Source organism: Impatiens glandulifera, unplaced genomic scaffold, assembly GCF_907164915.1.
Source record: "Impatiens glandulifera unplaced genomic scaffold, dImpGla2.1, whole genome shotgun sequence".
NCBI lineage: Eukaryota > Viridiplantae > Streptophyta > Magnoliopsida > Ericales > Balsaminaceae > Impatiens > Impatiens glandulifera.
Window position 1 is genome coordinate 1 of NW_025919048.1, and position 68,795 is coordinate 68,795.

Below are 68,795 nucleotides of genomic sequence, written 5' to 3' on the forward strand. Positions count from 1 at the left end.
ATGAACAAGGTAATCAAGGGAATCTATGACATGCATTGATGAATCAACAACGAAATGTGCTTATGCAGATACAGGACAAGCTCGGATTTGATAAAAAAAGATTAAAACTCAAAAAGGGTATAAGCAATTGAACACAAAAACCCCAAGAAGTAAGTGTACCTTCCAACCAGATTCAAGAAGAGCGGCCATAGTCACTGGCCAACGAGCTTGATCCAGAGAAATGTGTGTAAGAGAGAGAGAGAGAGAGAGAGAAAGAGGAGAGATTTTCAGAGGAGAAATGAATTAGAGGGAGAGAGAGGAAAACAAGGCCATGAGGTGAGACAGTTCGGTGAGACAGACTGTCAGGGCCTTTCTTATAGTAGGGAATCTGCGGTCGTGGGATATTAGATTATTCAAGAATTATGTTCTTCACAAACTACATACATATGCCCTTAACTTATTTTCACATTTTCAAATAAGTTCTTAAATGATTAATTGATTCTTACATTCAATTTTAATCATAATTATTTTTTATTTTTAAAATATAAAATTCTAACATAATTAGAAAGTCCCTTTCTTCCCTTTCATTTAAAACCAAATTAAATTACAATCTCATTTTCTTTTGTACATCAATGGGTTATTAGGATAAAATTTCATTTTTATCTCAAAATCTAACAATCAATCTATTTATCTTTTAAAATATTAAAATTATTTTTAGTTTTTCTAATATAAATAAAAAGTTAGAGATAAAGAATAATTTGATTAAAAATAAATAAAACCCAATTTTTTTCTATTTTTTATCAAATAAGAATTTTTTTTCAAAAAAATCCAAACAAAACCTAAAAAACCACCTCTTCAAACAAGCTCCAACTTTTAACTTACAAATTATTCATTGTTTCATTTCGTAATTCAAATTAACACCAATTAGATATGAATAGAATTGGAAATAGTTTGGATAATTGATATTTTTTAAAATTTTATCATTTTTAGAATTGTGTTGACTTAATATGAAAAGACTTGAATTTAGATTGTTTTTATTTAATAAGGTTTGAATTTTATTATATATGGTTTAAATTATTAAAATTTTAGTAATTTAAAAATTTATCTCAAATTGACAAAATATTTACCTTTCTTATTTTGATGTATATTTTTTTTAATTAATTTGATATGTTTGTAAATAAAAATAATATTATGCAAAAGTTGGACTTTGTTTTGGGAAATTTGAGGAAATGACCCTAAAGAGGGGTCAAATTATGGATGGTGCGGGGATAATTTTTATAGCGCTGGTGACCCCCAAACTTTTTTCTGCCGAAAATGCCCTTATTGCGTCACGCACCCTCCAGTTGCGTGACGCACCACAGGACATTGTGAAAAGTCCACAATGCCCTTACTATATAATTAAAAAAATTTCCAGTTTTTCCATTTCTTTTCATTTCTTTCTTTCTTCTTCTCTTTCTTCATTTCCCTTTCTCCTCCTTCTCTCTAAAAAGGACAACCACCGACGACGATCCCCGACGAAGACGGCGGAATCCCAACGAAGGAGATGTCCGCTGCTACTGGTATTCTTCCTCCTTCCTTTATTTCTCTCTTTCCACGCTTTGTTTGTTAGGGATTAGTGATTAGGATTGAGTAGGTGAATGTCACCGTTGCGGCGGAATCCGGGTGCGTCATCCAGTTGCGTAACGTACTTGCGTTACGCATCTGCGTAACGCACCCTAGACCATTTATAGCTATTACTTGCATTTCATTGTTATGGTGTCTCTCGATTGATAGTCTCATTTTTTTCAATTGCAGCTGAAGTATTTGCTGACGTATTTGTTGTGTACAATGGAGAGTGGAAAATTGCAGCCAATGGTACCAGGTCTTTCTCTGCACAATCATGCAAAACTATGGATATACCCCAATGTACTACATTTGCTGAACTAATTGATATAATCTATGAGACGATTAACGTGCAAAAGTCTGCATATGATTTAGTGATTAAAGTCATGTATGATCCTTCTGCAAAACTTCCCCCTGTTGTTATTGAGGGAGATAAAGATGTGGGCATGTATTTATCACGGTTGATATCGGGTCGAAGTTCGTCATCTTCGTCACCACTTTGTGTCTCATTAGTAGAGAAGTACCCAAGTCAAGATAGTACACTACCAATCATTACTCAAAAAACTATACCCGACGTTGTTTCTCGAGTTGTTTCTCAACAGATTTTATTTGAAAGTGAAAATGAAGGAGGAGGAGAAGAAGATGAACGGGCTCATCATGAACTGATTAATCATGAACGGGTTATTGACTTTAATTATGAACGGGTTAATGACTTCCAAGCTACTATTAGTCCTGCATCAGCAATTGCACGCACGCCGCACCGGTCAATACCTACACCAATGGGTACACCATCTAGTGCAAGAGCGTCAATGGGTACACCATCTAGTGCAAGAGCGTCAATGGGTACACCATCTAGTGCAAGATCATCAATAGGTACACCATCGACAGACCCGACAGACGTATCACCGACAGACGTATCACCGACAGACGTATCACCGACAGACCCTTCATTTGCATTGGCGTTAACTAGTGAAACCGTATTGGAAGTCGGTACGTTATTTGATACTAAAAAAGAACTTCAACTGACGCTATATAAATATGCGATGACTTATCATTTTGAATTCAAAGTGAAAAAGTCTCGAAAACATCTTTGGTATGTGAAATGTATGGATGAGACATGCAAGTGGAGCTTACGTGCTATGAAAGGTAAGTTTTTCGAGATGTTTGAGATTCGGAAATTCAATCGACAACACTCATGCTCAGTTTTGTCGAGGCCGGAGAAAAAAATGTAAACACCGGCATGGGTTATTGGGCAGTGCATGAAGGGTAAGTACATGGACCATCACCATAACCACTTGCCTATGAAAATAATTGAAGACATGTAGTCAGCTTATGGGATGTTTTTGACTTATAATAAGGCTTGGAGGGCAAGGGAAACGGCTTTAACGGCGGTGCGAAGAACGGTAGAGGAATCCTATGGAAAATTGCCTTCATACCTATACATGTTGGAGAAGAATAACCCGGGTACCATAACAGATATTCAGAGAGACGAGCACGGCCACTTCAAGTATATGTTCATGTCTCTAGGCTTCTCAATTAGGGGTTTTAAAGCCTTTTGTCGTCCCGTATTGTGTGTTGATGCAAGTTTTCTCAAGCACAAGGTGGGAGGTCAACTATTGGTGGTTGTTGCATTGGATACCAATGAGCAATTATATCCTGTTGCATTCGGCGTTGTTGATTCAGAGAATAATAACTCGTGGACTTATTTTATGCAAAAACTTAGAGAAGCAATTGGATTAGTTGATGATCTCGTCTTCGTATCCGATAGACACCCAAGCATCGCCAATGCCTTGTGTGCTGTTTTTCTAGAAGCAGACCACGGTGCGTGCACATATCACATAAAGATGAATATTAATGCCAAATTCAAAACTGATAATTGTCATGTCGAGTTTGATTTGGCTTCTCGTGCGTACACTATCCCCCAATTTAATCGGTTTTTTTACAAGATCGGGGTTAAAGATCATAAGATTGCTGCATATTTGGAAGAAATTGGGTTTCAAAGATGGAGTAGAGCATATTTCCCCGGTAAGCGATACAATCAACTCACAAGCAATTATGCAGAGAGTTTGAATAGTCAGTGCAGGGAAGCCAGAAAGTATCCAATTTCAGCAATTCTTGAGCCTTTAAGAACAACATTACAAGGGTGGTTTAATGATAGAAGATAAAAAGCGTCCAACCACCAAGAATTTTTATCTCCAACGTATGAAAAGTTATTATGTGATGGTTTTGAGAAAGCAAGATTCTATAACGTATCATCCCTTAACCGATTTGAGTTGTATGTGCATGATAATGAGGCACATTTTAAAGTAAATTTGAAGGACAAGGACTGCACTTGTAGGGTATTTGAAGTCTCTGGTCTTCCTTGTACACATGCACTGGCTACTGCCTGTCATAGGAATGTGGATCCTTACGACTTATGCTCAAGATATTTAATCGTTTTGAACCTATTTATTTAACCTATTTTTAATCGTTTTATTTTCCTTCTCATAGGTATTATACAACTGTATCTTGGTTGAATGCATATGCGGAGACATGTTATCCGGTTGGTGATGAAGAGAATTGGGATCTTCCCGATATTATCAAACAACGCGTATGTCTAAAACCACCTGTGAAGGTTAAGAAAGGTCGGCCACAAACTAAACGTAGGACATCCCAATGTGAGGTCCGTAAGGTCCCGAGACAATGCAGTTCATGTGCAGGTCTAGGACACAATAGAGCAACATGCAAAGCAGTGATGCCTGCACCGTCTACTGCAAGAGCAAGAGCATCATCTCAACAGCATGAGCCCTCATCATCTCAGCAGCATGTGCCCTCATCATCTCAGCAGAATGAGCCATCATCATCTCAACTGTACGAGCCCTCATCATCTTAACTCTACGAGCCATCATCTCAACTGTACGAGCCATCATCTCAATCTTACGAGCCATTAGCTTAGAATGAACTTGTTAGTGTTGTGTTGTGGTGTTAATGTTGTTTTTGTAGACTTATTACCATGTCAAGTCTTGTGTTGAGGTGTTAATGTTGTTTTTTGTAGACTTATTACCAAGTAAAGTGTATTGTATCAAGGATTCAGTCAATGTTGTCTTTGCATTTAGTGAATGTTGTTTTCTGGTGTTTTTGTAGACTCATTTTCTGGTGTTAGCTGGCTGATGTAATATAGGGACAGGGTGCATTCAGATAACTGCTAAAGGTTTTCATTGCGTGACGCAACTGCGTGACGAAACTGTGTAACTTAAGGCATTAAAATAATTGTGTAACATGGTTTACATTAGTGCATAACCTATTACATTAGACATGGTTTGTATAACTGTGTACTTAAGGCATTAAAATAATTGGTGCACAACCTATTACAATAACATATATAACATCAACAACGTTTGATATCATTAAATCAACCATATTACAAAGGTTTGGGATTAACATTACAAAAATTTGATATCAGTACAAAAGTTTCATAAATAACCTATGGATCTACAAGTCCATGAAATAACCTCACTGCCCACTTTTCTCTCCAAGCTTTCATCTCATTTGAGGTCACTTCTGCTAGATTCAGGTTTGCAGTCAAGTACTCAATATACATTAGTACAAAGACACCACAATCTCCACTCTTAGTTGCTTTGGGGACTTCTGACTCTGGAAGTCTTATGTATGGCAAAACGAAATCAGGGTTAAGCAGAGGAAATCTTTGTTTATCTTCAAAAGACAATGCCTTGTCAAATATAACCGGAATCATTTCGCACATCGGTAGCACAAATTCATCAAGATTAGCATAACATCCAGGATCGCAGTCATATACGTCTACGCGCCATTGCTGTAGACGGACAACACAAAGTATCCAGTGGACGTCTTTGATGTTCAAAGGAATATATATATGATCGCATACTTTCCAACTATTCATAAAGTTGTTTTCATTGCCCAAGAAGTATTCGAAAAAGTTTTCAATGTCATACTCAATACGACTTTTCTTAAATTCAGGGTAACCAGCAGTGAACCTGGTGTGGAGCCAACAATCTCCAATAAAGAAGTTCTTCTTATATGTCTTTGGATATAGCCAAGATCTTCTTCTCAGAATGAAGCAGCCTGCATCGATTTCCTACACGAGAGAAAAACATTTAAAATACAATCTACAAATGTGAAATTATTCTAACATGAATATTACTTACATCATCTTGCAGCCAGGTGAACCTTTTTAGCAATTGACGAAATAATGCTTTATCACCTAACGTAGTATGGAGCTCAATTTTTGTGTCGTCAGTTTTTGGATCTTTAAGCCATGTTTGCAATTGATGAAGAAGTTGATCGTCATATTTTAGAAGTGGATTGATGGTGATAGGATCTTTTAACTTGGGCTGTTTCAGATTAGGGTCGGTGAAATCTGGATCATTCTTCGGCCTCCTATTCCTTCTCGTGACCAATATGTCTTTCTTAGGAAGAGGAGAAGGAGTATTGCATATTTTCAGTTCATCTTCATCATTTTCCTCTTTCTTCTTCCCCACCTTCTTCCCCACCTTCTTCCCCACCTTCTTCTGAAAAGTCTTTTGTATAGGCTTTCTCTTCACTAGCTTCTCCCCTTCTTCTTTGTTCTCCACTTCTTCTTTCTTCTCCCCTTCTTAGTTGTTCTCTACTTCTTCTTTCTTCTCCCCTTCTTCTTTGTTCTCCACTTCTTCTTTCTTCTCCCCTTCTTCTTTGTTCTCCACTTCTTCTTTGTTCTCCACTTCAATAGAATCTTCAACAAGGTTGTCATTCGGATCCTCAACAACCTTCTCATTCTCAACAACTGCCTCTAGAAGAATGTTCTCTATCGGCGGATCCTCAACAACCTTCTCATTCTCGACAACTGCCTCATGAAGAATGTTCTCTATCGGCGGATCATTCTCATTCTCAATCTTCTTCTGCTCCAATTCAACACTGTCCTGCAAAATGGCTCCATTATTAACCTTCTCATTCTCCTTTTGCTCCTCTTCTTCATCGAGAATGTCATTCAGACCAATGGCATTCTCCTTTTCTTCCTCTTCTTCGTCACGAATGTCATTCTCCTTTTCTTCCTCTTCTTCGTCACGAATGTCATTCTTCTTTTGCTCCTGCTACAAAATTGAAAAGAATTTATATTCAGGATGCATCAAACAGCTGCGTTACACAGGATGCGTCAAGCAGCTGCGTCACGCAGGATGCGTCAAGCAGCTGCGTCACACAAGATGCGTCAAGCAACAACCAAACAGAACCAAACAATAACCAAGATGCGTCAGACATAAAGTAGTAAAAAACAGAAAGCTCAAACAAAATTACCTGGTTGGTGACATGGTTGGCGAATTGGTTGCTTAGACTGATAATCATCTTTTCAAACCGAATAAAGTAGTTTTGTTGATTCAATTTGATGTCTCTTATGTCTCTCTTCATCTCTTCGACATCTTTCTTTATCTCTTCGACATCCTTCTTTATCACTTCGGCATCCTTTATCTGAACAGGAGATGCCGGTGCCGGTTCACGTGCAGATGCCGGTGATGATGGAGGTGTTGAAGTTGCGGATGGGGGACTCATGTGACGCAGGCTACGACGCTTGGTGGCTGCTTTGCTGGGGGGATATATCATCATATTCAATCTTCCTCTTCCTCTTGGAAGGTTGGACAGTAGTAGGTTCTTCATCAACATCTTGATCTTCATCTTCATCAGTCTTTCTCTTTTTTTCCTCATCATTAACTCCCTCAAACAAATCATCGAATGAATTGTCAATTTGTTCAAAATCCTCCCCACTGTACAAACTCGTCTCTGTGGAGGACTCTTCCATCTTAGAAAACACAGCGCTATTAAAGGCAGATTGTACCTCCTAAACTGTGTTCTTCCTTTTGGATTGATACAACAGTATCCTTGGGCGAAAAGGGCCATCAACATCTTTCCTTGTGGCGAATTTAGGGACAAAGTTTTGAATAATCTCATAGCTCCACACTTGTAGTGCTAGTACAAACCCATAAACGTTATAAGAAAAAGAATTAGTAACTCCACTCCCTTTCCTGGACATATATACGGACCTGTGGTGTTTCATGTCCTAGTTAAGACCCCTCATGGTGAATCTAAAGGATAACTTTCCCCATGGAAATCAGAGGAAATCTTCAACATCTTCAACCATATGGATGATTTTGAAATTTAAAATCCGTTTTGGGTCATATGAGAAGATGTACTGGTTAATCAAGCAGATCAGCCCGATCTTCCATGCGTCTTCCTTATCGGTGCATTTCATAAAAATAGATTCCAACTCCAGCATTCGAACTGTCGTATTCCTTTTGAAATATTTTATCAGCAAGGGTGGACAACCTCGGCATTCATCTTTGTATATAGGCAATCTATCGAAGTTGAGGCCTGTAATCAATGCGTACTCTTTCAGACCAAAAGTATATTCCTCCCCATTCAAGTTGAAAATCATCTTATTCAAATTGGCCTTAACCTTCAGAAGCAGCAACTGATGTAAAATTGTCCCTGAGAACAACAAGTCTGAGACTCCTTTCAATAAATACTGAAATTGAGAATTTAGAGCCCTCTTCATAAGACCCAGCGCTTCAAACCTATAAGATACTTTTTTCAGGGCTAGGACAGATTTCAATGAAATCCTACCAGGAAAATCATAAACCGTGAAGTCTGCCATCTACAAAAGGGAAAACAAAAACAACAATGTTTGTGAAAACCTTTCACAACAAATATAAACAAACGAGAAGAAAAGCAACCGTCAAAATAGCTAGAAATAACTGTCAACTGCGTTACGTAGCCTGCGTGACGCAACTGCGTGATGAAACTGAGTGACGAAACTGAGTGACGCAGCCCAACCCATAAACCATGCATGAACCATTTGAAAGCAAGAAGCATCCTACCTTAAACCCTAACATAAAACATGCATGAACCATTTGAAAGCAAGAAGCAACCTACCCTAAAACCCTAACATAAAACATGCATGAACCATTTGAAAGCAAGAAGCAATCCTAAAACCCTAACATAAAACATGCATGAACCATTTGCAAGCATGAAGCAACCCTAAACCCTAACATAAACCATGAATGAACCATTTGCAAACAAAAAGCAACCAACCCTAAAACCTAACATGAACACAAATCAATGAATGAACGAACCATAACATAAACCAACATAACTAAAACTAACCTGATGAAGTCAATGAATGAACGAGAAGACGAAGACGAAGACGAGCAGGAAGAGACGTCGAGGCAGGTGCGTCGTCGGGTGCGAGAGAGAGAGAGAGCATGAATAGTGGTCGAGGCTTATTTGGGTTTTTATATAAAATAAAAATAAATGTGACGCATCGTATCCTACTTGACGCATCCAAGTTGACGCATCCGAGTTGACGCATCTGAGTTGACGCATCCGAGTTGACGCATCCATCTTGACGCATCCGAGTTGACGCATCCATCTTGACGCATCCGAGTTGACGCATCCGAGTTGACGCATCCTACATGACGCATCCTACCAAACAAACAACCTGTATTAACGAATCAGCGAATCAATGAGGAACGTTCTGTAAAGGAAATCTACACGAACTGTATAGGAAATCAAAACAAACAATCACGAAATAAACACAAAATATAAACGAATATAGTGGAATGGTCGAATGAAATGTCAATTTGTTCAAAATCCTCCGCGCTGTGCAAACTCGTCTCCGTTGGAAGTTCTTCGCAGCTATAGGCCATTGAATATGGTGGAATGGTCGACGGTGCCTCTTCGATTGGTTCTTCGACGATGAAAAAGAAGAGAAAGTCTTCTCCGCCACCATTAGGGTTCACGGCGGAGCGGAGAAGACGGGGAAGAAAGGGGGTGGATGAGAGAGAAAATGAATCGAAAATAAAAAAAAAATATTATGACTTTATAGGGTTTAGGATGTGTCACGCATCTGGAGGGTGCGTGACACAGGGGTATAATGGTCATTAAAAAATTTGGGGGTCACCAGCGCTATAAAAATTATCCCCCGCACCATCCATAATTTGACCCCTCTTTAGGGTCATTTCCTCAAATTTCCTTTTTTTTTTTTAACTTTTTAGTTTAGTTTTTCAACATCTACCCATTTTAAAAGATTCAATAGCTAGTTTGGGCGGTTAAAAAAATGTAATGCGAGGAAAATTTTGAAAAAATAGGAAAATAGAAGTGAGATTATTTTTCACATAAATTTCAAATTATATAACTTTATTTACCAATTATATGTTGAACGTATATATATTTTTAATTAAATATTTTTTCAAGACTTCTATATTTTAATTTGTTGTTTGGATGCTTTAAATATCAATTAATTAGAGAAAGGGAAAGAAAACAACTCAAACTAAGAAGACTGGAAGTTCGCCCTAAAAAATATTTAAACTTCATGCGATACAATTTCAAATTCGATTATCATTTAATCAACCCGTTCAAATTTAAGCCTAAAGTAACCCTTGAATTATAATTTTACATTATTATTAATTTGTTTGTTTTATTTTAAATTAGTTAAAAGATAAGAAAGTAAATTAATTAATATTTTATTTTATATAAGTATATATATTTTGCTAATCAATATATATAATTCTTAATTTTTAAAGTGTCCGGATTGCCGGGTCGAGAGCTGTGGTTAATTTGGATATTTATGTGAGAGTAAATGGATACTTGGTCGGATTGTGGGTTGACCCGCACATAAACTTAAAACGGTTAATTTTTTTTTTAAAAATGCTATTTGTAGGTTTCGAACTTGCAACCTAACAAAACAAGCACAAACCCTTTAACCAACTAGGCTAACAACACTTTATATTTAAGATTCAACACCAAATTTGATGAACGCGAGACATTTTAACAATAAAAGTTCAAATTTTTAACTAACTAATATATATATATATATATATATATATATATAATGCTTAATTTTTAAAGTGTCCGGATTGCCGGGTCGAAAGCTGTGGTTAATTTGAATATTTATGTGAGAGTAAATGAATACTTGGGTCGGATTGTGGGTTGACCCGCACATAAACTTAAAACGGTTAATTTTTTTTTTAAAAATATTATTTGTAGGTTTCGAAATTGCAACCTAACAAAAACAAGTACAACTCTTTAACCAACTAGGCTAACAACACTTTATATTTAAGATTCAACACCAAATTTGATTAACGCGAGACATTTTAACAATAAAAGTTCAAATTTTGAACTAACTAATGATGCTTAATTTTTAAAGTGTCCGAATTGCCGGGTCTAGGATAGTGAAGGGGAAGGCAGATTTCGATGGAAGGAAGAGGAGAGAGAAAGAAAAGGCGAAGGCTTAGGAAAATATAAGGGCTGAGAAATGCACCAAGTCGAATGCGGTGGCTGCGAGCGTCGTTGGAACCAAATCAACTGCTGAGGTTGAAAATATATCTGATACCAAGTAAGACAAAAAGGGTCTCCGAGGTATTGTTTTAATCCTCAAGCTGTCAAATGCGTGGATTCAAGTGTATTTAGATTATAACTGTTTTGCATTGAAAAGACTGGATTTTTTTTATTAATTTTGTTTTCTTCCAATACCAGCTACCAATAAGGGAAATGGCCTCGATATGGAGAACTATTCATGGGTTCAAAGCTTGCAAGAGGTAACCATTAATATTCCAGTGCCTCTGGGAACCAAATCAAGGTTTATTGTGTGTGAGATAAAGAAGAACCATTTTAAAGTTGGGCTTAAGGGCCAGCCTCCAGTTCTTGATGTAAGCTGTGGATATTTTTTCTTTCAGTAAATTTGTTTGCAACAACTATCACTACCTGGGTTCATTACTTTATTCTAATAGTCAGATAAAAATTAATATATATTTGTTGTCTTTGCTTTTAAACAGGGTTAGCCCTAAACCTTAAACCAAGTTCAAATTTTTAACTAATTAATATATATATATAATAATGCTTAATTTTTAAAGTGTCCGGATTGTCGGGTCAGAGCTGTGGTTAATTTGGATATTTATTTATGTGAGAGTAAATGGATATTTGGGTCGGATTGTGGGTTGACCCGCCCTAAACTTAAAACGGTTAAAAATAAATTTAAAATTATTATTTGTAGGTTTCGAATTTGTAACCTAACAAAAACAAGTACAACCCTTTAACCAACTAGGCTAACAACACTTTAATACCAAATTTGATGAACGCGAGACATTTTAACAATAAAAGTTCAAATTTTGAACTAACTAATCTATATATATAATGATGCTTAATTTTTAAAATGTCCGGATTGTCGGGTCGAGAGTTGTGGTTAATTTGGATATTTATGTGAGAGTAAATGGATACTTGGGTCGGATTGTGGGTTGACCCGCCCATAAACTTAAAACGGTTAAAAATAAATTTAAAAATATTATTTGTAGGTTTCGAACTTGCAACCTAACAAAATAAGTACAAGCTTTAACCAAATGTGATTGAGATGTAGTTTGTCGAGGGATAATAGACCGGTATCATTTGAAAGTGGTTAAAGAAATATGAATCAAATATTTAATTGACCAAAGTGTGAGGTCACGATGCTAATTATTAAAAAATACTTGTGGTCACGATGCTAATTATTAAAAAATATGAATCAAATATTTGATTGACAAAGTGAAAGTGTAAAGTCACGAAATGAGAGATTCATTCGAAAAAATATGTGATGAAACATGTGAGAAAATAAGTTGTTTTATCGAAGTGAATAAAATGTTAAATGAGAGCGTTATATTTTTATTTTAATAATTTTATACATTGAGTAAATATTATTATAATTTTTTTAATTAATTTTATTTTTATCCATATCGATGCACGCAATTTTCCTAGTTCTATTAAAAAAACAAAAAAAAGTTAAATTTAGATGGGATTTGATTAGATAAGAAAATTCCTAATATTTTCATTCAGTAAATTAAAAATAGACAATATCACAAAAATATGTAAAAAGGGGTGATATGTGGGAGAATTTAGACGGAAGAATAGAGAGAATGTGTTTAGTTAAAAAATTAAAAAAAAATGTAAAAAAAAAATAAATAAATAAATAAAGAGAGAAAGAAAAATATTATTTTATTTTTAAAATATTAATTTATCTTATTCAATATAATATCTTTATCATAAACTAACTAACATATTGTACGGTTATAATTATAAAATAAAGATAAGAAGATCATAAATAAAAATAAATTTTATAAAATTATTTAGTCATAAATAGTTATAAAAAAAATGAAACAATTAAAAAACATTCCACATCCCTTAAAATTTATCTTTTATTTTTTTTTAAATTTAAAATATTAACACAATTTTCATAATTATAATATACTTCAATTTAGAATTTTTTTTTAATGAAAATCAATAATTGATGTTTTAACTCACTCTTAACATTTGAGCTATCATAATTAGTTTAGTTAAATATTTTTTTGGTAAAAATAAAATAACACATTTTTAAATATAAAAGTAATTCTTATTCTTAACATAACACACGATTTACAAACATTTTTTTTTTTAAATTTCAAAATGAAAAGTTTCAGTTAGTATATCATAATGATATTACTACAAATCCAAAAAATTACAAAGAGATGCAATCAGTATTAGAGAGTGAAACAATTAGAAGACCTTAGTGTATAAAATTCAATCTAAATTTTATAAAACTGAATAAAGAAATGGTCAAAATGACTTGAATCTCATTTTGGTCTAAAAAAGAAATGCTTACATGAAAAAGAAATCCAACCATAAACCAAACAATATCAAGTTAATTATACTCTTTCTTGATATAAACAATAAAGTTAGAGATTAATAACATAATTATCTAGACTTGTAAACATAAATGAATCTACATCAACAACAACAAAGAATGATCTAATCTATAATGTAAAAAAGTATTCAAGATAGTTACCGTCGTTGCGGCGTTGGAACGTATCGCTCCATCTGTAAATCGTAGTTTTTCGTTCTAAAATGAACTTCAAGTGGATGTCGGCTTATTTGACAGCATGGTTGCTTCTTGTTGAGTTATGGAGCCTACACTTATAATAAACTCTACATTGTTAATTAGAGTTTATTGGGTTTATCTTTTTTGGTTTTGGGCTTGGGCCTGACCAAAGTTATTTAGGTTTATTACCTGAATGTTTACCCTATAAATATGTAATTATTAAGGGTTTACATTGTGTAGACAGAATTCTAGAGAGATAAAGTGTGAGGCAAAAACTATGTATTCATTCTTCTTATTCATAGTAAATCTGGTGGTGGCTGAAGTGGATGTAGCTCAATTTGAGTGAACCACTATAAATCTGTGTGTTATTGTGTTCTTCTTTCTTGTGTTTTTACAGATTGTTTTCAAGCTGGTAGGATTTGGGAGATACAAATCCTAACAACTGGTATCAGAGCAACTAGGCTAGATCTGAGCATTGGAAACAATGGCAAGTGAGAATAGTATAGGACATGGGATTGGAAGATTTGATGGGACAGATTATGCCTTCTGGAGAATGCAGATTGAAGATTATCTCTATGGAAAGAAGTTTCATGTTCCTTTGAGTGAGAAACCAGATGGATGAAGCTGAATGGAAACTCCTTGATAGACAGGTTTTGGGAGTTGTCCGATTGACGCTAGCCAAGACAGTTGCTCACAATGTAGCAAAGGAGAAGACCACCATGGGTCTGATGAAAGCTCTTTCTGATATGTATGAGAAACCATCTGCTAACAATAAGGTACACTTAATGAAAAGACTCTTTTACTTAAGAATGGTTGATGGTACTTCTGTCACTACTCATTTGAATGAATTCAATACAATTGTGAATCAATTGCTATCTGTTGAGATTGATTTTGGGGATGAAGTTAGTGCCCTGATTTTGTTAACATCTCTACCAAATAGCTGGGAACCTATGAGGGCAGCAATTAATAATTCAGTTGGAAATGCTAAACTGAAATTTGTTGAAGTTAGAGATCGTATTTTTGCTGAAGAGGTTCGTAAAATTGATTCTGGTAAAACGTTCAAAGGTTCTGCTCTGAATGTGGAAAACAGGGGCAGAGGTAATGATAGAAATTTCAACCGAAGTAAGAGCAGATCTATGTCAAGGAGCAGGAGGAGTCAGTCCAAGTCTGGGAGGACATTTGAGTGCTGGAATTGTGGTAAACAGGGTCATCTGAAGAGGAACTGCAAAGCACCGAAGAAAAACGGTGATGATAAAAATGATGCGGCCAACGTTGTTACAGAATCTGTCACTGATGCGTTACTTTTGTCTGTTGATAGCCCGATAGATTCATGGGTTTTGGACTCAGGAGCGTCTTTCCACACCACTGCTCACAAAGAATTAATGGAGAATTATGTGGCTGGAAACTATGGGAAAGTTTATCTCACAGATGGTGAGCCACTGGATATTGTTGGCATTGGTGACATCAAATTGAAGATGACAAATGGTTATGTTTGGAAGATTAATAAGGTGAGACACATTCCAGGTTTAATGCGCAATTTGATCTCTGTTACACAACTTGATGAAGAAGGTCACAATTTCAGTTGTGGAAATGGTGCATGGAAGGTGACTAAAGGAGCAATTGTTGTTGCTCGAGGTCACAAAACTGGAACGTTATACACGACTTCAACTTGCAGAGAAACAGTTGCTGCTGTAATTGATGACTCGAAGAACAGTGAGATATGGCATTGCAGGTTGGGCCATATGAGCGAAAAAGGGATGAAAATTCTTTTGAAGAATGGACAGATTCCAGAACTGAAGTCTGTTGAACATCAGTTATGTGAAAACTGCATTCTTGGAAAATAAAAAGGGTGAGTTTCTTAAAAACTGGGAAGGAGCTCAAGAAAGAAAGACTAGAGTTGGTACACACTGATGTGTGGGGACCTGCACCTGTTTCTTCTATTGGCGGATCATACTACTATGTGACTTTTATAGATGATTCAACAAGAAAAGTATGAGTTTACTTTATGAAGCACAAGTCTGAAGTATTTGCTATTTTAAAGAAGTGGAAGGCTTTGGTTGAAAATGAAACAAATCAGAAAATTAAGTGCTTAAGATCCGACAACGGAGGTGAATATATCAATTCAGATTTCAAAGAGTATTGTGCTGAGAATGGGATCAGTATGGTGAAGACTATTCCCCGAACGCCTCAAGAGAATGGAGTAGCTGAAAGAATGAATCGAACATTGAACGAGCGTGCTAGAAGCATGAGATTGCATGCAGGGCTGCCTAAAACCTTCTGGGCAGAAGCTATTAATACTGTTGCCTATTTGATAAACAGGGGACCCTCTGTTCCTCTTGAATTCAGAATTCCTGAAGAAGCTTGGAGCAATAAAAAGGTAAACCTTTCTTATTTGAAAGTGTTTGGATGTTTATCATATGTTCATATTAATGAATGTGATAGGAGCAAGCTTGATCCAAAGTCTAATAAATGTTTTTTCATTGGTTATGGTGATATCGAGTTTGGTTATCGTTTCTGGGATAATCAAAATCGGAAGATCATTCGTAGCAGAAATGTTATCTTCAATGAACAGGTTCTCTACAAAGATTGTGTTGGGAAGACATCAGGTGGTGATTCCAAGTTGGAAGAGATTGGTACAATCGATTTGAGAGAATTTTCAGCTGAATATATACCGGTTGTCGAAGAAGAACAATGTATTGTTGAAGATGAAATCGTTGAGAACGTGGCCCCAGAGGTAAATCAGCAAACACCGGTTATACAGTTGAGAAGATCATCAAGGAATCGAAAACCAATTGAGAGGTGGTCTCCATCTCTAAACTATGTCTTGTTGACAGATAGAGGTGAACCTGAATGCTATGAGGAAGCAATACAATCTGATGAATCGGTTAAGTGGGAGTCTGCGATGAAAGATGAGATGGACTCTTTGATGTTGAATCAGACTTGGGAGCTCACTGAGCTACCAAAGGGAAAGAAAGCACTTCACAACAAATGGATCTTCAGGATTAAAGAAGAACATGATAAAACCATGAGGTACAAGGCAAGGTTGGTTGTGAAAGGATTTCAACAGAAAGAAGGTATTGACTACAATGAAATCTTCTCTCCAGTAGTTAAATTGATGACAATTAGAACTATTTTGAGTATGGTTGTGAAAGAAGACCTTCATCTTCAACAAATGGATGTCAAAACTGTTTTTCTTCATGGTGATCTAGATGAAGAAATTTATATGCGACAACCAGAAGGATTTGAAATCAAAGGAAAAGATGAGCTTGTGTGTAAGCTTCAGAAGAGTCTGTATGGTTTGAAACAGGCTCCAAGGCAATGGTACAAGAAGTTTGATAGCTTCATGAAAAGTAACAATTTTTTGAGGTGTGAAGCTGATCATTGCTGCTATATCAAGAGGTTTGATAAATCGTACATTATTCTTCTTCTCTACGTTGATGACATGTTGATTGCTGGAGCAAGCTTGTATGAAATTAACAAGCTTAAGAATGAGTTGTCTGAAAAGTTTGCAATGAAAGATTTGGGTGCTGCATAACAAATCCTTGGGTTGAGAATTTTCAGGGATGAAGAAGTTCTCAAGCTTTCACAAGAAGAATATGTGAAGAAAGTTCTTAGCAGGTTCAACTTGTATGATGCAAAACCAGTTACTACCCCCTTAGCTAGTCACTTCAGACTATCTAAAGATCAGTCGCCTTCAACAGAGGAGGAGAAAAATTACATGGCAACTGTTCCGTATGCCTCTGCCATTGGTTGTATTATGTATGCGATGGTTTGCACAAGACCAGACATAGCACATGCAGTGGGAGTTGTTAGCAGATTCATGAGCAATCCGGGTAGACAACATTGGGAAGCAGTAAAGTGGATACTACGATACTTAAGAGGAAGTACGGGTCTTTCTTTGTGTTTTCGGAAGTCTAATATGGATTTGGAAGGATATGTTGATGCTGACAATGATGGTGATGTTGATAGTAGGAAGAGCACAACAGGGTACATTTATACTTTGGGAGGTACTGCAATCAGTTGGGTTTCAAAATTGCAGAAGATTGTTGCTCTTTCTAGTTGTGAGGCAGAGTATGTTGCTGTGACAGAAGCTGCTAAGGAGATGATGTGGTTACAACCTTTTTTGCGAGAATTGGGTCAAGACTACGAGGGAAGTGTGTTGCGATGCGACAGTCAGAGTGCCATTCATTTGGCAAAGAATCCTGTTTATCATGGCAGGACGAAGCATATACAGGTTCGTTATCATTTCATCCGGTCAGCTTTAGAATATGGAGTATTAGCTCTTGAGAAGATTCCCGGGAGTGAGAATCCAGCTGATATGTTGACGAAAACTGTGACAAATGAGAAACTGAAGTTGTGTGCAACTTCAGTTGGTCTTCTTCGTTAAGAAACTGAATGGAAAGCCACTACCGATCGAGAGATGATGAAGTTAGTCTCAAAGTGGGAGATTGTTGAGTTATGGAGCCTACACTTATAATAAACTCTACATTATTAATTAGAGTTTATTGGGTTTATCGTTTTTGGTTTTGGGCTTGGGCCTGACCAAAGTTATTTAGGTTTATTACCTGAATGTTTACCCTATAAATATGTAATTATTAAGGGTTTACATTGTGTAGACAGAATTCTAGAGAAATAAAGTGTGAGGCAAAAACTCTGTATTCCTTCTTCTTCTTCATAGTAAATCTGGTGGTGGCTGAAGTGGATGTAGCTCAATTTGAGTGAACCACTATAAATCTGTGTGTTATTGTGTTCTTCTTTCTTGTGTTTTTACAGATTGTTTTCAAGCTGGTAGGATTTGGGAGATACAAATCCTAACACTTCTCTCTCAGCTCGGATAGTAGTGAACACCTAATCAAATCATAATCTTCATCTAAAAAGAAACTAATCACTTGAACATGTACAACTCCATCCAGATCAAATCACACTTTTTTGTTTCGATATGGACTTCAACTGCCAACATCACCTACATGTTGGCTTGTTTGATTGTCAATGTTCTGGTACTGTTAACTTTCATGGTTGTTTCTCATGAAACCACTAATACACTATTTGGATCTAAGACACTATTTGTATTTAAGAAAAACTAATCAAAGTTTTAATTTTATAGTGAAATGTAAATGGACTACGTAGATCTATCCTACCCGGATCACTATGGACAACGCGTGAATGTCGTGATGGCCACCTCCAAATAATTAGATTTTATTTAAGTGAACCGAAAATAATTAGAATTCAACAACAAATTAAACAAAACTACTTTATAAACAAACTGAAGAGGAAGACCAAATAAAGATAATTTGATCAAAATTCTTTTTTGTTTAATAATTTTTCTAAACAACAAAACATTTGATCAAATTCTCATATACAACCACTATTATCATTTTAGTTTAAGTTAGAAGATAAAATAAAAAATGATACTTTTTTATTTTGCTATCATGTTTGTTATCTCTCCTTATACAAATAGGGGTTGCGTGTAAGAGAGAATTTAACTTGATATTATTATTGACATGTAACTAATAGTAACATTTATTAAATGAGTTGTTAACAACTTAACTTAATCTCTTTTGAATATGATATATTTCCTAGTAGTGAATAATGATTACTTCCCACACCACGTACAAATCACCATATCTCATTCAATTTCTTCGTATCACCACCAATGACCATTATCATTTTAGTTTTATACCAACATGTCTTTAATTTCATACATATCATCACCATTATCATACTCATTTTAGTCTTATATTACCATATACTCTCCTTCAATTTCTTCCTCCCATATATTAGAATTTATATAATAGAGATTCAAACTCATAGTTTACTATAATCCTTATGATGGTTGATCTCAACTTAAAATTTTGCATAAGTAAGTTTTTTGACCATTTATTTTAAATAAGTGGTTATATATATAAATTATAGAATAATTAATATAAGTATAAATATAATTATTATTATTTATTGTATATATATAATTATTTATTAATATATTATTATATAAATTTTAAAATAATTAATATAAATATAATCAATATGTATATATTTAATTATTTATTAATATATAATTATATAGATTATTAAATAATTAATAAAAATATAAAATTAAATAATATTAATAATAATAAATAATTTAATAAATATGAAAAGAATTTAAAAAATATATATTAATAAAAATAAAAATATAGGAGTTAATATAATATATATATATATATATATATATATATATATATATATATATATATATATATATATAATAATGCAACAATATAAAAAAAAAAAATCCTAAATAAAGTTCAAGAATTCTGGTAAGGGATAAAAATATATATTTATATATATATATATATATATATATATATATATATATATATATATATATATATATATATATATATATAAATAAGATGAGAAAAAATAAAATAAAATATTAATTAAGAAGAAAAAATAAAATAAAATATTAATTAAGAAGAAAAAATAATATATATTAAAAGGATATATAAATTAATAGTTATTATAAAGAGAGAATTTGAGAATTATTATTATTATTTATAAAAGAGAAAGTAAATGAGAAAATAATTAAGATAGATTAGAAAAGAGAAATTACCTGATGAAGTGGATAAGTGGATGATTATTGAGAAGTTATATTTCAAGTGTTATATCGTGTATATATATATATATTGAAATAATTTATTAGGGTAACCAGATAGAAAGAGTGACAGTTTAATTCTCACTCTAAACACTTTGGATAGAGAACTAATTTTTAAAATGACATAATTTCTCTCGTAAAATTTCTTAATATACTTACTTTTTTCATTCATTCTTAAACTAACTAACCTATTTTATTATACAAATTCAGTTTTTATAATTAATTAATTAATTAATATATTTACATTTAAATTCTTTATTATATAATAATTTTTTATAAATTTGATATATATATATTTAAATTATTTTTTTTTTTTATAAATTTGATATATATATATTTATATATATATATATTTAAATTATTATCTTATAAATTAGATTATTTATATTATATTTTAAATTTAATTAATATTTTCATAAATTTAATTATTTATATTTTAATATATATATATATATATTTTTATATTTCAATTATTAATTTATATAACTTTTTCTTAAGTTTCCTCCAATATTATATAAATAAAAATCGTTTAAACATAATAATAACAAACATTCTAAAAATATAATCGTTCAAATTGTCATCCAACAAATCAAAACATAATTTGATTAACCATTTGAAAAACAATAATAAAATTATAATTCAAAAGTGTTCATCAACAAACAAGTCTAATATAAAATCTGGCATTAACAATTTGAGATATGTTAAAAAAAATTAATAAGTTCACGATTACTTCCTCCTTTCTGATTTTTCAGAAAAAACATTCTCTGTTGTTATAACAATATATTTAAATTATAATTTTACAAAAATATTTATTAAATACAATTTTTTTTTTATTATGAATAGTCTAACTTTATTTTATTTTATTATGAGTATTCTAGTTAATTTTTTTTTTCATTTGTATGGCCTCTTTACAATTAAACGAATCAAATTATTAAACTAATTTACTTTATTATTTAAACTAAGTTTTTTTTAAAATTAATTAATTAATATATTTAAATTTAAACTCATTATTGTATATATATTTAAATTATTATTTTTTTATAAATTATATATATATTTAAATTATTATTTTTATAAATTAGATTATTTATATTGTGATATATATTTTAAATTAATATTTTTATAAATTTAATTATTTATATTTTAATATATATATATATTTATATATTTACATTTCAATTATTAATATATATAACATTTTTTAAAAATTTCATCCAATATGATATAAATAAAAATCGTTTAAACATAATGATAACAAACATTACATAAATATAATCTTTTAAGTGTCATCAAACAAAGTCAAAACATAACGAGAGTAACCATTTGAAAAAAAATATTAAAAATATAAGTTAAAAGTATTTATCAACGAACAAATCTAACATAAAATCTAGCATTAACAATTTTAGATATGCTCAAGAAAATTAATAAGTTCACCGACCAATTCCTCCAATTTTTCAGAAAAGACATTCTTTGTTGCCATAACAATATATTTAAATTATATTTTTTCATAAATATTACTAAATACAATTTTTATTATGAATAATCTAGTCTAACTTTTTTTTTATTGTGTTGTCTATTTTTAATAAATTTATTATGAGTATTATAGTTAATTTTTTTTGTATTGTATTGCCTTTTCACAACTAAACGAATCACATTCTCAAACTAATCTACTTTATTATTCAAACTTAATTTTATTGATTAAATAATTAATATATTTACATTTACTCATTATTATATATATATATTTAAATTATTATTTTTATAAATTTAATATATATATTTAAATTATTATTTTTATAAATTAGATTATTTATATTGTGATATACATTTTAAATTAATATTTTTTTATAAATTTGATTATTTATATTTTAATATATATATATATATATATATATATATATATATATATATATATATATATATATATATATATATATATATATATATATATATATATATATATATATCAATTATTAATTTATATAATTTTTTTAAGTTTCATTCAATATTATACAAATAAAAATCGTATAAAGATAATGATAACCATCATTACAAAAACATAATCGTGTTCATAGTAGAGACGAAAGCACCTTAGGGCTCAATGGGCTTAATAAGCCCACCCCAGCTCATCCTATTTTTTTTATATATATTTATTTATTGCTTAAACAATTCATTACTTGATCTCCAGTATCTAGTATCTGCAGATTCTTGCTTATTCTTCATTTTCCTGCTTTTTTCTCTAAAGACCTTCATAACCTCTGATATGATTAAAGAAATATTTGTAAGAAAAAGTGTAAGTTACAAATCTTGAATCATTTAGAGAGTAGTATTAGTATCTACCTTGAGAGGTGATTAGGCTATAGGCATGGAAAAGAATAAGGGTGTCATATGGTCGGAGAAGCTTGACTCTGGTGAACTTGACAATTGTGTTCTGTTCTTGATCTGTGTTTTGTTCATCTGAAAGTGGCAAAGGGATGATAAGAGAGACATAATGACCTGGTTCATCTTCATGACCTCACTGGCTGTGATAGGTCAGTACATCCTCTCTATCTTCCCACTTGTTGCTCAGCAGTGATCAGACCAAGCAATAAGTATGCATAAATCATACATTAAAGAGAGAAACTCACACAGACATCCTATAATTTATAAATTCTTTTTTACTTTTGTTATTTTTTATTCATTTTCTCTTCTCTCTAAATATATATATATCAACTTATTAAATTAAATGTTTATATTTAAATTCTTAATCGAAGTAAAGTTGAGATTTTGAAATTCTATTTGAAGAAAATATATAAATTATTATTTGAGATATTTTTTTTATTATATTAGGATGAAATTTAAACTAAATTGTATAAACAAATTACTTTTTTAAATAGATGATATTTTAGGTGGTCATACAAATTTTTATTTTTATAAAATTTATGTATATTTGAGACAATTTTATCTTATAATTTCTATTGTTATTAGTTATAAATATATAATTTACTTATTTATAAATTTAAAAGTGTTATAATTTTTTTTTTTTTTTATCTTTCATATTTTTTTTTATTTTAATACCTGAGTTTGTCCTTTACAATTTTTCATGTAAGGTATATCTTTAAGTATTATAAGAGTGTAAATTTTATTTTACAAAATTTTAAGAAAGGTTATATTAGTAAATTACCTACTCGTATGTGACACTTTTAAATTTAAAATTATCTTAAATTACATTTTTTTTTTCATTTTTTAAAGTTAATTTCAAAATTTTTCTTTATTTTATTTTTCAAGCCCACCCTAAATATAATTCCTGGATCCGTACCTGGTTCATAGTGTTATCAAATAAAGTCAAAATATAACGAGATTAACCATTTGAGAAACAATAATAAAAATATAATTTAAAAATGTTCATCATCGACCAAATCTAACATAAAATCTGGCATTAACAATTTTAAGAAATGCTCAAAAAAAATAATAAGTTCACCGATCACTTTCTTCGATTTTTCACAAAACACATCCTCTGTTGCTATAACAATATATTTAAATTATAATCTTTTTATAAATATTTAATAAATATAATTTTTATTTGAATAGTCTAACTTTTTTTTTATTGGGTTGTCTATTCTTAATAAATTTATTATGAGTATTCTAGTTAACTTTTTTTTTATTGTATTGCATTTTCACAACCAATCGAATCAAATTCTCAAACTAACCTACTTTATTATTTAAACTCATTTTTTTTAAATTAATTAATTAATATATTTACATTTAAATCATTATTATATATATATATATATATATATATATTTAAATTATTTTTTTTATAGATTTGATATATATATATATATTTAAATTGATATTTTTATAAATTAGATTATTTATATTGTGATATATATTTTAAATTAATATTTTTATAAATTTAATTATTTATATTTTAATATATATATATATTTACATTTCAATTATTAATATATATAATTTTTTTTAAAAGTTTCATCCAATATTAAATAAATATAGTTGTTCAAAGTATTATCAAAGTCAAAACATAACGAGATTAACCATTTGAGAAACAATAATAAAAATATAAGCTAAAAGTGTTTATCAACGAACAAGTTTAACATAAAATCTAGCATTAATAATTTCAGATATGCTCAAGAAAATTAATAAGTTCATCGATCACTTCCTTCGATTTTTCAGAAAAGACATTCTTTGTTGCCATAACAATATATTTAAATTATATTTTTTCATAAATATTTATTAAATACAATTTTTATTATGAATAATCTAGTCTAACTTTTTTTTATTGTGTTGTCTATTCTTAATAAATTTATTATAAGTATTCTAGTTAACTTTTTTTTTAATTTTTTTTTATTGTACTGTATCATCACAACTAAACAAATCAAATTCTCAAACTAACATAATTTATTATTCAAACTCTGTTTTTTTAATTAATTAATTAATATATTTACATTTAAACTCATTATTATTATATATATATATATATTAATTTTTTTTTTATAAATTTGATATATATATTAATTCTTTTTTTATAAATTAGATTATTTATATTGTGATATATATATATATATATTTTAAATTAATATTTTCATAAATTTGATTATTTATATTTTAATATATATATTTACATTTCAGTTATTAATTTATATAATTTTTTTTAAGTTTCATATAATATTATGTAAATGAAAATCGTTTAAACATAATATAACATACATTATAAAAACATAATCGTTCAAATATCATACAATAAAGTTAAAACATAACGAGATTAACCATTTAAAAAACAACAATAAAAATATAAGCAAAAAATGTTTATCAACGAATAAGTTTAGCATAAAATCTAGAATTAACAATTTCAGAGATATTCAAGAAAATTAATAAGTTCATTTATCATTTTCACCGATTTTCCAGAAAAGACATTCTTTGTCGCCATACAATATATTTAAATTATAATTTTTTAAAAATATTTACTAAATACAATTTTTATTATGAATAGTCTAGTATATTTTTTTTTTATTGTGTTGTCTATTTTTAATAAATTTATTTTGAGTATTCTAGTTAATTTTTTTTTATTAGATTGACATCTCTTCACAACTAAACGAATCAAATTTGACGTTAAAGTCAACGTATTCGAACTGAGATGAATAAACAAAATATAAATAATAAAATTTATAAAAATAATAATTTAAAATATATATAAAAATATAAATAATCTAATTTATAAAAATAGTAATTTATATATATATATATATTAATATATTAATGAGTTTAAATGTAAACAAATAAATTACTCAGCCATATGTAAACGAGTGCTTTTAAGGGTAAAGAAGGGTGGAACTCTAATCTCTTCAATCTAGTTAGAGTCCTATTCTTCAACCGTCCTACATAGTTCACTTATAATTCACTTATAGTTCACTTATAATTCACTTCAAGCCTATTGGTGTTCCAAAAGTGCCTTTTCTGTTCGTGTAAGAGTTAACTACTTCTATTACAAACTATTACATTTGGACCTGTAAGTCGAGCTCAATTGCATCGACCCTCAATTTGGACCCTGTCTACTTCCCGAGCGTGTGTCATTGTAGAATATCCTTGCTATAATCACTTAGATCTCACCTTCTAGTGATCAGGGAATAAAAAAATTAATTTGATTAATAAAGTAGGTTAATTTGAGAATGAATGAACAAAACGGTAAACTATGTCATTTTGGTAATTAATTCTTGAATAAAAGTATAGAGTCATGGTTGTTGGATGTCATGCTAATTCTTCATAATTAAACAAAATACAAAATAATATTTACACGATAAATACCGCTCAGTTTTTCTAGATTGCGTCAATCTGAATAATTTTTTAAATAATAAAAAATTTTGTAAAATAAATTAGATATTTTAAAATTAAATCTCATAACTAACTTTCTCGTCGAATCTTAGCCTTGATGGATAATAATATGCTAGATTTAATTTAAGTCTCATTTTAGTTTTTTGGATTAAAATCATCTTTTTGAAAGAGAATCGTCACTTAATTTCTCTCACCAAATTAAGAAAATATAAAATTGGTGTAAGAAAATTAAGAATTAGAGATGTCTCAAACGCATGTCTAGTTAGACTGACCTTCTAAGAAAACATTCTCACACTTTATTAATTAGTATTTTAATTATTTCCCTAACGTGTTAATATCTAAAACTAAAGGTGGATTCCACTTAAAATGGTTGGCCATTTATCATGTTGACGGACTAGTACGTAGATAAAAAGATTCTATATTTATATGACACTTGTGATGTGATAGACAATAAATATATTTAAAGTATACAAAATTACACAAAAGCAAACATGTTACGGCATGGATATAAAATAAAATGAAAATGCAATCATGAATATAGCAATATGTAAGGTGGGTCAGCATTTGCATATGAAAATGTCATTTTTAGGCAATTCAAACAAGGCATATGAACCTGCCAAAAATGGTGGAAAAAATATATAAAATCGATTTTATATTTAAAAAGAATTCAATTAACATAAAGAATTCGATTTTACAATTTTTAGACATATAGAATAAAAGTTATATATCTTGTAAGCCAATCAAATGTCAAAAATGAAGTCAAACGGGACCTTACTGGAAAAATAATTTTTATTTTGTTGAAAATATTATTTTTAACCATTATTTTTATATTTGTTGGGGATTTAAAAAATTAATTAAACCATGCAAATAAATAAAACAAAATAAATAAATAAATAAATAAATAAATAAAATTGCACAAAACAAACAAGTCTTAAGGCTAACGGGCAAGGGTTGGATCGGGTCGGACTGGGAATGGATCAGCTTTCTGAAACGAAAGTAGTTGGAGCTTAATATTACTTTTTATTATAAAAAAATGAGTTTAAATTTATATTTAACTTGCTTAGTAAACCGATTAGGCTGACGAATGTTTCTTGGTCGGGAGATTGAAATTTAGTCAGAAACTAAATCATGCTGATTTTATTGGTCGAAAACCAGGTCATGGTAATATTTTTCGGTTGTCGGACAAAAACATGGTTGGATGGTTAAATCAAACAAAATATTTTTTAAAAATTTTGGGTGTTTTTAAATAAGAATGAATTGATCAAATATGGAAGAATAGAAATTGTACAGTCACTCGTACAATCAAAATGTTCAATCAATTTAAAGAAAAAAAAACAATAACATGCATACCATAATTCGAAAATGTCAATATAGTTATTTTATAAAATTAGACTTACAAAATGAATTGAAAAGAATTAAGACCTTAGAGTGATTATAGGTTACAAGAGATCCAAGTAACAAGCTCTAACTCTAAGCAACAACAATATTCTAAAAGATTAAATCTATAATCAATGAGACAATTTTGATCTTTTTAAGGAGAAAAATTGAAAAGCGGGAAAAGCGGGGTGAATGAAAATTTGGGAGGTCGTCCTCTTAATGGTAGCTAACATATGATATAAATAAGTTACTGTAAAAAAATCTCGGACAAATTCCAACTCTAAGAGCCTTAATCGCTAGAATATTCTAATTCTACACCAATAGATGTCAAGTCAAATTCACGTTGATTGGTTGTGTCTGGCTGGAAATTGTTGGCTCAATTAAATTCTTAACTCTCTCATCCCCATGCAACACTTTTTGGGGCCGGATATAGTCAAGAAACGAGTGTGATATTACTCGTTTATGAAACTGTTGAAAAACCAATGCGTCACGGGAAGATGTCGTGAAGGAGGTTGCTAAAGAACATGGTGAACAACCCTATAATGCCCAGGTGTGTTCCTACACGGACCTTCATCGCTATGCATGGGCTGGTCGCTGGACCTTTGAACATAAATTTATGTTATATAAAAAATATTATATAAATGAAATAAATTATATAAATAAATTTAATGTATAAAATATACTTAAATTAAGTTTAAGGATTAAATTAATTTTTTTTTTGAAATTAATAAACAGTACAATAAAATTGTGGCTAAAAACCCATTTTAGGTTTATGAATAGATGTAGAGGGAAAATGACTAAAAACCCAATTTAAATTTGGATATGGAGTCGGTTGGAGATTCTTAAGGATCAATTATTCAATGGGAAGAATGTCAATTTTACACACAAAGTTGTAAGAAAGTGTCAAATTTACTTGTTAAGTATCAAAATTCTATTTATATGTATGAACTTGTCAAAAAATGTCAAATATGTTTAAAATAACAGAAATATTAAATGGCGTTAAAAATTTGGCCACATTTAATATCCACCTATTTTATTTTTTAAATTGACATTATTTTTAATTATTTTTCCATTCAAACAAAACTTATTTTTACTTTCTCTCTCATCCCTCCACAACTCTTTATTTTTTTTTCTAACTTTTCTCTCTTTGATAAACCAAGTTCTTTCGAATTTTTACATTCTTCTAACCTCCAAGTGCTCTCTAACTGAACTTTAAACAGTCATCGTCGTTGGTGGAAGTTTTTGTTGGCCGATTCCTAAATCATAGACGTTGTGGCCAAAATCTTCATTAGTCGAACCCTAAATCATTGTCGCCATTAGCGGACAATGCCGAATCAAGGTAAAATCTCCCTTAACCGACTTGTTTTAATTTTAGTTTTTATAATACTCACTCTGTTAAACTTTATCAGCTCCCAGACGTAACCCCCAAATCCAAGTCTTTCTCAGTTAAACCTTACACTATCATCGTCATTGGTTGAAACATTCATTGATCGAATTCTAAATTGTCAATGTTGTGGTGAAATCTTTGTTGACCGAATCCTAAATTGTCAGCGCTGTGGCGAAGTCCTAATAACTCGTTACTTTTTAGAACAATTTTTTATAATTAATCAATTAAATATTATTATTAATAATAAAATTACTCATAGATGGAGAAATGAAGAGAGAAATATTTAAAGAAAATGGTAAGATGTGAGAGTAAAGAGAGAGAGAAAATAAATAAGAAAAGATTTTAATATTTTGTTTGAATAAAAATAATTAAAGTAATGTTAATTTAAGAAAATAAAAAATATGTGGATATTACATGTGGAAAAAATTTTAATCCCGTTTAACATTTCTGTTATTTTAAATATATTTGACACTTTTTGACAAGTACATACATATAAATAGAATTTTGATACTTAATAAGTAAATTTGACACTTTCTTACAACTTGTTGTGTAAAATTGGCATTCTTTCCATTATTCAATTTGATATAAACTTAACTAAAAGGTGTACCTACAATTCAATTATTCAAAACCTAATTTGGATTACTAGATGGCATGAAGATTGAACTCCTTGAAATATACCACGTCGATGCGTGTGAGTAGTTTCAATTATCTATTTTAGTTTTCAGTTATTTATTTTTTTTTTTCCTTATTGTTTGTGGTAGACCCTGAACTGATTTCTCCTTTTTTCTTTTGCCCCTCTACCTTTTAGCCCAACTCAGCCAGAATTTGTAACTGAACTGTTAAACTTGAGTAGATTTCTAATGCAAGGTATGTGATTGGAAGAGTTATATCTCGTTTCTCTTTCTCACATGTCTTATAGTATATATTCGTTCTGCTTTCTACTCTCATCCTAGCTTAGTTCTCTAGTTCATTTTACGATAGTGATAAAAGTCGTAATAAGGTTAACAAAGTTAAGAATAGAAGAAAAATTACGAATCTAATGTGACTTGTCACTTGTGCCTGAGATTAGAAGAAAAAAATTATACAAACAAATAATAAATTAAAAAAATGTTCAAATAAACTTAACATAGTCATGTTTTGCAAAAAAATCCCATTCATGGCCATTTTTTAATTTATTATTATTATTTTTTTAGACACGAATTTGATGTAATCTGAAACTTGTGTGCATGAGAGAGAAATAAAAAAAATTATATTAAAATAAATAATAAATTAAAAAAATGATCATGTTCGAAAATGAAAGCAAAACCACAAAAATGTCCCGAACATGACCATTTTCTCGAGCATGGTCATTTTTTTTAATTTATTATTATTTTTAGACATGAGTTTTTTTATTTCTCTCTCATGCACATGTTCCAGACCATGTCGAATTTATGATCTTGTTTTCGTTATATTTTCGTTGCTTAAATCATTTTTCTTAATTCGATTTTGAGATTTTTGTTCTAATACTTGTTCATATTATTTCTTGTCTACAATTACAATAGACAATCTAGAATAGTTCAAATACTATGTAGATTAACTCTCATTCAATAGAAACAATCTTAATCTTCTAAAACAGAAATCCTAAATTTCCAAATTCTTTTAGTATTATATATCAGATTTTCTTGTTTGAGGTGTTATATATATATATATATATATATATATATATATATATATATATATATATATATTGGGTGTTTGAGTAGTACTCATTTTCAGGTTCAGGTTCAAGATGGTCTTGATGAGTGGTTAATCATGCCCTAAATGTAGAATTGTTCTTTAGATTTGCAACGGTGACCGGGTGGTCGGACGGCCGGGCAATGTACTTTTTTTATCATAAAAAACAGAGGCCCTTTTTCCTCTTAGCAGATTATATATATATATATATATATATATATATATATATATAATATAGGACAAAAATGAATTGATTGTAAGTAATTCCATGTGATAATTTATAGTTTGATGTTTTTAATTGTTGATTATAAATTATTGTCAAATGATCTTTTGTTGAGTATGAATTTGTGATGGTTAGGTACATAAGATATGTTATAGACTTGTTTTTGGTCATTCTATGTTGTTTAAATTGAGCCTAAACCATTCCAAGTTATTTCTTGAAATTTGGTAATACTAAAATTTAGGCGAATTTTGAGAGATACTTGTGATTAAACCATAACTCCAATTGCTCTAATATTTTGATATGAATCAAATCACCAAATTCTCTATAAGTTTTTCCTAATAAAGTTGGGCTAATTCGAACCCTAGATATGAGAAGCAAATGTGATGCTGGAATTGGGAAACTTCTAGAAGTCAAAAAGATAAGATCAAATTAATTAAGTGTGGTGGAATTCAAATAGTCACTTTTGGAGATCGACCGTCATAATATTTAATTATCTAGTAGTAAAGTTTATTTACTTCTTTTTGGAGAGTTGTTCCAACTTCTTAGTTTTGCCTATTTGTAGGCCTTTTTGTAATCGTGAAAGACAACTCACTTTTGAATAATAATTACTTTGAGCTTTAAGCTTGTTTAGAAGTTTATCTTATATTTATCTTGCTCTAAACTCTTTTGGTGGATTCCTAGAGTGAAGAGTGTCGAGTGATTTCTTGTGTTACTTCATATCTCTTTAATTTCTCGGTGTCAAAGTGGTATCAGACCTTTGATTTACAATGGTTGGTCGGAGAAGAAGAGGACCAAACGATGATGAACCTAAACCTCGTCAAAGAGACCTTCGTGATATTGAGTTAGAAGATTTAAGGAGACAAGTGCAACAACTCGAACAACGCCTTGCGCGTGGCGAATATCGTGAACATGATGTTGATGGTCATGATTCAGATGATGATTCAAGAATTAATGATGAGGATTTCAATCCATTTCATGATGATAATGACGCAAGTGACCGTGCATCTCGTGGTCAACGGTTCCAAAGAAACAATGTCCGCCACAGGTTTTTGGATTTTAAAGTTGATATTCCAGATTTTGAAGGAAGAAATAATCCTGATGAATTCATTGACTGGCTCAATACCGTTGAGAGAATTTTTGAGTTCAAAGATGTTCAAGAAGATAACAAGGTGAAGTTAGTGGTTATCAAATTAAAAAAATATGCGTCCATTTAGTGGGAACACCTTAAGAAGCAACGTGTGCGTGATGGCAAGAAAAAGATCAAAACATGGGACAAAATGAAGAAGGAGTTAAGGAGGAAATTTTTGCCGAATAGTTATCGCCAAGATGCTTTTCTCAAATATCACAACTTCAGGCAGAAGGATCTATCTGTGGAAGACTACGTGGCTGAATTTGAAAATCTTATGATGCGATGCGATGTTTTGGAGCCGGAAGAACAAACTATTGCTCGTTTTCTTGGAGGGCTACGATATGAAATTGGAAATGTGGTCCAATTGCAGCAATATTTGACATATAATGATGTATGTCAGTTGGCTCTCAAAGTTGAAAAACAACAAAAAAAATCGAGTCATTTTGCGGGACGTTTCTCATCGGGTGGTGGTGCCTATAACCGAGGAAGTGCTTCTACTTCCAAGAACAATCCAGCTGTAAAAGACGTAAAACATAAATCTTTTACAAGTAAGGATGGTGGTGCTAGTTTTGAAAATTCAAGTGGTCCAACTAATCAAAAAACTTGTTTCAAGTGCAAAGGGTTCGGACATTTTACTGCTGATTGTCCAAATCGAAGAATCATTACTCTCGTTGAGGAAGAGTATGAAGAAGAGAATGAGGAGACAACACCAATTTACGATGAATGTAACGAGGAAGGAGATATCACTTATGAAGATTATGGGGAGGCTTTAGTAATACGGCGTATCCTCAACACCACTCATGTTCCAGATGATTCATGGCTTCGTAATAATATTTTTCACACTAGATGCACGTCAAATGGCAAGGTGTGTGACATCATTGTAGATGGAGGAAGCTGCGAAAATGTTGTGGCTACAGCTATGGTAGAGAAGCTGTAATTAAAAACCGAAAATCATCCTCGACCTTACAAATTATCATGGCTTCGGAAAGGTAATGAAGTAAAGGTAAATAATCGATGTCTCGTTCAATTTTCTATTGGAGACAAGTACAAAGATGAAGTTTGGTGTGATGTTATCCCTATGGATGTTTGTCATTTGCTTCTTGGAAGACCTTGACAATTTGATAGTAAAACGCAACATGATGGATTCAAAAATACCTATACTTTTGTAAAAGATGGTGAGAAAATAATTTTGGGACCTTCAAGAATGAAGGACATTGTTAAACCATCAAAGGAAGAAGGAAATAATTTGCTCGCCAAATCACAATTTGAGGATGTAATGAATGAATCATTAGGGGCGTTTGCATTGGTGGTTTTGGAAGAAAACAAGGAAGATAATATCATTCCTTTACAAGTGCGACCTCTTTTACAAAAATTTGTTGATGTCGTACCTGAAGAGATTCCTACGGGTCTTCCTCCCATGCGAAATATTCAACATTGTGTTGATCTAATCCCTGGTGCGTCAATCCCAAATAAAGCTGCTTATAGAATGAATCCTAAGGAATATGAAGAGTTGCAGCGACAAGTTGAAGACTTGCTGGCAAGAGGTCTTATACAAGAAAATAAGAGTCCTTGTGCTGTGCCAGCACTTCTTGTTCCAAAAAAAAGATGGTTCGTGGCGTATGTGTGTTGATAATAGGGCGGTGAATAAAATCACAATCAAATACCGTTTTCCTATTCCTCGCCTCGATGATCTCTTTGATCAACTTCACGGCTTCAAAATTGGTTCTAAGATTGATTTACGGAGTGTCTATCATCAAATTCGAATGCGGCCTGAAGATGAGTGGAAAACCGCTTTCAAGACCAGAGATGGTCTTTACGAGTGGCTGGTTATGCCATTTGGACTTTCTAATGCACCCTCTACATTTATGCGACTTATGAATCACATGTTTAAACCATTTATTGGGAAATTTGTTGTTGTCTATTTTGACGATATTCTTGTGTACAGCTCTAGTCCAGAAGAACATTTAAATCATCTTCGACAAGTTTTTAGGGTGCTAAGAGAACAGAAGTTATATGCCAATTTGAAGAAATGTCACTTTTTCGCTGATAGCCTCGTCTTTTTGGGCTACAATATTTCTTCTGATGGTATCAAGATGGATCGAGACAAGATTGAAGCTATCTTAAGTTGGCCAATTCCTAAGACTATTCATGATATTCAGAGTTTTCATGGCTTGGCTTCATTTTACCGCAGGTTTATCAAAAATTTTAGCACTATCATTGCTCCTATAACTGACTGTTTGAAAGGTGGTAGTTTCAAGTGGACGGAGGAAGCATTAAAAAGCTTTGAACTTCTCAAGAAAAAAATCACAAAAGCTCCAATTTTGCAACTTCCAAATTTCGGAAGGGTATTTGAAGTAGATTGTGATGCTTCTAATGTGGGGGTATTTGAAGTAGATTGTGATGCTTCTAATGTGGGGATCGGAGGAGTTCTTAGCCAAGAAGGCAGACCCATTGCTTTCTTTAGTGAGATGATGAATAAATCCCGACGCAATTATTCAACATACGACAAGGAGTTCTTTGCCCTTGTTCGTACCTTGGATCATTGGCAACATTATCTACTACACAAGGAGTTTGTTCTCTTCTCGGATCATGAAGCTTTGAAGTACTTGAACTCACAACAAAAGTTGAACCCGCGACATGAAAAATGGGTCGAGTTTCTGCAAGCATTCAATTTTGTGATCAAGCAAAAGTCTGGCATGCTAAATCGAGTGGCATATGCTCTTAGTCGAAGACATTCTTTGTTGTCTACGTTGCAGTTACAAGTGCTTGGATTTGAGGTGATAAAAGATCTCTACAAAGATGATTTGTACTTCGGCAGAATTTGGGAGGAATCTTCAAAAGCTCCATTCAAGTTTTTCTTGATTGATGATGATTATCTCTTTAAAGGTACATTATTATGTATTCCAGATTGTTCATTAAGGCTAACAATTATCGATGAGGCACACAACGGAGGTCTTGCGGGACACTTTGGAAGAGAAAAGACTCTTACACTCGTACAAGAAAATTTTTATTGGCCACGTATGGATCGAGATGTCAAGAAGTACATAGAGAGGTGCAAAGTGTGTCATATTGCTAAAAGTCATGGGCAAAATACGAGTTTGTACACACCTTTACCGGTACCATTATGTCCATGGGAAGATGTGAGTATGGACTTTGTTGTTGGGCTGCCACGCACTCAAAGGAACAAAGATTCGATTATGGTGGTCGTTGATCGGTTTTAAAAAATGGCGCACTTTATTCCTTGCATCAAAACAATGGATGCCACTCACGTAGCTATTCTTTATTTTAAAGAGATTGTGAGGCTTCATGGCAATCCAAAGACAATAACCTCTGATCGAGATTCGAAATTTATGAGTCATTTCTGCCGAACGCTTTGGAAGAAACTTGGAACTAAACTTCAATTTAGTTCTTCTCACCATCCACAAACTGATGGACAGACAGAGGTTGTAAATCGGAGCTTGGGAAACCTTTTGAGAAGTTTGATTGGAAAGAATCCTCGCCAATGGGATGAGGTTTTGGCTCAAGCAGAGTTTGCTTACAATCGATCATCGAGTCAAACTACCGGGTCGAGTCCGTTCGAGGTTGTTTATGGTAAGAATCCCATCACTCCCATAGATCTAGCTCCAATACCTATTACTCATCATATAAGCAAGGATGGAGAAGATCGTGCTAAGGATATTAAGCAATTGCATGAGAAAGTTCGTCAAGAAATTATCAAGCACAATGAGAAATATCAAAGGGTGGCGAACAAGCATAGAAAGCGTTATGTTTTCAATGAAGGAGACTTGGTCTGGATTCACTTAAGAAAGGAGCGTTTTCCTCGAGGTCGACATGGAAAATTACAGCCTAGAGCTGATGGTCCTTTTAGAATTTTGAAGGAGATTAGTGATAATGCTTACAAGGTGGAGTTACTAGGAAACTATGATGTCTCAACCACGTTCAATGTTTATGATCTTTCACCATACATTGATAAAGAACAAGTTCCAAATCTTCTCCAACCGGGGGAGAATGATGCTGGAATTGGGAAACCTCTAGAAGTCAAAAAGATAAGATCAAATTAATGAAGTGTGGTGGAATTCAAATAGTCACTTTTGGAGATCGACCGTCATAATATTTAATTATCTAGTAGTAAAGTTTATTTACTTCTTTTTGGAGAGTTGTTCCAACTTCTTAGTTTTGCCTATTTGTAGGCCTTTTTGTAATCGTGAAAGACAACTCACTTTTGAATAATAATTACTTTGAGCTTTAAGCTTGTTTAGAAGTTTATCTTCTATTTATCTTGCTCTAAACTCTTTTGGTGGATTCCTAGAGTGAAGAGTGTCGAGTGATTTCTTGTGTTACTTCATATCTCTCTAATTTCTCGGTGTCAAAATGACACAATGGAATTGTGTAAAACTGATATAACTAATTTTGGTCATTTTGTGCATTTTAAAATCTGACCATAAATTGAAAACTAATTCAAACGATTTGATTCCACCACTCAAAACTCGGTAAGGAAGTGATCTACATGTTGAGTTCGGATTCTTTAGCCAATTTTGAATCTGAACAGGACATTATGAGTTTACCCCCAATATGATAAAACTATAAAATGTGAATTCTAGTCATAGTTGTAATTTTACAAAATTCATAATAAATTGGTTACTGCTCTAAACGATTTGATTCTTGAACAAAATAGCAATCACAGTGGAATACAGAATAATAACATAAAAGTAAGAAAAAACGAAATAACGACACAAAAATCTTACCCATGCTCGAATTAACAATGTCCTACGTCCTGCTTTTGGAGAATTGATTCAATAGAGTTATAATAGGGATTACAAACTCTAACTCTCTTTGTTTGTTTTATGTTTTAATCTCACACTACTCTTCGTGTTTACTATATATATATATAATTTTAGAATTCATAATTAGGGTAAAGATCATGTGATATTTTTGACATATCCACCATGATACGATCTCGTGCCGATTTAGTTGAAATTTCCATAATAATACAATTTGATTGACATTTTCACCATTATGTAATTTTATGTTTTTTTGAATCCAACAAATAATTGCACATATCTTCCTTCCCCCTTCTGTACCTAACATTGAGGCACACCAAACTGGCCGAAAATCCTAGGCTCAACTCCACAAAATTTTCATTTTTCCTCTATGTCTATGTACTTCTCCGATTATGTTCCAACCTTTGTGACGTGAATCAAGTCCTAACATTTCCGAAACTTGATTTCCGTCACCACCTTCGTGAATATATATGCGAGATTTCCATGTGTGAACCTTCTCCACTCGCTATGACATCTTAAATGTAGTGAAGTCGAATGTCAATGTTCTTTGTGAGCTCGTGAACATCGAGTTCTTGGACAAGTGTATGACGATTGAGTTATCGCAAAACAACTACACTTTATCGTGCTTCACTCCAAATTCACCCACGAGACCTTCAACCAAAATGCCTCATTGACGCCCGCCGTCACAACGATATACTCAACCTCCGTTGTTGAAAGGGAAACTATAGATTGTAATTATGCCTTCTAACTTACCGAACATCTAAATAGGGTAAACACATATCCCGTTAAGGACCATCTCTCGTCCAAGTCACCTGCAAAATTAACATCAACATGTCCTCTCAACTTATCATCACCTACACCCGCCTGTTTAAAACAAAGATCGACTTCTAAAGATCGCCCAACATAACAGAGAACCCACTTTGTCGCCTCCCAATGTTCTTTCACCAGGTTCACCATAAAACGACCAACAAGACTGACCACGTGAGCAAGATCGGGTCGCGTACATACCATGACATACATTAGGCTCCCGACGACACTCGCACATAGGGTGTTTTCCATTCTCACCTTTTCCTTCTCGATACTCAATGTTATCTTTGAGGAAAGCTTGAAATGAGTAGCTAATGGCGTTTGAACCTCCTTAGCATTAGACACCCCGAACTTGGTGACCATTTTTCGGAGGTAATCACTTTGAGACACGAACATAGAGCCTTTCTCCAATTCCCGCTCAATCACCATCCCTAAAATTTTCTTTGTCGGTCTCGTATCCTTCATTTCGAACTCACCGCCTAACAAACTTTTGACCTTGCAAACCTCTTACTTGTTTTCTGATGCGATCAACATATCATCCACGTATAACAATAAGAAGACCCCATCTCAAATCATCAAAAATTACCGAATCTTTCCTTAAATTTTGGCTTGTTACCACCCACTACACATTTTTTACACTTGAACACCCACTTTGAACCAACCACCCGCTAATTCTTGAGTTTTTTCCATCAATTCCCACGTCTCATTTTGTCAAGAAATGACATCTCCTCCTCCATAGAACACTTTCATCTGGTTCTTTCCTTACTCTCTAGCGCTTCTATAAATGATCTCGACTTTGAATTTTGTACCTCATCTGGAACAAGGAATGCAAAGGCTTCCAAATTGGAGTAATCAAATCTCTCTAGAGCTCAAGTTGTCCTACAGTCTCTAACTCGCGCTAACTGGTATGAGTTAAAGTTATCTTCCAAATCCATACATTCCTCCTTTACCTGACCATTTGTTTCATCCTCTTCATTAGTCTCCCCGTGTCTACCGATTCTTTAGTAATCCCTAATAGGAACTCCGCTTTAAATTCGGTCTATAACGACTTCACCAACTTCAACTAACTGTGTTGCTCCATAATAGGATTCAGTTTCCTTAAAGACCACGTCAATGATGCATTTGGTCGTCTCCTCGTCCTTGTAAAATAGTTTCCAACACTTTATTCCCTCAGGATATCCAGCGGTCATACACTTCTTCGCTCTTGGATCAAGCTTTCCATCCCGTTAGTGCATGTAAGAAACACACCCAAATACCTTCAAGTTGTCGAGTTTTGGAGGAGTGTCATTCCACATTTTTTCTAGTGTATTGCATTCCAATTTTGTAGATGGAAAACAATTGATAAGATAAGAAACAGTGTTAACCGTCTCACTCCAAAACCACTTTAGTAGACCGGCCTCAAACAACATACACTAGATACGCTCAAGTAGCATTTTGTTCATTCACTCCACCAAGCCATTTTGTTGCGGTGTCTGTCGGACGGTTTTGTGACGAACCATCTTTTCTTTCTTGATAAACTAATTGAACTCCTCTCCTAGGTACTCTAAACTGTTATCTGTTCGGAGTTTTTTAACCTTCTTCCCAGTCCGAGTCTCTACCATTTTCTTCCAATCCTTGAACTTAGAAAGCGCCTTATCGTTATGCTTCATGATGCATACTTAAACCTTGCGCAAATAATTATCAATGAAGGTGATAAATACCGACCTCACATGGAGTTGTAGTCCACATTACCCCCCACAAGTCTGAGTAAACATAACTGATCATCTTTCGAGTCACTTCAATCGACCTTATAAACTTCACCCTCGTAGCTTTACCATATATACAGTTCTCGCAAAACTCCAAATCATCAAGTTTCTCCTTGCCAAAGTAGTCTATCTTACTCAACTCCTTCAAACACCTTTCACTCATGTATCCCAATCTCTTATGCCATAGACTTGTGGGCAATACATCTCGAGGCTCCTCCACTACCTTCATATCACCAACCAAAGTATTGTCTTGAAAGACGTAAAAACTCTTCTCTCGCACGCTTCTCATTACTACTAACGACCCCTTTGTGACTCTCAATATGTTCTTCTCGCCCTTTCATGCAAAACCAAGTTGGTTTAATGAGTTGAGGTTGATTAAATTCTTCCGAAGGTCTATGACATGTCGTACGTCCGTTAATACCTTCTTGATTCCATAATACGTCTTCAAACGCACTATTTCGATCCCATCACCCTACAGGACTTGTTGTTACCTAGCAAAACCTCGCCCACCAAAATCTTTCTCATAGGTCTTGAACCAACTCTCGTTAGGTTCATATGGAACAAACACTCGTAATTCATAATCCAACACTTGTTAGAATGATTAGTGGAGACAATGAGAACTTCTGCACTTTCGTACCCATTCTCGAGCTTTTGAACAACCGCCACTTCTCCGCTCTTCTTCCCGTCATTACTCAAATTTGGACAATCCTTATCATAATTTTAGAATTTAGTAGATTTCTTTTTGAGAGACTTCGAGCCTCTTCTTTTTTCTTTTATTGTCTCCCCTCTTGGTTCTCCCTCGAACTAAGAGTTCATCTCCACTTACATTACTCTCTTAATTCTTCTTATTTTGGTCATTCGATCTCAACGAACTCATCACATTATCGAGGGTAAACTCCTCTCTTCCATGCTCGAGTATGTCTACGAACGTCTCATACGACTTCGGTAAAAAAATCAAAAGCATCAACGCCTTATCCTCAACCTTGTATTTCTCCCCTATATTTTCCAAATCAAAGAGAATTTTGACATAATCGTCGAGATGCATCTGTAAGTCCTTCTCCTCAATCATTCTAAACTTGAACAATTTCTACTTGATGTAGATCCGAGACGACGGTGTCTTAGTCATATACAAAGACTCCAACTGAAGCCACACCTTTCTTGTCGTCGTGACACTAGCAATCTCTCACATCACCTTATCACTAAGACTAAGAATCAAGGTGTTATAGGCCCTTTCCAACACCTCCATCTTTTTTTCCGCTTCCATCGAGGCCGGTAATTGTGATTCCCCCTCGAGTGCTTTAACAACTCCCGTTTTGCCTAAGTGTGTCCACATTTTCATAATCCACAACCCAAAGTACTTCGTCCCATCGAACTTCTCGATATCAATCATTGAAGTCGACCCCATCTCAATTCATCAAAAATTACCGAATCAAGAAAAAAAAACTCACCAAAAATTCAAACCGCGACTGCCTTAACCCAACTTAGCTCTAATACTAGTTTGTGGTGAAAAACTATCACCCTAAGAATGAAAACAGAATAATAACAACTATAGTGGAATGCAGAACAATAACGTAAAAGTAAGAAAGAACGAAATAACAACACAAAAATCTTACCAAGGTTCAGACCAACAATGTCCAACGTTCTGCTTTCGGAAAATCGTTTCAATCAAGTTATAATAGGGATTACACACTTTAACTCTCTCTATTTATTTTAGGTTTTAGTCTCACACTACTCTTCTCGTTTACAATATGTATAGGTTTTTAGAATTCATAATTAAGGTAAAGATCATGTTATATCTTTGACATCTTCACAATGATATGATCTTGTGACAATTTAGTTGACATTTAAAAAAAACGATTAGATTGATATCTTTACCATTATGTGATTTCATGTATTTCTGAATTCAATAAATAATTACATATATCTTTCTTGCCCGAGACACATCAAATTGGGCCTCAAAACTCTAGACTCGATTCCACGATAAGTTCTCTTAATTCAGGCTTAAACACGACTTATAACTTTTTCAACCAGGCATAAAACTAGCAAAGTAGAGAGGAATTGTCATTAAGTCTTGTTTGGAATTGATAAATGTGTTTGGAATTATAAATACACATTAAATTTATTCTTGTTATCAGGTAAATATTCAATTCCTCTATGTTTACATTAATCTAGGTTATATAGATACTTATAAACATACTAGGGATAGAATGGTCTAAATTTAGAAACATGATGAAATTGAGCAATTTCACCCTTCAATGCATGTTATGAAATTGGTTTAATAATTTATAAATAAAATGTAAATGTTGTATGCTTATAAAATGGACAATGTAAATGTTTTATTATTTAAATGTAATTTTTAAGTTCTCCAAAATTTTGCAACCTCTAACCACTACCCATTTTAATTATAGGAATTCAAAGTCTGTGTTAGTCAAAATAGTACTATTTAAATTAAAAGTGAACTCATTTTTCTTGTTTAATGTAAAAGAAATCTGAATAATTATAATTTATTTATATTGCATAAGCTTATTTGGTACCAAATTTTTTTTTTTTTGAAAAAAGTCAAATGTTTGTTTAAAAATTTAGATCAAACAAAATTTCTATTACTTCATCAATTGCAAGACATGTTTTGTACTAAATAAAAACAAAATCACTCTCACTAAATAATCTCGGTCCTCGATGGTCTTACTTTACTCCTGTTTTAAGTTACAAAAGTCTTTGCATCACATCTTCAATAATTAAATTGAAAACAAATGGTAATATTTAAAAAAAACAAAGAAAAGAGTTAAAAACAGCTAAAAAGAAACATTCACCTAAAGATCTTTAAGAGGAACAACATCCCTTTCTCATATTCCCTTCTGAATCTCCTCCAATGTTGATGGTGGTACCTTGCCCAGGAACCATACTGCTTGTTTCGGCTTGTTGGGCTGCAAGAGCTTTCTTGCTAATGATATGATAAATTTCGGTCAAAATAGTCTGAAAGGCCTTTTCAACGTTGACTGCTTCGAGAGCTGATGTCTCAAGAAATGAGAGGCCTTCTTTCTCAGCCAGAACCTGCCCATCCTCTTCTGAAACAGCTCTGAGATGGTTAAGGTCAGACTTGTTTCCAGCCATCATGATGACTATGTTGGAATCTGCGTGTTCTCTTAATTCGCGTAACCACCTCTGGATGTTATCGAATGTCTGCCCCTTGGTGATATCATACACAAGGAGCGCCCCCACTGCTCCCCTGTAGTAAGCACTAGTGATTGCTCGATATCTCTCCTGTCCTGCAGTGTCCCATATTTGTGCCTTGACTGTTTTTGTTTCTACCTGCCCGTAAAAAAGAAAAAATTAGTACAAAAATCATAAATGCCCAAAAGAGTTTAATGATTGCTTTGTATGAGGAGAAGAAAATGCCTTGTTTGTTGTGTGTTATTTGAACTATCCAATCAACATTCTACTGATAAATCACATAATCAACAGGATAATCAAATGTCTTTTTATCCAAATAACCTACATCAAATATTGATAATAACCATGGATCAAACAAGGCGTTAGATATCTCAGGTTAACCAATTTGACCAACATAGTGCAGCAACAAGAAAATATTCACTAAGGCAGTTATAGCCTGCAAAACCACCCATCAGAAACTACTATTATCAATTTGACGACTTGTGTAAATGTTCATAACCCCTGCCCCTCAGTCGTTCTTCTAGCTAAACAGCATGAGATATTTTGTTTAGAGAGATCATGCCAATAAACTACGCTTCATTTGGAAATGGTTTGTATCTGGATTTGGGTCTCAATGGGGAACATAAATGATTTTTGCGATACAGATCCAAATACTTTGGTATCAAAATCTGGTTTTCTTCAACACACCAAAATTTGCGCCCCCCAGGACAAATTTCTTGAACCCTCCCAGAGCTCAATTAGATACCATCTCTGACCGGAAGAGAAATACACAACATATGCATTTTTAAGCATATTCCAATTTGTAGTCCAGATTTGGTACAGGTAGAGAAACGGGGCATGACAAACAATTTTGTCACCCGGATCATGAGATAATGAATTTGGTGTTTCCAAATGTAGTCTGACGTGCATATATGAACACATCCTTCACTTGTCCTACTTTTCATGGCATAGTGAAGAGACACAGAAATGAAGACTTTGACATTATAGAATACACAAAACCCACTGGAAATATGCAATAATCTACATTCGAAATGGAATTTCCTAGCTTGTAGTGTCGATATTTCATAGACATTGAATAATAGAAACCATGGGTGTTCATGGTCAATCACTCTTGACAAGATTCAAAGCATAAGAAAAATCTAACAGACAAGATGAAGGGTAGGACATGAAAAGCCATCTCACCATAGATCCATAATCATAGGCTCATAGCCTTGAGCTTCTCATTTATGCAAATAAATAAACTCAAGTAATCCGTCCAGCAATGACTTGCAATCAATTAAAGGCATTAGATTACTCTATGAGCCTATTTATATGCATCTAGCTCAAAAACAAATGAGCTCAAATATGACCAAATCCTAATTCACATAACAGTTGACACTTTGTACGACCGTCCAGACGAGTCAAAGTAGAATGACTATGGCTGTAAGGCAGCCTGATAACTCCAAAAAGAAAAAAAAATCGCATCAAACAAAACAAAAAAAGAGAAAGATAAGAGAACAGAGACACTACTACCTCAAGTGTTCTAGTGGCGAACTCAACCCCAATGGTAGATTTCGATTCTAAACAGAACTCGTTCCTGGTAAACCTCGAAAGAATGTTAGATTTCCCTACACCAGAGTCTCCGATCAGGACGATCTTAAACAAGTAATCATACTCGTGATCGACCCTATTCGCCATCGCGAATTCACTTAACTCCGCCACTCTCCTTACACCTTTCAAAACAATAGAACGTGACCCATTACTCCAAAGATCCAATCGATTACACCCAAATCAAAGTTAGCAAATTAAATTTACCAAAACAGACAAAAGTGAAAGCTTACTGTGTGATACAGAAAGATGGACGGATAGAGAAGAAGGTCAAAGAGGGAGATTTCAGTACGTCCTTGCCGCCGGTGAGACGAATGACGACGAGCAAAGACGCTTTCTTTGAAACCGCCAAGTGAACGGACGATTGATCAATGGTTGAAATGGGGAAACGCATAATTCGCATTATAATAAATAACAAGTTAGAAAATATGAATTCGCTTTATCCAAGGGTTTAATTAATTAATTAATTAATTAATTCAAGAATATTGTCGTCTGATGTGTAAGAGAGGAATAATTGGGTGGCGATAAAATACGACGTCGTCGTATCAGAAGTTGACAAAATATGCACGCTAAGCTGTGCGCTGGCAATGCCAAATCATAGCTGGCTTTTTTTTATTTTATTTTATTTTGTTAAACCAGACTTTTATTATATATATGATAAAACATATATAGTGACTACTCTAACTTTATATTTTGGTTTGGCATAGAATTATACATGACTTTAGAGCTTATTTGTTCTTTGGTTTATAGGTTTTGTAAATAATTTTACTTAAAACTTAATTATAACTTTATCGTTCTAATCACACTTTTATTTACTAAAATATCAAAATTATATTTTATTTAAAATTAATTCTCAATAATTTAATTTATTCAAAATTAGAATGATTTATAATACATTAAATACAAATTTACTTTTATATATATATATATATATATTATTCTGTTTGTTTAATTTATTTTCTTATTTTTTTATAAATTAAAATAAGTTAATTATTTCATTTAAAAAATATAATTTTTATCAACCAATTATTTGTTGGGTTTTGTCCTCCTAGTTGGAGAGACCCAACTTGGTGTGGGCTTTATTTAGGCCCACGATATATAATGTGAAGAAACATTATTTTTCCACTTTATGTTAACTGGTTTTGAGCACAATAAGAAAGACCAGAGCAAAAACATATTCAAAAGTTTGAGGTAGCAGTTGGAGAAGATTTCTGTTTGCCGGAGTTTGCACCGTTTGGTCGACTTCAAACGTTAACTACTTATTGATTATTTCTGGGGATACATTCTAAACGGTGAAGATCAGTTTTCTGGTTGCAGAATTGATAAGGTTGGTTGATCTTACTCTTTCTGCTATTTGTTGTTATTTGGCAAGATTGTTGTGTGATCTTGATGCAATTGATTAGTGACTCTAGTTTATATCTAGAGAGAACTCATGTTTGTAACCTTGTTGATGATAGTGGATTGTTAAGTGGCCTGAATGGTCTTGTGATTTTACTCTCAATTTGATGAAAGGTTTTCCACGCTAAATCTTGTCTTGCATTGTCGTCTTGATTTCATTCTGTTTTGCTCATCTCTTATACTCAGTTAATTGGGAAAACGTTCTATTTTGAAGAATACATTTTCCCATCAAAGTGGTATCAGAGCTTAGTTTTATTTGAGTATAAGGATGAAGACTAACACATCCAGGATGGTGAGCTTGAATGGTTCCAATTATAATATCTGGAAGGCTAAAATGGAAAATTTACTTTATGTGAAAAATTTTCATTTGTCAGTGTTCTCTTCAGTAAAGCCTATAGAAAAAAGTGTGGATGATTGGAAATTCTTGCACAGACATGTATGTGATTATATTCGTCAATGGGTTGATGACAATGTTCTGAACCATGTTATCTCTATTACTGATGCTTGTACTCTTTGAACTAAGCTCGAAGAATTGTATGAGAGAAAGACAGGTAATAACAAACTGTTTTTGATCAAGCAATTGATGTCTTTAAGGTATCAAGTTGGTTCTCTGATGACTGACAACTTGAATACTTTTGTGGGAATTATTAATCAATTGGAGGCGATGAAACTCAACTTTGATGACGAAATACAGGGCTTATGTTTACTTGGTACTCTGCCTAATTCATGGGAGACTTTTAGAACAACTCTGTCTAATTCTGCTCCAAATGGTGTTCTTTCAATGGATTTAGTAAAAAGCAGCGTGCTGAATGAAGAGATGAGACGAAAGACATAAAACTGTTCTTTACAATTAGAGGTCTTGGTTACAGAATCCAGGGGGATAAGTAAATGGCGAGAAAGAAATTGTAGCAAGTCTCGTGGGGCTTCTAATAAGTGGGAAAATGTTGAGTGTCATTATTGTGGCCTAAAGGGCCATATCAAGAAAAATTGTTTTAAATTGAAGAAGGAGAACAAGAAGAAAACTCAGAACATACCCACTACTTCTAACCACAGAGAAGGTAAAAATCATGATAATGTTACTATTGTTGATGATTTCTTTACTGTTTGTTATAATGATGTTGAGAATGTTAATGTGTCTTGTGATGAGATGGATTGAATTGTAGATAGTGGTGCTTCTACTCATGCTACATCACGACGAGATTTTTTCTCAACATATGAGGCTGATGATTTTGGTATTGCTCGTATGGGTAATACTGGTCAAGCGCAAGTGGTTAAAATTGGTAATGTTTGTGTGGAGATGGCCAATGGCACTACTCTTGTTCTAAAACAGGGTAAGCATATTCCTGATATTCGCTTCAATCTTTTATCGGTTGGAAGATTGAATTATGAAGGCTTCTGTAATTCTTTTTCTAGCGGTGAATGGAAGCTTAAAAAGGGATCAATTGTTGTTGTCAAAGGTTAGAACGCCCAGCGGAGCATACCCCTCTCCCTATTCGTTTGGTATACAATGGATGTCTCAAACCTGACGAACGAATCCGCAGGTACTGTAGCTCAGTCCCAATCTGATGTTGTTATTCGTTCTCTTTCTGAGGGAGAAAGGCTTTGTTTTGGGTGTTAACACAGGGGTCAAAGTAGGCAGAATCGATTTATTTGGCACTGGCCCCCTTCTCTCACATAAGGGCGGTAAAAGCTCTTGTCCTTCTACTTCCATCCACAACTGAAAGAAACTAGTGGAGTCGCTTGCAACTTTCAATCATCAAAGGAAGATTGAGCAAGGCAAAGGAGAAAGAGGTTGTCCCCTCTTCTCTGGTAACCCACCGCCGCATATGTATTTCAGTAAATGATTGATCTCTATCGTAGAAAGTAAGGGGAGTAAGAGGGCCACATTCATCGATCTTCTTTATTCAATGTTTATCTTAACTTTCTTGAGTTTCAGCTTCGGACCAGACGTGTAAATACCCCGAAGGGGAAGCCCCCGGCAGGGAACTCATACTCATCTGTCCGACTACACAAGCTTTGAAGCCATAGGACTAATGGCGTCCGAGCGATAGAGTCAATGCAAGAGTGAATTAAATTCTTGCAAGAAATATAGAATAGTACCATAAAAAATACAGTCTTGAACTAACCAACCCTTTCTTTTTTTATTATGTCTTTCTTTCTTCAGAGCTTGTGGTTCATTACACCTTCGGCTTGAAGTGAACTATTGAAGCTATCGAGAGAGTACCAAATGCTGACGGTGACGAAGCGACGTGGACGCGGAGCCAACGAGTTTAGTCGAAGAGCTCCAGGAGTCTAAGGGAAGCGTTCGCCAACTTTGATAGGCATAGCATTGCAAGCAAATAGAGCAGAGAGCTTGCCCTTTCTTTCTATTAGAGTCGCGAGCTTGTTGTAGTCGGTCCTAAAGGGAGAATCTTGCTGCTTACTTGCTATATCCCCGCGTCCTTGCACGGCTCGGCCCGTTCTTCGAGCCCTGCTTCAAGGTTGGTTCAAGGGCTCCCCGTTCTACCGTCCAAAACAGGCCAGGCCGTATGGAGTATTTTCGAATTTGTATATTGTTTGTTCTGGGATATCTAAATGTTACATCAACACTTGTGAGGCTGATTCTTCTTCTGAGTTGTGGCACAAACGTTTGACTTATGTTAGCAAGAAAGGCTTAGCTATGTTAGCTAAGAAGAATGTGTTATGTGGGGTTTCAAATGTGCACCTGAAGAGATGTCCAGATTGTTTGGCTACAAAACAGAGACGAGTGTCATTTAGATAATTTAAATAAAAAAGAAAGTCAAAATTACTAGACTTGGTGCATTCTGATGTATGTGGGCCAATGAAGTCAAGATCACTTAGTGGTGCATACTACTTTGTAATATTTATCGATGACTATTCCCGAAAGGTTTGGGCCTATACATTGAAGAAAAAAGATCAAGTGCTAAACACATTCAAAGTGTTTCAAGCCTCAGTTGAGAGGGAAACTAGAAAAAAGGTGAAATATATTCGAATAGATAACGGGGGAGAGTACATTGGACCTTTTGATGAGTATTGTCGACAACAGGGTATTCGTCACCAAAAATCGCCTCTGAAAACACCACAGTTAAATGGGTTGGCTGAAAGAATGAATAGGACACTAGTGGAAAGGGTGAGATGTGTTCTTTCACAAGCAAAGTTGCCAAAACATTTTTGGGGTGAAGCATTGAGTACAGTAGTACAAGTGTTAAATCTCACAACATGTGTTCCTTTGAACTTTTATGTAAATCATGTTTGGAGTGGTAAAAATGTTTCTTATGATCATCTTAGAGTATTTGAGTGTATGGCTTATGTTAATGTTCCTAAAGATGAGAGGTCAAAGCGGGAAGACAAGACCAAGACGTGTGTGTTTGTCAGCTATGGACTGGATGAGTTTGGATATTAGTTTTTTGATCCGGTTAATAAGAAGTTTATTCGTAGTCGTGATGCTATATTTATGGAGGATTATACCATTGAAGATATCGACAAGGTAGACGAGGTTGTTCTAACTCAAGTAAATGAGAAGATGGTTGAAGTGAATTCAATTCCAGTTGCTCCTAACTTGATAAACACCAACAACGATCAAACTGAAAATCAAGGTATGGGTTTACATTCTGGTAATCCTTTAAATACTAATGATTTTGTTGATGTTGACTCTAGTAGTGAATCTAATGTTGAAAATGAAAATGATCAAGGCAATGAAAATGTTGAGGAGTCCATACCTTTTAATGAACCAAGACGGTCTACTCAACATAGACGTCCTTCAGTTAGATACCTAACAAATGAGTATGTATTTTTCACTGATGCTGAAGAACCTAAGAGTTTTCAAGAAGCTTTGGAAAGTGTAAATAAAAAGGAATGGATGGATGCCATGGAGGATGAAATGCAATCTCTTTGTGTGAATAACACTTTTGAGCTAACAAAGCTGCCTAAGGGCAAGAAGACTTTGAAAAATCGATGGCTTTATCGATTGAAGAAGGATGAGCATACTTCACAGTCTATATATAAGGCTCAGTTGGTTGTAAAAAGCTTCTCGTAAAGAAAGGGTATTGACTTTGGTGAGATCTTTTCTCATGTGGTGAAAATGCAATCTATTAGTGTGGTTCTTGGTTTAGCCGCTAGTCTTAATATAAAGGTTGAACAAATGGATGTGAAAACAGTATTTCTTCATGGAAATTTAGAAGAAGAGATATATATGGAGCAACTAGAGGGTTTTCAAGACAAACTGAAAGAATACTATGTTTGCAAGTTAGTGAAGAGTCTTTATAATTTGAAACAAGCACCATGACAATGGTATCGAAAGTTCAGTTCAGTTCAGTTATGATTGAACATGAGTACAAGATGAACAAGACTGACCATTGCATTTTTGTGCGAAAATTCTCTGCTGATGATTTTATTATTCTTCTGCTCTATGTAGATGATATGCTAATTGTTGAAAGAAATCTTTCTAAAATCAGTGAGTTAAAAGAAACTCTAAGTAAGTCGTTTGCCATGAAAGATTTAGGATCAACACGTCAAATTCTTGGGATTCGAATTATCCGTGATCGGAATAACAGAAAGTTGCATTTGTCATAAGAGATGTACATTAAGAAAGTTCTTCGATGCTTCAATATGGACAAAGCTAAAGTGGTGAATATTCATGTAGCTTCTCACTTTAAGCTTAGTCATACTAGTTGTCCTTCCACTGATGATGAGAAGTTTTTATGAAGAACTTTCCATATTCTTCAGCAGTTGGTAGTCTTATGTACGCTATGGTTTGTACTAGACCTAATATAGCGCACACTGTTGGTGTGGTGAGTAGATATTTATCAAATACAGGAAGACATTACTAGGAAGCCGTGAAGTGGATTTTGAGATATCTCCGGGGAACGAAGAATCTTCAACTAACTTTGGGATGTGAGAAGCCTGTGTTAATTGGATATACTCATTCAGATATGGTCGGGAATTTAGATAATCGAAAATCTACTTCAGGATATTTGGTGACTTTTGGCGGGGGAGTTGTGGCTTGGAAATCTAAATTACAAAAGTGTGTTGCTCTTTCTACTACTGAAGCCGAGCTTATAGCTGCAGTTGAGGAAACAAAAGAGTTATTGTGGCTGAAAAAATTCACAATGGAACTTGAGTTGAAACAAGAAATGTACGTATTATTTTGTGATAATAAAAGTGCAATTCATCTTGCCAAGAATTCTTCATTTCATTCAAAGTCGAAACACATTGAAGTTCGTTATCATTGGATTCGTGATGCTTTGGATAAGAAGATGTTTGAACCTGAAAAGATTCATACAGATGATAATGGATCAGATATGTTGACAAAAGTGTTGTCACGAAACAAGTTCGAGTTATGTCGCTCGGTTGCCGGGTTGACATTACCCTCCAACTAGTCGGTCGGGAGAGTTTATTGGGTTTTGTCCTCCTAGTTGGAGAGACTCAACTTGATGTGGGCTTTGTTTAGGCCCACGATATATAATGTGAAGGAACATTATTTTTCCACTTTAGGTTACCTGAGTTTTGAGCACAACAAGAGAGAGACCAAAGCAAAAACATATTCAAGGGTTTGAGGTAGCAACTAGAGAAGATTTCCGTTTGCCGTAGTTTGCTGCGTTTGATCGACTTCAAACGTTAACTGCTTATTGGTTATTTCTGGGGCTACGTTCTAAACGGTGAAGATCAGTTTTCTGGTTGCAGAATTGATAAGGTTGGTTGATCTTACTCTTTCTGCTCTTTGTTGTTATTTGTCAAGATTGTTGTGTGATCTTGATGCAATTGATTAGTGACTCTAGTTTATATCTAGAGAGAACCCATGTTTGTAACCTTGTTGATGATAGTGAATTGTTAAGTGACCTGACTGGTCCCATGGTTCTTACTCTCAATTTGATGAGAGGTTTTCCACGCTAAATCTTGTCTTGCATTGTCGTTTTGATTTAATTCTGTTTTGCTCATCTCTTATACTTAGTTAATTGGGAAAGCGTTCTGTTTTGAAGAATACATTTTCCCATCATTATTTTCTTGGTAAAAGTAAAAACATTTTCTCAATGAGCTCTATCTTGTAAACTCAATAACAAATAGTACTTAACTTATTGATTTTTTATTTATATTTTTAGAACTCTAGGTTCCATTTTTTTGGAGTGCGACTAATTTTCATGAGTTAAACATATAGCCATAAACACATTTAAGCAAGCGAGTGGAACTTGCCGCCTGATGGACTCTATCTTGTAAACTCAATAACAAATATGTAGTCCTCAAACTCATTGATTTTTTATTTATATTTTGAGAACGCTAGGTTCAATTTTTTCTTCGAAGTATGACTAATCTCCACGGGTTAAACATATAGCCCACAAATACACTTAACTAGGCGAGTAGAACTTGCCGCATGATGGGTTCGAACCCAGGACCTTAACTTGGCTTAGAATATTCACATCCTTTTGTTGTTAGGCTAGAAGATGGGATAACTCATTATTGTTTTGATCTCAGAACAATTGGGATCTACATTCTCCACCGAGTATTTGAGCCACCGTTCTCATGGTTGATATTGTCATTGGATCTGGATATCAATTAGTGCCGGTCCCGAGAATTGAGCTACTCCAATCCATGTAGAAAAATGTGAAAGAAAAATTGGATGTCTTGATTTCAGTTCAAAAAATTGTTAAGAATTTTTTTTTTGAAATTTGAACTTATAATTAAAAAAAAATTTCAGCCTAAATTAATACAAACTTTTATTTTTAAAAAATTAATAAATTTAACTAAAACTCTTGTATTTTTTAATTAAATGGGTTGACCATGAACTAGGGGCTTACCTAGGGTCGACCCTATTGTCAACAAAAATAACCCAACCAAAACAACCATTCTCATTTCACATTCCTCAAATTCGTGGTTGAGTTTACCGTTATCTGTCGTCAGGGAATTTTTCGTTTTCCACTTGACAGGCGTTGAAACTTAATAGAGAATTATGTTACTTGTTTTGATGTTTCTATGGAATACATGATTTACGCATTCATGATGAAGGTATGCTAGAGCAGAAGAATTGTAGAGAAGATTAAAGATGGATAAGTTTAACATTGATTAAAGAAGAGTTTAATATTTCAAACGAAACGAAGAGAACCTTAGAAGGAAAAAGAAGAAGAGAAACAGAGCCTGCATGAAGAGAAGGAAAAAAAAGTTATTGTAAGGGTACTTTAATTAATAAACACAAAATATTGACTTTTTTTTTATCAAATAAATATTTTTATGGGATTTTTTTTTATAAAACCCAAAAAATACCTTTCCTCAAATGAGCTCTAAGAGTTGATAACGTTAAACCTTGTCAAAGGTTGATAGAATTGTAACTTACCAAGGATTGACAACCTTAGATCTTGTAGTGTATTGATGGAATTATACCTTATCAATGGTGGACTATCTTGGACCTTGTCGAGGATTGATGACGTAATACCTTACTATGGTGGACGACTTAAACATTGTTGACGGTTGATTATATTATGCATTATCGGTCAAAATCTTTATTCTTTAGTTCTATAATCTTAATATTATATGTAGATAAATTGAGATAATCGTTAGTGGTGGAAAATATACCTGAATCTGAAATAAAGAACGGTTCATTAAGTCGTTCTTTGGATCTTTTCGATTCTGGATCTCCCAATTCTGGACCTAGATCGATAATGAATGATATGGGTTGGGTTTAGGTCTTCCAACCCTCTATCGATAGTCCTTGAGTGTTCTTAGATATGAACATACCTCTACCTTTTGTCTGATGAGCGAAACATTATAGATAGACTATATATATGGATTGGGGACCTAGCCATAATAAACGCATTTACTATTCGACACATTAACGAAATAATAAATGTGTAACCCTCAAAAAAACCCTTTAGTTTTGGTTCCATGGATAAACTCGAGGTTTGAGAATTTCAACCTCGATTTGCATGTTAGGAATTTTTAAAATAAAACATTAGTTTTAAAAGATTTTGATAATTCCTGATAGTTTTTGAAATTAATTATAAAAATAATTAATTTTGTTCAAATCTGAATAATCCAGGGATTTGCGTTTAATCAAATGACAATTTGATTTTTTTAGAAATTTGTTGTTTAAATTAATTAAAAATAATTAATTTAAAGAAGATCATTTAAATTAAAATATAGTCGCCAATTGATTTTTGAAAATCAATAAAAGTGGCGTACGTGTAAACGTATTGGCCAGAGTTTCTTTTAGTTAGTAGTTTGGTGATACTCGGGAAAGAGCTTTTGTGTTTTATCCTCCGTACCCGTTTTAAAAACGGTCTCTACGTTCTAAACGGTGAAGATCAATTTTCTGGTTGCAGAATTGATAAGGTTGGTTGATCTTACTCTTTCTGCTCTTTGTTGTTATTTGCCAAGATTGTTGTGTGATCTTGATGCAATTGATTAGTGACTCTAGTTTATATCTAGAGAGAACCCATGTTTGTAACCTTGTTGATGATAGTGAATTGTTAAGTGGCCTTACCGGTCCCGTGGTTTTTACTCTCAATTTGATGAGAGGTTTTCCACGCTAAATCTTGTCTTGCATTGTCGTTTTGATTTAATTATGTTTTGCGCATCTCTTATACTTAGTTAATTGGGAAAGCGTTCTGTTTTGAAGAATACATTTTCCCATCATTATTTTCTTGGTAAAAGTAAAAACATTTTCTCAATGAGCTCTATCTTGTAAACTCAATAACAAATAGTACTTAACTTATTGATTTTTTATTTATATTTTTAGAACTCTAGGTTCCATTTTTTTGGAGTGCGACTAATTTTCATGAGTTAAACATATAGCCATAAACACATTTAAGCAAGCGAGTGGAACTTGCCGCCTGATGGACTCTATCTTGTAAACTCAATAACAAATATGTAGTCCTCAAACTCATTGATTTTTTATTTATATTTTGAGAACGCTAGGTTCAATTTTTTCTTTGAAGTATGACTAATCTCCACGGGTCAAACATATAGCCCACAAATACACTTAACTAGACGAGTAGAACTTGCCGCCTGACGGGCTTGAACCCAGGACCTTAATTTGGCTTAGGATATCCACATCCTTTTGTTGTTAGGCTAGAAGATGGAATAACTCATTATTATTTTGATCTCAGAACAATTGGGATCTACATTCTCCACCGAGTATTTGAGCCACCGTTCTCATGGTTGATATTGTCATTAGATCTGGATATCAATTAGTGCCGGTCCCGAGAATTGAGCTGCTCCAATCCATGTAGAAAAATGTGAAAGAAAAATTGGATGTCTTGATTTCAGTTCAAAAAATTGTTAAGATTTTTTTTTTAAATTTGAACTTATAATTAAAAAAAATTTCAGCCTAAATTAATACAAACTTTTATTTTTAAAAAATTAATAAATTTAACTAAAACTCTTGTATTTTTTAATTAAATGGGTTGACCATGAACTAGGGGCTTACCTAGGGTCGACCCTATTGTCAACAAAAATAACCCAACCAAAACAACCATTCTCATTTCACCTTCCTCAAATTCGTGGTTGAGTTTACCGTTATCTGTCGTCAGGGAAATTTTTTGTTTTCCACTTGACAGGCGTTGAAACTTAATAGAGAATTATGTTACTTGTTTTGATGTCTCTATGGAAAACATGATTTACGCATTCATGATGAAGGTATGCTAGAGCAGAAGATTGGTAGAGAAGATTAAAGATGGATAAGTTTAACATTGATTAAAGAAGAGTTTAATATTTTAAACGAAGAGAACCTTAGAAGGAAAAAGAAGAAGAGAAACAGAGCCTGCATGAAGAGAAGGAAAAAAAAGTTAATGTAAGGGTACTTTAATTAATAAACACAAAATATTAAATTTTTTTTTATCAAATAGATATTTTTTATGGGATTTATTTTTTATAAAACCCAAAAAAATACCTTTCCTCAAATGAGCTCTAAGAGTTGATAACGTTAAACCTTGTCAAAGGTTGATAGAATTGTAACTTACCAAGGATTGACAACCATAGATCTTGTAGTGTATTGATGGAATTATACCTTATCAATGGTGGACTATCTTGGATCTTGTCGAGGATTGATGACGTTATACCTTACTATGGTGGACGACTTAAACGTTGTTGAGGGTTGATGATATTATGTATTATCGGTTAAAATCTTTATTGTTTAGTTCTATAATCTTAATATTATATGTAGATAAATTGAGATAATCGTTAATTGTAGAAAATATACCTGAATCTAAAATAAAAAACGGTTCATTAAGTCGTTCTTCGGATCTTTTCGATTTTAGATCTCCCAGTTCTGGACTTAGATCGGTAATGAATGGTGTGGGTGGGGTTTAGGTCTTCCAACCCTCTATCGATAGTCCCCGAGTGTTCTTAGATATGAACATACCTCTACCTTTTCTCTGATGAGCGAAACATTATAGATAGACTATATATATGGATTGGGGACCTAGCCATAATAAACACATTTACTATTCGGCACATCAACGAAATAATAAATGTGTAACCCTAAAAAAAACCCTTTAGTTTTGGTTCCATGGAAAAACTCGAGGTTTGAGAATTTTAACCTCGGTTTGCATGTTAGGAATTTTTAAAATAAAACATTAGTTTTAAAAGATTTTGATAATTCCTGACAGTTTTTGAAATTAATTATAAAAATAATTAATTTTGTTCAAATCTGAATAATCTAGGAATTTGCGTTTAATCAAATGACAATTTGATTTTTTTAGAAATTTGTTGTTTAAATTGATTAAAAATAATTAATTTAAAGAAGATCATTTAATTGAAAATATAGTCGCCAATTGATTTTTGAAAATCAATAAAAGTGGCGTACATGTACAAACGTATTGGCCAGAGTTTCTTTTAGTTAGTAGTTTGGTGATACTTGGAAAAGAACTTTTGTGTTTCATCCTCCGTACCCGTTTTAAAAACGGTCTCTACTTATAAATTTGGCTATTTGAAAATCGGTTGTATAACGTTTTATTTTAACCAATTATTCTTCTAGTCCTAAGCATGCATAAGGTTTATGCATTATTTAAAAAATTGTAAAAACAATTATTTAAATGTTGGTACATGTTATTGATAATAACTTAGGGAGGAAACACTTGAAGAATATCAGTCATTTAAAGGTATTAGTGTTTAAACATAAATCCCAAACAAATCTTTATCAAAATATTTTATTGTGCAAACATCCCAAAAATATTTTGAAATCATTTTCTAATTTTTCAAGATTTTTAGAAAATGGTTTGTGGTACCATAATAACAAAAATTATTTTAGATTTTGAAAATGAGAACCAATCATGCCTTAGGACCGGTGTCATAGGTCTTGGGTTTGTTTTCATTGGTCGGGGTCCAGGACTCTAGGTCGGATCCATCAGTCCGAGCTAAGAAGTCTCGATCGAGGTGTTAAGGACTCTCAATCATTGGCTGGGATTATCGGTTGGGGTCTAAAAACCACCGGTCCCAGGTTAGCCCTAGGCTAAATCTATTGGTCATAAGTTTGAGAATTCTCGGTCGAGGTCGAGATTCCTCGGTCATGGGTGGAAGTCATTGGTCATAGTTTAAGGAGTTCTCGGTCCTAGGTCTGACTACTTGGTCAGATGTAAAAATCATCGATCGGACTTCTCGATCCTAGCTGAAGAACATCGGCTGGAACTTTCGGTCCTCGATGAAGAACACTGGTCGGACCTCTCAGTCCTAGCTAAAAAACCTCGGTCGGACCTTTCGGTCCTATGTCGAATTTCTCGGTCATACCTATCGGTCCTCAAGAACATCAAAATTGCAGATTTTGTAATTTTGATGGAGACTTGGATTCTTCAATTCAGGGCCTGGATAGCTTCACAAAGATCCCAAGAACATTTAGAACATCATTCTATTATATTAATCGACCTGTGTGATGATCAATTTGTTCAAAACAGTTTGTAGCCAAAAATCAGGGTTTTTAGTTTTAAAGTTGTATTGAAGTGTAATGAGCTAGCCAATATCTATACTTGATTGATACCAAAATAAGAACACCGACTATTCGTTTGGACCAATTCAAGAACTCAAAAATTTCTTTTGAAAATTTTGATTTTGATCAAACATGATTCAAACAGTTTCCCAACATCATTACAATTATGTTGGTAAACTTTCTGGGTTGTGATCCATGAGGATGATTGGAAGCTTAACAAGTATTGGAGAGCACTCCTTAGACCCTAAGGAAGCTTTCTAGATACTAAGATCCGAGTTTTAAGGAATGTGGTGAAAATTCAGAAAATCCAGAAGCTTTGAGCTTAAATGGCGAATTTCTGTGTTTTTCAGATTAGAAGCTTGAGAGTGGATCTATTGTCTTCAGATTTGTTTAAGGAAGCTATTTATTGCCTCCTGGAGTCGATTGATCCATCCAAGTGGATTGAATCAGCCAAAATCCAATTATGGTATTTTAGTTGTTCTTCATCTAACTTGCCAACATAGGGATGAATCATTATCCATCATTTCAAATTCTTTGGTGATATTCTTTTTGAATTCGTCCAACATAATTGGATTATTCCTTGTAAACATCAAGTCGTCTACCTATAAGCACATAATTAAAATATCACCACTTTGAGTTTTATTATAGAGTTCATGCTCATATGGACACTTGATGAAATTCTTGCCTTAAAAATATTGATAAATTCGAACATTCTAAGCTCTCGGTGACTGTTTTAGACCGTACAATACCTTATTTAGCTTTAGTACTTTCTCTTCATGGCCTTCCACTTTATAGCCCAGTAGTTGCTCATTGTATACTTCTTTATATAGGAAACTATTCAAAAATACTGACCTCACATCCATTTGGTAGATCTTCCATCTACTTTGGGCTGTCAAATAAATGATTAGTGTAATAGTTTCTAGAAGAATAATATGAGCAAATACCTCATCATAACCAATGCCTTTTCTTTGACTATAGCCTTTTACTACGAGTCTTTCTTTATATCTCACCACCTCTCTTTTAACATTACTCTTTGTTTTGTACAGCCATTTAAATCAAATTGTCTTGTGTCCCTGTGAAAGTGTAGCATGTTCTCATGTGTCATTCTTCACAATTGACTTGATTTCTTCATCCATGACAACTTTCCACTTTCTGATTTCTGGTTTTCACTGTTTCTTGATAAATTAGAGATTCATAATCCCCAAAATGACAAAAATACATTTATGTCATTTTTATTTTCGGTTACCTCATAAATTTTCTTCAATACTTTTGTATTGTGGTGTTCTCTCACTTGAGCTTGCTTCAGAGAAACTGGTATCGGTTAAGTATGTGGAGTAGACTATTGAAGCTCTTCTATAATTCACATATTCCATTAAAATAAGTAGGAGAGTTGTACTCATATTCTTGAATGTCCCAATCCCATGTATCTTGTTTATCAAACTCCACAAAATGTTTTTTACAATTTTTTTATTCTTTGGATTATAGAGTTTATAGTCTTTAGAACATTAGTAATAGCCTATGAACACAAACTTATTTCTTTTATCATCAAACTTTGTTCTTTGTTCATCTGACACATGAGCATAGACAATGCTTTCAAAGACTCAAAGACGAGAGATCTCAAACTTTCTTCCACTCCATACTTCTTGTGGTGTCTTCTCTTGCACACTTCTTTTTGGGGAGCGATACATTATGTACAATGCGCAAGCCACAACTTCATCCCAAAACTCTTTGGGAATTTGTTTACTCTATTTTGTTGAGGGGATCTTGGAACTGTCAAGGGATGACAAATTCCATGGTCGTCATAGTACATATTGAGTTCATTTGATGTGAACTCTACTTCACGATTATATTTTACGGCTTTAATGGACAACCCACTTTCTTTCTCTACAAGAGCTTTGAATTTCTTAAAATTATTGAACACATCTGACTTTTCCTTCGAGAAGTACACACATCCTTTCCTCGAAAAATCATCTATAAAGAGGAGAAAGTATTTATTTTTACCGAAAGAACTCAAATAGATTGGTCTACACACATTGGTGTGTACGAGTTCAAGTGGCTTTGTAGATCTTGATGTTGACTCCAATGGAAAACTCTTTTGGAATTGCTTTCCAAATAGGAATCCTTCACATAGTTGGTCCGAATTGTAGATTTAAGGAAGGCCTCTCACTATCTTCTTATGTGCTAGAAGTTCAAGACGACCAACATTGAGATGCCCGAATCGTAGATTCCATATATAGCTATGATGGCTATGATGATTCGTTATAACATGTTTTGAGACACAGTGCTACATCATTTTGAATGTTTATAAGAAACATTCTATTCTTTGATATAAACACATTTGTAATTAAATTATTTCTATCATTTTTTATGTATATGTTACGTTCCTTCGAGTGGATGTCATAATCATTTTACAATAATTCTCTCAAACTAAGAATATTATTCTTCATGTTCAGCACATAGTAGACATTTGAGATAATTGATGACTTGAATTCTTCAAGTGTATGAGAATTTTACATTTTCCTTTTATTGTTATCTTTAACTCATCTCCAAATGAAATATTTCCACATATTGACTCACTTAATTCCACGAACATACTCACCAATGTACTAATATATACTCTTCTTTTATGTCTTTTTCTCCTACAAAATTTGCCTTTTTTTTTCTATATTGGTCGGTATCTACACTCAGATGGATAATGACCAAACTTGTTATAATTGTAGCATTTGACATTAGATTTTTCATACATTGGCCAGAGTTACCTCTTTTGCACCTTCTTGTAGCTTGTGAATATCAACCTCGTTCTCCATTGTTGTTGGGACTACGTTCTCCATTGTTGTTGGGATTATATCTTCATTCTATTCCTTGTCCCTACTATTGTCCTTTTCCGCCATCTTGGCCACTATCCCATCCTCTTTGACTTCCATTAAAGTTATCTTCTTTTATTTTTAATTTTGGTAATTGCTCTAAAGCCTCTTTTTTATTTATTTTCTCTTTTGATTTTCCTCATAGACTTGTAGAGAGCACATAAATTTCTCAATAGTTATACTACTCAAATTCTTATTCTTTTCGATCTTAGTAACAATAAAATCGAAGCTTGAATCTAAAGTACAAAAAAATTTCTCCATGACTTTGATTCACCAAAATCTTCACAATTTCTTTTTAATTGATTGACCACAACCAATATTCTAGAGAAGTAATCAGAAGTTGTGAATGTTTCCTTCATAATCAATAATTCAAACGTACCTCTAAGAGTTTGTAGACAAATATTTTTAACTTGTTCAATTTATTTGTTGCAAATTTGAAGCTTATCCAATGCTTCCTTAGTTGTAGATGCATTTGAAACAAATGCATCTTTATCTACCTATTGATAGATGATGAGAGAGATTTCTTGTCTCTCTTTCTTTTCTTTTTCATTATCTGTATTTGAGATTGACTTAGGTTTTTCATCTTGTTCCTCGAAGACTTCCTCAACAACGTAGTATGGATGAAGTTTTTGAGTAGAAGCTTCTAGCTTTGATACCACTTTATTAGAAATTTGAATTAAGAAGAGAAGTTTTAAAAAGAAATTACTATTTAGAATGAAACTCCTATATTATTTTCTATATGTTTACTATAATAAGGTTACATTCTTATTTATATCCGTACTTCATACTTTTAATTTGTACTCTCTTTAAAATTTCATATCTATCTATAATGTTTATTACTCTAAATCTTCTAAAACAATAACTATATAATATGATATTTGTCTATAATACTAATAAGTCAAAATTAATACTAAATTTAATCTGTCAGAATAGATTATTGAATTTAAAATAATAAAATATAAATTAAAAAGAACGCAATTAATAACTAAAAAGATTTTATCATAGCATAATATATATATATATATATAATGATGCTTGATTTTTAAAGTGTCTGGATTGCCGGGTCGAGAGTTGTGCTTAATTTGGATATATATGTGAGAGTAAATGAATACTTGGGTTGGATTGTGGATTGACCCGTCCATAAACTTAAAATGGTTTAAAATCAAATTAAAAATGCCATAGGTATGTTTTGAACTAGCAACTTAACAAAACAAGTATAACCTTTTAACCAACTAGGCTAATAACACTCACTGGTGAAAAGGGGGTCAAAACCGAGAGTAAAAACTCTCAGTTTTGACCCTATAACTTTCAGTATAGACTCAATACCGAAAGTTTAGGTGACTTTCGCCATTCCTCGGTATTGACTCTTTTGGTAAAAACAATTGAGCGTTCACCGAGAGATATCGTAGAGTTTTCGGTTTAGATACCCGAGAGAAAAACCGAAAGTTAATTGAAAAACTTTTGGGTTTTCTTCATAGAGTAAAACCAAAAGTTTTCCAATTAACTTTCGTTTTCCCTTTGAAATAAACCCGAAAGTTTTTCCCTCTGAAGCAAAACCGAAAGTTTTCCAAATAACTTTCGGTTTCCCTTTAAAATAAACCCGAAATTTTTTCATAAAACTTTCGGTTTTTCCCTTTGAAGAAAAACCGAAAGATTTCCAATTAACTTTCGGTTTTTCCTTATAGAGTAAAACCAAAAGTTTTCCAATTAACTTTTGTTTTTTCCTTTTCAAATAAACTCGAGAGGTATATGAAGAATTTTCGGTTTTCCCTTTGAAGAAAACCGAAAGCTTTCCACATAACTCTCGGTTTTTCGTTTTGAAGAAAAACCAAAAGATTCCTTAAAACTTTCGGTTTTTATCTACAAAATGTACAAAATAGGCCGATTGTTTTGTGCTCAATCGAAACTTGTTCAGCCAAACCAATATATCAATTAATAAAACAAATGACATTCATAAAGCAAATGACCAAATCATTCTAAAATTCTCAACCAAATCAATCATCCAAACAACATGTTTTAAATTCAAATTAAAATGTATTCAATCAATTCATAAACTTGTTTTCAGTCGAAACATACTAGAATTAGCTGGTGGGGGAGAAGGGGTGGTTGATATTGCCTCATAAACATTTCAAAACTCTCTATTCTTGCATTCATTTCTAACCTTTCCTTTACAAGTCTTGCACTTTCCCTATTAATTCTTGTAATCAATTCTACCTTCTCCACTTGTATTTCATTAATCGTTTGAGTTTTTTCTTCATCCTTTTTTTTCAAAAACTCTAGTTCCATCGTCATTCTTTGATTTTCCTCAAACAATCGATTAGTGGATTGTTGTGAATTGTTGCCACTCTGAAGATCCTCACGAAAGTGTGTGGGTCGGACGCCTGATCCTATACCGAAAACTCCCCCATGCTTCTGACGTCCGACACCTTCTCCGTTAACTCAAAGTCAGATATTTCTGGTTCGTTACTTCTTACTTCCTCCATCTCAACCTGCACATTTGAAAAAAATTTCATTTATATAATAAATAAACTAGCTATAAGTAATTTATTTAAATTCAATTCACTTACAATTTTCTCTTACGCTAGTTCGTTTGGGATGGGGGTTGAGTTTTCTAATAAACTTTCGCAAATATCCATTCCCAACACTTAGAAAATTTTCAGGATTTTTTAAGGAAGGGTCAAAAGTGAAAGTTTTATAATAAACTTTCGCAAATACCCCTTCCCAACACTTATAAAATTTTCAGGATTTTTTAAGGAAGGGTCAAAAGCGAAAGTTTTCTAATAAACTTTCGCAAATACCCCTTCCCAACATTTAGAAAAAATTTTGATTTTTTTAAGGAAGGGTCAAAATTGAAAGTTTTCTAATAAACTTTCGCAAATACCCCTTCCAACAACTTAGAAATGTTTTGATTTTTTTAAAGAAGGGGTCAAAAGCGAAAGTTTTCTAAAAAACTTTCGCAAATACCCTTCCCAACACTTAAAAAATTTTCTGATTTTTTAAGGAAGGGTCAAAAACAAAAGTTTTCTAATAAATTTTCGCAAATACCCCTTCCCAACACTTAAAAAAATTTTCTGATTTTTTAAGGAAAGGTCAAAAGCGAAAATTTTCTAATAAACTTTTGCAAATACCCATTCCCAACACTTAGAAATGTTTTTGATTTTTTTAAGGAATGGTCAAAAACGAAAGTTTATTAGAAAATTTTCGCAATTAACCCTTCCCAATACTTAAAAATATTTCAGATTTTTTAGGAAGGGTCAAAAGAGAAAGTTTATTAGAAAACTTTCGCAATTAACCTTTTTCAAAAGAGAAAGTTTTCCAATAAAATTTCGCAATTACATTTTTTTGGAAAGTTAAAACCGAGTGTTCTTTAAATAACCTTCTCAATTACCCTATTTCCACCATTGTTTTGACTATGGTCTAATCGAAAATTTTAAATGAAATTCTCAAATAAAGGAAAACAAATACATATACAAAAACATTCATAAACGACATTAATAAACCAAAACATAATTATAATTCTTAAAAAAAAAACAAAAGTCAAATAGTACCCAATTATCCAAACATGTCATCCGTCGAACGAAAACGATTACACATAATTAATCAAACACTAAAATCTACTAATTAGTAGATGGGGGAGGAGGGTGGTTGATTTTGCCTCTTGAAGAAATCAACTTGTTGTTCGAGATTCTCCAATTTTTGCTTCATTTGAATCCTCTTCGCTTTCAGTCCAGTAACCAATTCCGCTCTTTCCGTGTCCCTCAATCGGATTTGCTCCAATTCCAGTGCTATTTTTCTCGCCTATTCTGCTGCTTCTGCAGCTTTTGATGCTGCTATCAAATTCTGAAATTGCCGGGACAGTTTCTCTGGTGTTTTCCGAAGACTTTTCCAATCACTCATCTTGAATGCATTTCATATTAATCAAACCAAATAACCATAATTCAAATATAATATAACTTAAATTAAACACAATAACCTAAATCCAAAATATATCATACATTTAATAAAATCTAACAAAATCATATATATATTTAACAAACAAAATATAATCTAAACTAACCTAAATCTAACATAAAACTAAACAATAACAAATCTAAATCTAACATATAATTACCAAACAAAAAATAATCTAAAATACCCTAAATCTAGCTAACCTAAAACTAATCAATAACAAATCTAAATATAATTAACATAACCAAATAAATTAGAGCTAACCTGAAATTGGCGGCGGCGAAAGCGACAATGGGCGACAATGTGGTTCCGTCGAGGGCGTCGATGCGGGCGGAAGGAGAAGAGAGGAAGAAGAGAAGAAGAAAGGGAGGCGATGGCGTGGGCAGGAGGGAGAGAGAGAGAGAGAGAGAGAGAGAGAGAGAGAGAGAGGGAAAAGAGAGAGGCAAAAATAAGAAGAGAAGGGCTAGGGTTCGCTATTTATAAAGGTCATTACTGAAAGTTCTTTGTATAACTTTCGGTTTTGAACATAGTCAAAACCGAAGGTTTTCCAATAAACCTTCGGAAATAATCATCACCAAACTTAGAATTATTTTGGTTTATTTTTGGAAAGGGCAAAACCGAAAGTTTATTGGAAAACCTTCGCAATTATAAAATTCAGTAAAGGTAAAACCGAAATTTTTTTGAATAACCTTCGTAATTACCCCATTTCCAACACTTAGAATTATTTTGGTTTATTTTTGGGAAGGGCAAAATCGAAAGTTTATTAGAAAACTTTCGCAATTATAAATTTCAGGAAAGGTAAAACCGAAGGTTTTTTGAATAACCTTCGCAATTACCCCATTTTCAACACTTAGAATTATTTTGGTTTATTTTTGGGAAGGGAAAAACCGAAAGTTTATTAAAAACCTTCGCAATTATAAAGTTCAGGAAAGGTAAAACCGAAGGTTTTTTGAATAACCTTCGCAATTACCCATTTCCAACACTTATAATTATTTTGGTTTTTTAGGGAAGGTTAAAACCGAAAGTTCTTTGTAGAACTTTCGGTACTAATTAGTAAACCCGAAGGTTTTATATGCCTCTCGGAATCTATTTTGATTAACAAAAGTTTTATTCCTCTCGGGATCATTCAGGAGAGTTTTATAAAACTTTCGGTAATATCTGTCGGTAAAGGTCGATTTTTTACCAGTGACTTTATATTTTTAATTCAACACTAATGTAGATGAACGCGAGACATTTTAACAATATAAGCTCAACTTTTTAACTAACTAATCTATATATTTTTATTGTGTCCGGTTGTCGGGTCGAGAGTTGTAGTTAATTTGGATATATATGTGAGAGTAAATGGATATTTGGGTCGAATTGTGGGTTGACCTGCCCATAAACTTAAAACGATTTAAAATAAAATTAAAAATGCTATATATATGTTTAGAATTAAAAATGTTCGTGCAAATGCACCGACTACATGCTAGTTATCATAAACAGGACCACACACATAAAATAGTTAGCACTTGCTCTTCGATATAGAGATTCAAATGCACAATAATAACTAACAAACATGACAAAAAACTTAATAACAAACAACCACAACAATTATAAGATTAGGATTAGGATGAAGATCAGGACAGTGATTACTTCTTCAAGAAACCTTCAGCCATTTTAAAGTAGTTTCCAAACTCACCTCCTGAAGTCTCCTCCTTCTTCTCCACTTTCTTTCCCGAGTCATTTGATTGGTTTTCTTCCTCAGATTGGTACTTGCTCACCAACCCTTCCGCCATTTTCATGTAATCCCCATACCCACCACCACCTGGTTTCACGTCCTCTGACGGTTTCACGTCCTCTGACGGTTTCACCTCCACGTGGCCGCCTTCTCCCCGTATCTTGTGGAGATATCCTTCAGCCTGATCCACGTACTTAGCATAGCCCTTATCCTCCAATTTACCGTACTTGGAGGCTGCGCTTAGAATATCTTCAGCGGCTCCGGCCGCTTTCGCCTTGTCGAATGTTTCCCGCCGGTACGCTGACTGCGCTGCATCCGCCACAACTTTGGCGCTGGAAAACAGTTCGCCTGTTGACGGCTGCGAATGGACGGAGTGAGATTCACCGTCGATTGGGGCTTTTGACTTCTGCTCAATCGTTGGATCCATGGCTGATCAGAGGGATAAGATTATGGAATAATTATTTTATAATAGGAGTGATTATGGTTTTGATCTTAGAACAATTGGGATCACCGTTCTCATGGTTGATATCGTCATTGATCTGGATGTCAATTAGTACCGGTCCCGGGAATTGAGCTGCCCCAATCCATGTAGAAAAAAGTGTAAAACAAATTGGATGTCATAATTTCTGTTCAAAAAGTTGTTAGGAAATTTTTTTTTTCAGCCTAATTTAATATAAACTTTTATTTTTAAAATATTAATAAATTTAACTAAAACTCTTGTATTTTTTTAATTAAATGGGTTGACCACGAACTAGGGGCTTACCCAGGATCAACCAAAATAACCATTCTCATTTCAACTTCTTTAAATTCGTGGTTGAGTTTACCGTTATCTGCCGTCAGGGAATTTGTCGTTTTCCACTTGACGTGCGTTGAAACTTGAATAGAAAATTATGTTGCATGTGTTTGATGTCTCTATGGATTACTTGATTTACGCATTCATGATGAAGGTATGCTAAAGCAGAAGAGTAGAAGAGTTGTAGAGGAGATTAAAGATGGATAAGTTTAACATTGATTAAAGAAGAGTTTAGTATTTCAAAAGAAGAGAGGAAAAAAAGAGAGCCTTATAGAGAAAAAGGAAGAGAAACAGAGCTTGCATGAAGAGACAAGAAAAAAAAAAGTTAATTTAAGGGTACTTTAGTTAATAAACACAAAATATTGATTATTTTAATTTTTTATCAAATAGATCTTTTTTATAGAACTTTTTTTTTTTTTTTTTTTTTTTTTTGATAAAACCCAAATAAAAACCTTGAGCTCTAAGAGTTGATAACGTTAAACCTTTGATAGAATTGTAACTTACCAAGGATTGACAACCTTAGATCTTGTAATGTATGGAATAATACCTTATCAATGGTGGACTATCTTGGACCTTGTCGAAGATTGATGTCGTTATACCTTACTATGGTGGACGACTTAAACGTTGTGAGGGTGGGGTTTAGGTCTTCCAACCCTCTATCGACAGCCCCTGAGTGTTCTTAGAGAAGAACAGACCTCTACATTTTGTCGTCCCATTTATTATGAGAGAAATATAATATATATATATATATATATATATATATATATATATATATATATATATATATATATATATATATATATATATATATATATATATATATATATATATATATATATATATATATATATATATATATATGGGTTGAGGACATAGCCCTAATATACTCATTACTATTCGGCCCATCAACGAAATAATAAATGTGTAACCCCTGAAAGACTCTTTAGTTTTGGTTCCACGGAAAATCTCGAGGTTCGAGAATTTCAACATTGGTTTGTGTGTCAAGAATCTTTAAAATAAAACATTCTTTATAAAAGATTTTGATAATTCCTAACAGCTTTTGAAATTAATTATGAAACTAATTAATTTTGTTAAAATCTGAATAATTCAGGGATTTGCATTTAATCAAATGACAATTAGATTTTTTTAGAAATATGTTAGTTTAAATTAATTAAAAATAATTAATTTAAAGAAGATTATTTATTTGAAAAAAGAGTCGCCAATTGATTTTTGAAAATCAATAAAAGTGGCGTACGTGTACAAACATATTGACCAGAGTTTCTTTTAGTTAGTAGTTTGGTGATACCCGGGAAATAGCTTTTGTGCTTCATCCTCCTTATCTGTTTTAAAAATGGTCTCTACTTATAAATTTGGTTTTTTGAAAATCGGTTGTATAACGTTTTATTTTAACCAATTATTCTCCTATTCCTAAGCATGCATAATATTTGTGCATTATTTAAAGAATTGCAAAAACAATTATTTAAATGCATGTACATGTTACTGATAATAACTTAGGGAGGAAAACATTTGAAGAATATCAGTCATTTAAAAGCATTAAGGTTTAAACATAAATCCCAAACAAGCCTTTATAGCATATTTTTGTGTGCAAACATCCCACAAATATTTTGAAATCGTTTTCTAATTTTTCGGGATTTTTAGAAAATGGTTTGTGGTTCCAAAATTACAAAAATAATTTTGGATTTTGAAAATGAGAACCAAACATGCTTTAGGACCGATGTTGTTAGGATCGGGATCAACGATAGGGATGGGGGTTTGACTATGTTGAACGCTTATACACTTCGTTTGATATTAACTTTTTTAGAAATTAATATTTAGTCTCTATTTTACGCAAGCCTTCACAAACTCTTGAACCAAGTTCAAGTGCGGAGATGTTTGTTTAGACTTGAAGTAACGAGTAAATGGGATTGAAGGAAAGAAACACAAGACACAAGAGGTTTATGGATGTTCAGAGTAAAAGCTCATACGTCACCCATTCTTCTCAACCTTGAGAAGGATATTCACTAGAAGATTTGGTTTAATACAACACTTGTACAAACCCAGTTGGAAAACCAGGACTTAAACACTGCCTGTTTCTGAACTCCTAGCACACACTCTATTGACCAGAAACAAATTATGTCACCTTACAATACTGAAAACTCACACAGAATGAACAATATGTAATACAACTTTTAACACTCTATAAAACTTGTAGACTTTTAGGACTTTGAGAGCTTGATAGAATGATGAGAAAATCGTGGGTGAGTTGTATTTAAAGACTATATGAAAGTTGTCGAGCGATTGTTGTTATACCGTTGTTGTGAAAAACGTATGTTTCATTGT

At 32.9% G+C, this 68,795-nt stretch overlaps 3 protein-coding genes across 3 annotated transcripts; all 3 read right to left on the bottom strand.

Moving 5' to 3' along the window:
• Window positions 1–5,044: 5,044 nt before the first annotated feature.
• Window positions 5,045–7,173, bottom strand: LOC124917369. Its single transcript, XM_047457823.1, has 4 exons — window positions 7,024–7,173; window positions 6,279–6,494; window positions 5,745–6,107; window positions 5,045–5,674 (listed from the first exon to the last, which is right to left on the bottom strand). Exons 1-4 carry the CDS (start codon window positions 7,171–7,173, stop codon window positions 5,045–5,047), a joined length of 1,359 nt encoding a protein of 452 aa, XP_047313779.1.
• Window positions 7,174–38,841: 31,668 nt separating this feature from the next.
• On the bottom strand, window positions 38,842–39,358 carry LOC124917364 (uncharacterized mitochondrial protein AtMg00300-like). Its single transcript, XM_047457817.1, has 2 exons — window positions 39,056–39,358; window positions 38,842–38,967 (listed from the first exon to the last, which is right to left on the bottom strand). The coding sequence occupies exons 1-2, from the start codon at window positions 39,356–39,358 to the stop codon at window positions 38,842–38,844; spliced, it is 429 nt and encodes a 142-aa protein (XP_047313773.1).
• Window positions 39,359–41,727: 2,369 nt separating this feature from the next.
• Window positions 41,728–44,238, bottom strand: LOC124917366 (ras-related protein Rab2BV-like). The gene is made up of 3 exons (XM_047457819.1): window positions 44,061–44,238; window positions 43,753–43,952; window positions 41,728–42,378 (listed from the first exon to the last, which is right to left on the bottom strand). The coding sequence occupies exons 2-3, from the start codon at window positions 43,915–43,917 to the stop codon at window positions 41,890–41,892; spliced, it is 654 nt and encodes a 217-aa protein (XP_047313775.1). The 5' UTR covers window positions 43,918–43,952; window positions 44,061–44,238; the 3' UTR covers window positions 41,728–41,889.
• Window positions 44,239–68,795: the final 24,557 nt, after the last annotated feature.

What these genes read in the sequence shown, in the direction of transcription:
- LOC124917366 (XM_047457819.1), bottom strand. Translation starts at nt 43,917, where the DNA reads ATGGCGAATAGGGTCGATCACGAGTATGATTACTTGTTTAAGATCGTC. An exon ending in TCGCCACTAGAACACTTGAG is followed by an intron (nt 42,379 to 43,752) that starts GTAGTAGTGTCT and finishes TTTTACGGGCAG; the next exon opens with GTAGAAACAAAAACAGTCAA.
- LOC124917369 (XM_047457823.1), bottom strand. Translation starts at nt 7,173, where the DNA reads ATGATGATATATCCCCCCAGCAAAGCAGCCACCAAGCGTCGTAGCCTG. An exon ending in TTCAGATAAAGGATGCCGAA is followed by an intron (nt 6,495 to 7,023) that starts GTGATAAAGAAG and finishes GCCATTTTGCAG; the next exon opens with GACAGTGTTGAATTGGAGCA. An exon ending in TCACCTGGCTGCAAGATGAT is followed by an intron (nt 5,675 to 5,744) that starts GTAAGTAATATT and finishes TCTCTCGTGTAG; the next exon opens with GAAATCGATGCAGGCTGCTT.
- LOC124917364 (XM_047457817.1), bottom strand. Translation starts at nt 39,358, where the DNA reads ATGAGAAGCGTGCGAGAGAAGAGTTTTTACGTCTTTCAAGACAATACT. An exon ending in TTTACTCAGACTTGTGGGGG is followed by an intron (nt 38,968 to 39,055) that starts GTAATGTGGACT and finishes TGCATCATGAAG; the next exon opens with CATAACGATAAGGCGCTTTC.